At 49.4% G+C, this 71,720-nt stretch overlaps 1 protein-coding gene and 1 pseudogene across 1 annotated transcript; one reads left to right on the top strand and one right to left on the bottom strand.

The window, feature by feature from the left end:
• The first annotated feature begins 19,664 nt into the window (after positions 1 to 19,664).
• LOC136578088 (mitochondrial dynamics protein MID49-like) lies at positions 19,665 to 27,081 on the top strand (annotated as a pseudogene).
• Positions 27,082 to 30,104: 3,023 nt separating this feature from the next.
• On the bottom strand, positions 30,105 to 57,604 carry LOC136578087 (uncharacterized). Its single transcript, XM_066577990.1, has 5 exons — positions 57,482 to 57,604; positions 50,836 to 51,019; positions 46,667 to 46,745; positions 45,073 to 45,174; positions 30,105 to 30,411 (listed from the first exon to the last, which is right to left on the bottom strand). The coding sequence occupies exons 1-5, from the start codon at positions 57,482 to 57,484 to the stop codon at positions 30,105 to 30,107; spliced, it is 675 nt and encodes a 224-aa protein (XP_066434087.1). The 5' UTR covers positions 57,485 to 57,604.
• Between the last annotated feature and the right edge of the window lie 14,116 nt (positions 57,605 to 71,720).

Raw genomic sequence — 71,720 nt, 5'->3', positions numbered from 1 at the left:
TTGCCACAGCCCAAACACATGCACCCCGCAGAAATACACATAATAACGGTTAAAAGACATACATACTTCCATTTCCCAGGAGAATGGCACATTGCCTGCAGAATGCTGCCCTCGTCTGTAATAATGTTTGGACAGGATTCAGGTGTTTCACACCTGATGAAGACGCTCCCCTTTGACCATGAATATGTAAATGAAAGCGAGAGCATTCGCCAAAAGATCTGTCATTCAAAGTATCCTCAACTGTTAGCGAATAATTATTTGTTAATGTTCCCCGCCTCTCCCCCTTATATAAATCAGCTGATGCCATGGGGGTTGTACGGCTGACATTTGTGGCCATGGACAAAACACACATGATCACACTAGTGAGGCAATACCCAGCCCTGTGGGACACGGCATCAGCGCCTACCACCGGGAAAGAGGAGATGTGGCGCGCGGTCACCCGCGAGCTTTTTGGCACCAGCTGGAGGAGTTTGAGTCCAGAAACCAAACAGACTCACAGTGAGTAAACTTGAGATTCTCCAATGATCATAGAAAGCGAAATGTCTTAGGGCGCACTCAATTGGTGCGCAAATTCGTTGTAGAACGTAACATCGTTACACTGATTAGTCGTTGTTTGAGGGTATTCAGTGTCTTTAACTGTTTCCTATCCACTGTCTGCCGTGTACAGACAATAAGATTGAAGGCTATACATCTCCTATGTAGGCAGACGTCCAGCGGGGTATTACTGTATATTGGCAGCCTCTCTGCTGTCGTTGCCTATCCAATGTGTCACCTCATGCAGTCCTGAATCATGGCAGCATATTGTGCCATTGTACTATAGCACACAAATAGTTTGCTCCCTTGTAAAACCAGTATACCAATAGGTTAGGTAAGGGTTAATGTTTGGGTCCCTTGGGTGTGTCCTTAAAAGTGTGTGTAGTGGTAATTAATGGCCTGACTAACTCGCATGCAATAGGCAAAGGAATTGTCAATGTGCCATAAAAGTTACTGTTATTTACACTGTTAATTACTGTTTGCAGTAAGCTCTGTCATGACCAAGTGGCGATCGATCCGAGATGCTTTTCGTAGGAGCCAGCTAAGGCGTTTGGAGGAGGACGACCGGGCCCCCTCCTATAAGTATGCCGGTGCGCTCAGATTCCTCCTGCCAACCATGCAGCTACCACGGTACGTTTCCTGGAATAACCCCCCCCGCCCCCCCCCCCCCCAATTGGTGATGTGGCCTACATCTATAAGCTTCTTTAGAACCGTCCTAACCTTATGGTTGCATGTGTTTATAAATGTCATTCGAAATTATTGGTTTGTCCTCCATGCCTTGTCTGTAGCCACACAAAAGATAACATATTGCTCTATATTTGGTAGGAGCTTCATTAATCATTGAGCTGTTACTTTCACATAGTATTTAGCTTTTCAGGTGAACTAGCAAAAACAAATGTGAGAGCTTTGATGTTGTGGCAACTGTTCCAGCCGTATTCTTAATAAATAGTCTCCTCCCTTTTGTCCGTAGGAGATCCAGCAATGTGGGGGGACGGACGTCCGAGGATGGTTCCGGAAGTGCCTCATCAGACGAGACATCATCCTCATCTAGGGCGCGGCAGGACCCTTTGGCTGAGAGCCAGACTCAACGGCCACCCGGTCATCTTGGATCGGATTCTCAAAGACAGAGCCCCAGGAGGCATCCCCCAGGGAGACGAAGCAGGACTCCCCAGCGGGATTCTGTGTCGCCTCCCCGTGGGGATGACTCTGACAGGCCCCGTCGGCCTCCCCAAAGGAGTCCAAACAGGAGACCCCCCATGTGGTCTCCTGTTTTGACTCCCCCTCGGGATTCCTCTGGCCGTCCTCCTATGGCTCCGCCTAGGCGTCAATCCCGAGCTTCCAGTCAGGATACTCATAGGTCACCACGTCGGGATTCTGGTCGTCGCTCACGACAGAATCCCCCTAGGCGGACCCCTAGAAGGGGCCAAAGGAATCCCCCGCCGGCCACCCCTGAGCGTCGGCGATCGCAACGGCCCCCTCCTTTTCTGCCCAGTGACATTGAGCGTGCTGCACTGCAGTATTTGAGAACACGGGCAGATGAGGATTGGGCTGATGCATTTGGTCGTTCGATCGCGTGGTCCTTGCGCCAGGTGCCCACGCGGCTACAGGGCATGGTGAGGGCTGCCATGGATACTGTGCTTGAGGACGCTCTCTTGGAGAGTCCAGCTCTTGAAGTTTTCTGGTATTTGGACCACTGGCGTCTCCATGGTAGGGGGAGGCACCCAGAACGTGCTGTGTTTGAGGATCGGCTGGTAGTGTTTCCTGTCACTTTAGTGTCCCCCCTCTATGTTCTGTGACCTCACTGTCCCTCCTGCTGAGTCCTGTCTCCTCACTGTCTCTTCTGCTGTGTCCTGCCACCTCATTGTCACCCCTGCTAATCTGTCCTGTCACTTAACTGTCCCTACTGCTGTGTCCCTTCACCTCACTGTCCTACCTGCTGTGTCCTGTCACCTCACTGTCCTTCCTGTTGTGTCCTGTCCCCTCACTGTCCCTCCTGCTGTGTCCTGCCCCTCACTGTCCCTCCTGCTGTGTCCTGCCCCTCACTGTCCCTCCTGCTGTGTCCTGCCACCTCACTGTCCTTCCTGCTGTGTCCTGTCACCTCACTTTCTCCCTACTATGTCCTGTTACCTCACTGTCCCTCCTGCTGTTTCCTGTCAACTCACTGTTCCTCCTGCTAATGTGTCTTGTCACCTCACTGTTCCCCCTGCTGTGTCCTGTCACCTCACTGTCCTTCCTGCTATGTCCTGCCCCTCACTGTCTATAGTTCTGTGCCCTGTAACCTTTCTGTCCCTCTTGCTGTGTCCTGTCACCTCACTGTTCCTTCTGCTGTGTCCTATCACCTCACTGTCCTTCCTGCTGTGTCCTGTCACCTCATTTTTTCCCTACTAAGTCCTGTTACCTCACTGTCCCTCCTGCTAATGTTTCCTGTCAACTCTCTGTCCCTCCTGCTGTGTCCGGTCACTTCACTGCCCCCCTGCTGTGTCCTGCCACCTCACTGTCTCTCCTGCTGTGTCTTGTTATCTCACTGTCCCTCCTGCTGTGTCCTGCCACCTCACTGTCTCTCCTACTGTACCCTTTGTATCTTTCTACATTCCTGTTTGCTGCCGGTTATTACTATTTTTATCTGGATCATATTTGGTGAGCTCGTCTGGTTTGGGCTCCTTTACTGGCGTTTGCATCTTTATTGCCTGACTCTATCAGAGGACTAGTGCAGTGCTGCAGGGAACCTTTTCCTGTCTTCTCCTACTGTACCCTGTCACCTCACCGTCCCTCCTACTGTGTCCTGTCACCTCACCGTCCCTCCTACTGTGTCCTGTCACCTCACCGTCCCTCCTAATGTGTCCTGTCACCTCACTGTCCCTCCTAATGTGTCCTGTCACCTCACTGTCCCTCCTAATGTGTCCTGTCACCTCACTGTCCCTCCTGCTGAGTCCTGTCACCTCACTGTCCCTCCTGCTGAGTCCTGTCACCTCACTGTCCCTCCTGCTGAGTCCTGTCACCTCACTGTCCCTCCTGCTGAGTCCTGTCACCTCACTGTCCCTCCTGCTGAGTCCTGTCACCTCACTGTCCCTCCTGCTGAGTCCTGTCACCTCACTGTCCCTCCTGCTGAGTCCTGTCACCTCACTGTCCCTCCTGCTGAGTCCTGTCACCTCACTGTCCCTCCTGCTGAGTCCTGTCACCTCACTGTCCCTCCTGCTGAGTCCTGTCACCTCACTGTCCCTCCTGCTGAGTCCTGTCACCTCACTGTCCCTCCTGCTGAGTCCTGTCACCTCACTGTCCCTCCTGCTGAGTCCTGTCACCTCACTGTCCCTCCTGCTGAGTCCTGTCACCTCACTGTCCCTCCTGCTGAGTCCTGTCACCTCACTGTCCCTCCTGCTGAGTCCTGTCACCTCACTGTCCCTCCTGCTGAGTCCTGTCACCTCACTGTCCCTCCTGCTGAGTCCTGTCACCTCACTGTCCCTCCTGCTGAGTCCTGTCACCTCACTGTCCCTCCTGCTGAGTCCTGTCACCTCACTGTCCCTCCTGCTGAGTCCTGTCACCTCACTGTCCCTCCTGCTGAGTCCTGTCACCTCACTGTCCCTCCTGCTGAGTCCTGTCACGTCACTGTCCCTCCTGCTGAGTCCTGTCACGTCACTGTCCCTCCTGCTGAGTCCTGTCACGTCACTGTCCCTCCTGCTGAGTCCTGTCACGTCACTGTCCCTCCTGCTGAGTCCTGTCACGTCACTGTCCCTCCTGCTGAGTCCTGTCACGTCACTGTCCCTCCTGCTGAGTCCTGTCACGTCACTGTCCCTCCTGCTGAGTCCTGTCACGTCACTGTCCCTCCTGCTGAGTCCTGTCACGTCACTGTCCCTCCTGCTGAGTCCTGTCACGTCACTGTCCCTCCTGCTGAGTCCTGTCACGTCACTGTCCCTCCTGCTGAGTCCTGTCACGTCACTGTCCCTCCTGCTGAGTCCTGTCACGTCACTGTCCCTCCTGCTGAGTCCTGTCACGTCACTGTCCCTCCTGCTGAGTCCTGTCACGTCACTGTCCCTCCTGCTGAGTCCTGTCACGTCACTGTCCCTCCTGCTGAGTCCTGTCACGTCACTGTCCCTCCTGCTGAGTCCTGTCACGTCACTGTCCCTCCTGCTGAGTCCTGTCACGTCACTGTCCCTCCTGCTGAGTCCTGTCACGTCACTGTCCCTCCTGCTGAGTCCTGTCACGTCACTGTCCCTCCTGCTGAGTCCTGTCACTGTCCCTCCTGCTGAGTCCTGTCACTGTCCCTCCTGCTGAGTCCTGTCACTGTCCCTCCTGCTGAGTCCTGTCACTGTCCCTCCTGCTGAGTCCTGTCACTGTCCCTCCTGCTGAGTCCTGTCACTGTCCCTCCTGCTGAGTCCTGTCACTGTCCCTCCTGCTGAGTCCTGTCACTGTCCCTCCTGCTGAGTCCTGTCACTGTCCCTCCTGCTGAGTCCTGTCACTGTCCCTCCTGCTGAGTCCTGTCACTGTCCCTCCTGCTGAGTCCTGTCACTGTCCCTCCTGCTGAGTCCTGTCACTGTCCCTCCTGCTGAGTCCTGTCACTGTCCCTCCTGCTGAGTCCTGTCACTGTCCCTCCTGCTGAGTCCTGTCACTGTCCCTCCTGCTGAGTCCTGTCACTGTCCCTCCTGCTGAGTCCTGTCACTGTCCCTCCTGCTGAGTCCTGTCACTGTCCCTCCTGCTGAGTCCTGTCACTGTCCCTCCTGCTGAGTCCTGTCACGTCACTGTCCCTCCTGCTGAGTCCTGTCACGTCACTGTCCCTCCTGCTGAGTCCTGTCACGTCACTGTCCCTCCTGCTGAGTCCTGTCACGTCACTGTCCCTCCTGCTGAGTCCTGTCACGTCACTGTCCCTCCTGCTGAGTCCTGTCACTTCAGTATCCCTCCTGCTAATGGGTCCTGTCACTTCAGTATCCCTCCTGCTAATGGGTCCTACCACTTCACTGTTCCTTCTGCTGTGTCCCATCACCTCACGATCTCTCCTGCTGTGTCCTGTCACCTTATAGGAGTATTGGGAGGGTTACTAGTGAGGTATCACAGGGGGCAGAATTAGAGGGGTCATTGTTACTAGTGGGGTACCACAGGGGGCAGTATTTGGCCCTCTTCTTTTTAGTATATTTATTAATGACCTGGTAGAAGGATTGTGCAGTAAAATACCAATATTTGCAGATGACAAAACTATGTAAAGAAATGAACACAAGAGAAGACAGAATGTGGTGACAAGAGGATCTGGATAAGTTGGGGGCAGAAAAGTGGGAAATGAGGTTTAACATTGATAAATGTAAGGTTTTGCACATGGAAAGGGAAATATGTGTCACAATTACACACTACATGGGAAACCACTGGATAACACTGATGTGGAAAAGGACTTGTGGATTTTAGTGTTCTCTAAGCTAAAATGAAGCAACCAGTGTCAGGCAGCTGCTGCCAAGGCAAATAGGATCATAGGGTGCATCAAAAGAGGTCTAAGGGCACATGACGAGAACATTGTTCTTCCTCTTTACAAGTCACTGGTCAGAGCACACATGGAATGTACAGTTTGGGGCATCGGTACTCAAGAAGGACATCAAAGCTGGAGCGGGTACAAGGGCAGACAACTAAAGTAATAAACGGAATGGGCAGACTACAATACACAGATTTTTCCCATCATGTATTTATGCCCAGGACTGTCACAAAGGGGCGCTCTCTACGTCTAGAGTAGTGGTTCTCAACGTGGGCGTTATTGCCCCCTGAGGGGCGTTTTTACTTCTCAAGGGGGGCGGTGGAACGAAATGGCGCAACTGGGGGCGTTGGAACATAAAAGGGGCGGTAGGGGGACGTTCTATGTTTGTTTTGTTGATTTTTTTGTATAGTAATTACATTTTTCTAAAAATTAGTAGCGAATAAACTGTCCGAAATCAAATCGGGGAAATCTGAAACCGCCAAAAACTGAGACAATGACTTCCATATGAATCACTTCCAAGTAATGGGAGTTGTGTGCAGCCTGCGCGCCTCTCATATAATGTATGACTTTATAAATGTATACTTACAGCTGTTGCAGGTAGGTATCAGCTGTGAAGGACTGCTGGCGAGTATGAAGTAAGATCGACTTCTGATCCCGTTCCGTACAAAGTCTGCACGCCCAGGACGTAACTGTATGAAAGGGTTAAGATTTTCATTTTAGCTGATACTGAACCATTATGTGGTCTTGTGACCGTGAAAACTGCGTTAAACCTTATTCACACAATACTGAAAGCGTCACGTCCGTGTTGGAGAAATACAAGGCTGAGCCGCAGCGTTCTGCCACAGATGTTCATGCAGACCCACATGGAGATTTGGCTCCAGTCAATGCGGACAGCGTGTGTGCGGCCGACTGACGCAGGTGTTTCCCCAGCAATGTGTATCTCAGAACTCACGCACGGAAAAATCTGCGCCGTATGAACTGCAGCACAGACTTACATAGTATTTCATAGAATGCTAAAATGGCGTGAATTTTATGAGTATTTGGGGCAAACTCAGCAGCAAAAATACACCAATTGAAGGAGCAGTAGGAGAAAATGTAGTGTTTTCTTTCAGGGATGCCTACTTTAGTTTTTTTCTCTTTTTTTATACGTCCTTCGTGGGCTGCTTTCCCACGAACGTATATCGGCTCGGTTTTCACGCCGAGCCGATATACGTCGTCCTCAAGTGCAGGAAGGGGGGGAGGATGGAAGAGCCAGGAGCAGGAACTGAGCTCCCGCCCCCTCTCTGCCTCCTCTCCGCCCCTCTGCACTATTTGCAATGGGGAGGGGCGGGGCTATTCGCGGAACTTAGCCCCCCCCCCCTCCCACCTCCTTTCATTGCAAATAGTGCAGAGGGCGGAGAGGTGGCGGGAGCTCAGTTCCTGCTCCTGGCTCTTCCACCCCCCCCCCCCTGCAGAGTAGGACGACGTATATTGGTTCGGCATAAAAACCGAGCCGATATACGTTTGTGGGAATGCACCCTTAGGGTGCATTCATATGGGCGAGCGTGATAATGCTCTGAGGAACTCACACCGCTATCATGCTTGTTAAATTGCGATGTTCACTGCGAGTGCATTACGATTGTGCAACGGCCGACCCTGGCGTGCCAAAGTGAGGGAGACCATGAGGTTTGCAGAATATAATATATAATCTTTATTTGTATAGCGCCAACTTATTCCGCAGCGCTTTCAGGCATGGATAAATGCAAAACAATACAACAATTACAATGTGAGATACGTTGGGCTAGACACAAATGGGTTGGGGGTGGTACAGGAGGTGCAGGGGTTGGGGAACACAGGCAATAGGAAATTTCATGTACAGATCATTTATTAGAAGGCAAACAGGGTGGGGCACCATAGGGAGGGGCGAGGGACGAGGTCAGGAGATTTGGTATGCTTCCCTGAAGAGGTGCGTTTTTAAGGCACGTCTGAAATTTCGTGCATTGGGAATTGTCCGGATGCCTTGGGGTAGAGCATTCCAGAGGATGGCCGTGCTCTGGTGAAGTCCTGTAGGCGAGCATGTGAGGTTCGTATTACAGGGGTGTTTGGTCTGTTTGTGTTAGCCGACCGGAGTGAGCGGGCTGGGTGGTGTACTGACAGTAGGGAGGTGATGAAGTGCTGTCACAGGTGGCTCTGTGGTCCCTCTCGACATTGGCGCCAAAAGTGCTCTGCTCAGGGGTTGTGCAGCGACCCAGAGAACGTACCGCGGTATGCTTAACAGGAAGGCCTGTTTTGTCACGCGTGACGTCAGTACTCCAACCGCACTCTCAGGATGGAATGCCGATGAAATAACTGAGACGAGTCCAGTAGCTTGTGGTAGTAATCTGGGAGTACGCAGATTTACTAAACTTGGAAATGGCACAAGAAGATATAGCAGTATGCAGTGAATTGAACAGGGTGAAGAATACAGCAATATTTACTTAACAACTGACTTAAAGGTTCTCTCCTTTCCTTTCTCTGAACTGATTTGAAAGACAATTTCCCCCACTAGTTCCTCTAGCTGAAGGGACAATTAACGTTTAATAAAGTGTAGGTGAAGCTGAGTGAAAAGTGCCTGAGGAGATCGCGTCTCATCCTCCTGACCATACACTTGTGTACTGTAGCTTATTTAGGGGATTATAGAAGGTAATGATAATTAAACTTTCTCCTTAGCAGGTAGAAATGCTATAGCCTCAGCTAGTGCCTCATGGGATAGATGTGGAAGCAAAAAACCTCAGCCTCCAGATGGTGCCTGATGAGCATCGGACAGGGGGCTACACTGCATGGAAGTGGCTGCAATACATAGAGGAGACCTCCAGAGTGTCGCAGGCAATCAGGTGATGGGGCAGGGATGGGAAATGTGTTTTCACCGGAGTGCCCCTTTAATAACACTATCCAATGCGAGCATCTAGTAAGATCAACCATCGTGACCATTTAGTGGTACCAAACACATTGCCCATATAGCAGTGCTAGCCAGCAGTACAAACTACAGTGCCCTAATAGCATTGTCAATCAACAATGCCAATACAGTAATACCAACTCTAGTGACAATATATCAGTGCTAGTCACAAAGACCATGTACCGGTAGCAATAGCAACCAACGGGGCCACATAGTAATACCAACCACATTGAACCTTAGTCATTCCAACCATCAGGACTGCACTGCGTGCCAGCCATAATCACCAAATAGTAGTAATACCAACTACAGTGACCATATAGCAATAGTAGCCACAGTTACCATGTAGCCATACCTATCTTTGTGATTGTATGTCTATGCCTGATCATGAAGGAAGAACACAGTGTGACTATGCGGCCATCATCCTATTCCTTCTGTGGCTAATGTACCTTTCATTTGGGCATAGATGGGTATTTCCACTCCCTCCTGTAGGTATTAATGATTACATCCCGAGTCACATCCTCGCCTGTTAATAGGGCAGCACTATAGTACAGGGCTTCTGTAAACTTCTCCTAACACCCCTCATGACTAACACAGGGCAAAATGTACCCCAACTACAGACACGACGGAGCTGAAAATGTCTATGGGCACCGTACCCTACTGTAGTGACTGCCCAATGAAGATATTTCAGAGCATTATCAGAATCTCCCCTATAGACAGAGCTCTAAAGGGTTGCCATCCATTAAATTCAGTGTGTTGGAATTCCTGACCAGTTCAGGATCTCTGCTTGCTGTCAGTTAAGGACAAGATATTTTTTATTTACATCCAGAGGCTGAAAAATCTGTGAAGACCTCCTACTTCTCACAGCTGAGGGTCTGCATCCAGTCTAGACAATCCTCTGTGAGGCTGTAGTCATGCGGACAAGAGCGATATCAGTCTGTGAAACTCGGACCAATATCACACTGGTAAATATGCAATCTTCCAGGAGAGTGCGATACGCTTTTATGTAGTCCCATAGAAAGTAATGAGCGAGATCGCCAAAAAATAGGACATGCCGCAGTCTTTACCGTCTCACATCATCGCTGCAAGAGAAAAATCTCTCATGTGAATAATGGGTTTTATTTCCGAGTGAGTTTTGTGTGTCTCACAAAGTACGAGAATAATAACCGTGTGACTACGGCTTCAGATAGAAAGCTTAAGCTCCAAACTGATACATTTTATCTGCACTGATACAATGTAACAAACCATCAGGACAGGAGAGAGACTTTTGCTACTCATGTGTTAGGATCATAGAGTGTTCTTCATCCCCGCGGGGACACGGCAGGGGCGGACAGGTAAGTTTTTTTGTTTGTTTTACACTAAAATTGTTGTTTTTCAGGGAAGGGCTTATATTTAAAGCCCTTCCCTGAAAAAACAATTACGGGGTGCTGGCAGAATGGAGCTGCCGGCAGCAGTCACAGCTCCATTGAAGGCAATGCACGGACCTGCATTCACGTGTGTTTTTGCACATACATGGGTGCACACTTATGGACGCACAAAAATATGCTCGTGTGAAGCCACCCTTATCATGACGTATGATTTTTACCTCCATCGTTATAAAAAGGATAGAGCCATTTATAAAAAGCACAGGTCGGAACGCTGGAGCGCTGGATGCGCTTTTGATATACAATTTATTTAAAATTAACATGCTGTGGAATTAAATCCCGCACCACATGTCAAAATCCGCATGGGGTGTGAGCAGATTGTTTCAACAGCGTGTGGATGAGATTTTAAAAATCTCATCCACTTTGCTACTACAGCTTCTGTAAACTCCACAGCAAATCCACCCCATGTAGTAATAGTGACCCCCTATATTGGTGGCCCCAGTAGTAATAGCGTCCCTTATATTGGCCCCAGTAGTAAGTGTCCCCCACAATGGCCTCAGTAATAAGTGTCCCCCAAAGTGGCCGCAGCAGTAAAAGTTTCCCCTGTATTGGTTGCCCCAGTAGTAACAGTGTCTTCTAAATTGGTGGCCCCAGTAGAAATAGTGACCCTTATATTGGCTCCAGTAGTAATAGTGACCCCCTATATTGGTGGCTTCAGTAGTAATAGTAACCTCTAGATTTGCCCCAATTGTAATAGTGACCACTATTGTAGCCCAAGTTGTAATAGGTTCCCCCATTGAAGCCCCAGTAGTAAGTGTCCCCTATTATGGCCCAGGTAGTAATAGTGACCCCTATTGCGGTCCCAGTAGTAATAGTGTCCCCTATATTGGCCTCAGCAGTAATACTTTTCCCCACATTGGCCTCAGTAGTAATAGTGACCCTCACAGTGGTCCCAAAGTAATAGTGACCCCGATATTGGCCCCAGTAGTAATAGTGTCCCCTATTGTGGCCCTAGTAGTAACAGGCTCCCCCTATGTCAGCCTCAGTAGCAATAGTGACTCCTATTATGGCCCCAGTAGTAATAGTGACCCCTATTGCAGCCCCAGTAATGATCTGCCATTGGTCCCCGCTTTACTCACCCCTGTAGCGGTGTCCCGACAGCCTGTACAGGCGAAATGAATGTCTAGGACACCTAATACACAGGCCCTGTGGTTGGCATAGCAGCGAGGATCATGTGACCAGAGTCAGCTGATGTGATCTGCACTGCTATGCTGACTGCAGGACTGCATATTAGGTGAGGTGAGCGGGGACCTAGATCCTCCGTCCAAGCCCTGATAATCAATCGTGGAGCTCCATGGGCTCCGCAGAGCACACTTTGGGAAACCAAACTCCTCACTGTGGAAGATGCAATAAACCCACAGGGAAAAGGAGTGGGGACATGGGAACCCCGTTCTTAGGATTACTGGGGGTCTTAGCGTTTACACCCCCACTAATCAGACTTTTATCACCTATCACCTAGGTAATACTGGATTTTGGTACTTTCAAAAGGGTTTTCCTATTAAAGACATTTATATCCTATTTGCAGGTAAGGGTGATAAATGTCTGATCGCTGGGGTGCCAAATGCTGAGACCACCGGCATTCCCAAGACCAGCAGACCCGAATGCACCATGTTAATGGATTGTCAGTGACCACTCCATTCACTTTCTATGGGATTGAGGGAGATTACTGAGCACATCAATCTCCGCCTGCCAATAGAACTGAACTGAGCAGGGGTCGAGCCTGCGCACTACCGCTCCATTCACATGGGGCATCTGGGAGCACTTGTTTCGGTATCACTGAGGGTCCGAATGCTGGGGCCCCCAGTAAATCAAACATTTATCCCCTATGCTGTAGTTAGGGGATAAATGTCTTTCTTGGGAAAACCACCTTTTACACGTGCAGATGATCGTGAACGACTGTTTGAAGGGTCATTCCAAGACAAATCACCCAACGGGTAACACCCGACCATCTACCATGTTTAGGAAAATATGCACATTTGTTCATTACTAGAATTTCTATAGAAATGTCAGTTTTCAGTCCCATCAGGTTATGGCGTGATTTGTCCTATAATGGCCACACTATAGTTCCTGTCCGGCAACAGCTGTCACCGTGTGGTTAGGAGATGAAACACTTTATTATGTGCAAGATACGTCTACTGGACTATTGGGCGGCATCCCATCATGGTCGCTGTGTAAGGAGAAATCAGACAAAAGACATACACCACAATGTAGATGATAGAATTCTGCTTTATTAGAATAGCAATAAGCAACATTGTAATTAAATATTACCGGCCCTTTAATAAATGACACAATGATCACAGTGACTCTCAGGTTAGGACCACTGGAGACCACAGAACTTGCTTCGGTCCTTCTGACCAGTCCATCAATGTCCTAAGATAAGAGCCGCCGGATCCAAACATCCAGAGGAAGGCGAAAAAACCCCTGGAGAGTTCTACCTCAGGGGGGCAAAAAATTCCTTCCTGACCCCAGATGTGGCGATCGGCTATCACCCTGGATGGAATCGGTCCTGCTGCATATTGCTGTATATATATTTGTATGTAATTCCAGGCTCAGGAGAGCTGATGCTGTAAAGAAAGAGATAAATACAACCTGCTCCTAGGAGCTTCCAATCTATTAGAATACTTGATATCCTGCTACTTAGGTATATGGGCACCGTCAGATAGCTGTGCCCTGTCTTGGCGCTGGTCATTTTGCCTATGTCTGTTGTGGTGTGCAGCTTTGCAAGAGCTCAGTCTGTCCGCATCCTGCTGTCTGTCTGTTCTCAGCTCTGTCAGTCTGGATGCAGTTTGTTTTTGAGGAGGCCCTTCAACGGAATCGACCCTTAGGGTTTCTGCTTGTTTTTTTTTTGTTGGTTTACTTTTTTTGCTTAATGTTTTTTTTAGCACATTTTTTACATTTTTGCTCTTTTTGTGTTTTTTCTGTCCTTTTTGAGGGGCCCATCCATAGGCTGACCCTCAGAGCTTCAGCAAGCTTTCTTTTTAAGGAAACTAAATTTTGTGACATCCTGAGCCACATGACAGACGAGCCAAGTGACAACCCGAGCCACATGACAGCCGAGCCAAGTGACATCCCGAGCCACGTGACATAACGGAGCCAAGTGACAACCCGAGCCACATGACAGCCGAGCCAAGTGACACCCGTTGTTTTTTTTTTTGCTTTCTTTTTCTTTCTGTGCTTTCAGGCACGTTTTCTTGCACTTTTTGTGCTTTTTGAGTAGACCCGTCTAGAGGCCGACCCTCAGGGCTCCATCAAGCTTTCAGGCTTTGTTTTTAAGAAGGCCCTTCAACGGAATCGACCCTCAGGGTTTCTGCTTGTTTTTTTTTGGTTTACTTTTTTTTGCTTTATGCTTTTATAGCACATTTTTTACATTTTTGCTCTTTTTGTGTTTTTTTTCTGTCCTTTTTGAGGGGCCCATCCATAGGCTGACCCTCAGAGCTTTAGCAAGCTTTTTTTTTAAGGAAACTAAATTTTGTGACATCCTGAGCCACATGACAGACGAGCCAAGTGACAACCCGAGCCACATGACAGCCGAGCCAAGTGACATCCCGAGCCACGTGACATAGCGGAGCCAAGTGACAACCCGAGCCAAGTGACACCCGTTGTTTTTTTTTGCTTGCTTTTTCTTTCTGTGCTTTCAGGCACGTTTTCTTGCACTTTTTGTGCTTTTTGAGTAGACCCGTCTAGAGGCCGACCCTCAGGGCTCCATCAAGCTTTCAGGCTTTGTTTTAAAGGAGACCCTTCAACGGAATCGACCCTCAGGGTTTCTGCTTGTTTCTTTTTGGTTTACTTTTTTTTGCTTTATGCTTTTATAGCACATTTTTTTACATTTTTGCTCTTTTTGTGTTCTTTTCTGTCCTTTTTGAGGGGCCCATCCATAGGCTGACCCTCAGAGCTTCAGCAAACTTTCTTTTTAAGGAAACTAAATTTTGTGACATCCTGAGCCACATGACAGACGAGCCAAGTGACAACCCGAGCCACATGACAGCCGAGCCAAGTGACATCCCGAGCCAGGTAACATAACGGAGCCAAGTGACAACCCGAGCCACATGACAGCCGAGCCAAGTGACACCCGTTGTTTTTTTTTTTGCTTGCTTTTTCTTTCTGTGCTTTCAGGCACGTTTTCTTGCACTTTTTGTGCTTTTTGAGTAGACCCGTCTAGAGGCCGACCCTCAGGGCTCCATCAAGCTTTCAGGCTTTGTTTTTAAGGAGGCCCTTCAACGGAATCGACCCTCAGGGTTTCTGCTTGTTTTTTTTTTGGTTTACTTTTTTTTGCTTTATGCTTTTATAGCAAATTTTTTTACATTTTTGCTCTTTTTGTTTTTTTTCTGTACTTTTTGAGGGGGCCATCCATAGGCTGACCCTCAGAGCTTCAGCAAGCTTTCTTTTTAAGGAAACTAAATTTTGTGACATCCTGAGCCACATGACAGACGAGCCAAGTGACAACCCGAGCCACATGACAGCCGAGCCAAGTGACATCCCGAGCCACGTGACATAGCGGAGCCAAGTGACAACCCGAGCCAAGTGACACCCGTTGGTTTTTTTTGCTTGCTTTTTCTTTCTGTGCTTTCAGGCACGTTTTCTTGCACTTTTTGTGCTTTTTGAGTAGACCCGTCTAGAGGCCGACCCTCAGGGCTCCATCAAGCTTTCAGGCTTTGTTTTTAAGGAGGCCCTTCAACGGAATCGACCCTCAGGGTTTCTGCTTGTTTTTTTTTTGGTTTACTTTTTTTTGCTTTATGCTTTTATAGCACATTTTTTTACATTTTTGCTCTTTTTGTGTTTTTTTCTGTCCTTTTTGAGGGGACCATGCATAGGCTGACCCTCAGAGCTTCAGCAAGCTTTCTTTTAAGGGAAACTAAATTTTGCGACATCCTGAGCCACATGACAGACGAGCCAAGTGACAACCCGAGCCACATGACAGCCGAGCCAAGTGACATCCCGAGCCACGTGACATAACGGAGCCAAGTGACAACCCGAGCCACATGACAGCCGAGCCAAGTGACACCCGTTGGGTTTTTTTGCTTGCTTTTTCTTTCAGTGCTTTCAGGCACGTTTTCTTGCACTTTTTGTGCTTTTTGAGTAGACCCGTCTAGAGGCCGACCCTCAGGGCTCCATCAAGCTTTCAGGCTTTGTTTTTAAGGAGGCCCTTCAACGGAATCGACCCTCAGGGTTTCTGCTTGTTTTTTTTTGGTTTACTTTTTTTTGGCTTTATGCTTTTATAGCACATTTTTTATATTTTTGCTCTTTTTGTGTTCTTTTCTGTCCTTTTTGAGGGGCCCATCCATAGGCTGACCCTCAGAGCTTCAGCAAGCTTTCTTTTTAAGGAAACTAAATTTTGTGACATCCTGAGCCACATGACAGACGAGCCAAGTGACAACCCGAGCCACATGACAGCCGAGCCAAGTGACATCCCGAGCCACGTGACATAGCGGAGCCAAGTGACAACCCGAGCCAAGTGACACCCGTTGGTTTTTTTGCTTGCTTTTTCTTTCTGTGCTTTCAGGCACGTTTTCTTGCACTTTTTGTGCTTTTTGAGTAGGCCCGTCTAGAGGCCGACCCTCAGGGCTCCATCAAGCTTTTAGGCTTTGTTTTTAAGGAGGCCCTTCAACGGAATCGACCCTCAGGGTTTCTGCTTGTTTTTTTTTTGGTTTACTTTTTTTTGCTTTATGCTTTTATAGCACATTTTTTTACATTTTTGCTCTTTTTGTGTTTTTTTCTGTCCTTTTTGAGGGGACCATGCATAGGCTGACCCTCAGAGCTTCAGCAAGCTTTCTTTTAAGGAAAACTAAATTTTGCGACATCCTGAGCCATATGACAGACGAGCCAAGTGACAACCCGAGCCACGTGACATAACGGAGCCAAGTGACAACCCGAGCCACATGACAGCCGAGCCAAGTGACACCCGTTGGGTTTTTTTGCTTGCTTTTTCTTTCAGTGCTTTCAGGCACGTTTTCTTGCACTTTTTGTGCTTTTTGAGTAGACCCGTCTAGAGGCCGACCCTCAGGGCTCCATCTAGCTTTCAGGCTTTGTTTTTAAGGAGGCCCTTCAACGGAATCGACCCTCAGGGTTTCTGCTTGTTTTTTTTCTTAACCTTTTTTTTGCTTTATACTTTTAAAGCACATTTTTTATATTTTTCCTTTTTTTGTGTTTATTTCTGTCCTTTTTGAGGGGCCCATCCATAGGCTGACCCTCAGAGCTTCAGCAAGCTTTCTTTTTAAGGAAACTAAATTTTGTGACATCCTGAGCCACATGACAGCCGAGCCAAGTGACATCCCGAGCCACGTGACATAACGGAGCCAAGTGACAACCCAAGCCACATGACAGCCGAGCCAAGTGACACCCGTTGGGTTTTTTGCTTGCTTTTTCTTTCTGTGCTTTCAGGCACGTTTTCTTGCACTTTTTGTGCTTTTTGAGTAGACCCATCTAGAGGCCAACCCTCAGGGCTCCATCAAGCTTTCAGGCTTTGTTTTTAAGGAGGCCCTTCAACGGAATCGACCCTCAGGGTTTCTGCTTGTTTTTTTTTTGGTTTATTTTTTTTGCTTTATGCTTTTATAGCATGTTTTTTTACATTTTTGCTCTTTTTGTGTTTTTTTCTGTCCTTTTTGAGGGGCCCATCCATAGGCTGACCCTCAGAGCTTCAGCAAGCTTTCTTTTTAAGGAAACTAAATTTTGCGACATCCTGAGCCACATGACAGACGAGCCAAGTGACAACCCGAGCCACATGACAGCCGAGCCAAGTGACACCCGTTGGTTTTTTTTGCTTGCTTTTTCTTTCTGTGCTTTCAGGCACGTTTTCTTGCACTTTTTGTGCTTTTTGAGTAGACCCGTCTAGAGGCCGACCCTCAGGGCTCCATCAAGCTTTCAGGCTTCGTTTTTAAGGAGACCCTTCAATGGAATCGACCCTCAGAGTTTCTGCTTGTTTCTTTTTGGTTTACTTTTTTTTGCTTTATGCTTTTTAGAACATTTTTTTACATTTTTGCTCTTTTTGTGTTTTTTTTTTGTCCTTTTTGAGGGGGCCATCCATAGGCTGACCCTCAGAGCTTCAGCAAGCTTCCTTTTTAAGGAAACTAAATTTTGTGACATCCTGAGCCACATGACAGACGAGCCAAGTGACAACCCGAGCCACGTGACATAACGGAGCCAAGTGACAACCCAAGCCACATGGCAGCCGAGCCAAGTGACATCCCGAGCCACATGACAACCGAGTCAAGTGACACCCGCTGTTTTGTTTTTTTTGCTTGCTTTTCTTTTTTGAGCTTTCAGGCATTTTTGATTTTGAGGAGGCCCTTCAACAGGATCGACCCTCAGGGATTCTGCTTGTTTTTTTTTTGTTTCCTTTTTTTGCTTTTGTTTTGCTTTTTTTTAGCACATTTTTTACATTTTTGCTCTTTTTGTGTTTTTTTCTGTCCTTTTTGAGGGGCCCATCCATAGGCTGACCCTCAGAGCTTCAGCAAGCTTTCTTTTTAAAGACACCCATTTTTGTGACATCCCAAGCCACATAATATATCTTCTGATATATAAGGCACTTGTCAGGCCTCATATGGAATACCGTCTACAGTTCTGGACAGTGGTGCTCAGGAAAGCTGTTGCAGTGCTTAAAGGGGTCCAAAGCAGGGCAACTAAATCAATAAATGGACTGAGAGGACCGGAATACTCAGTGAGGCTGAGTTAGGATTATTCACCCTGGAAAAAAGACGGTTAAGAGGCGACCAAATAACTATGTATAAATACATTGAGGGACAATACAAGGATCACTCCCATCTATTTGTAAACTGGGAAAAAACGAAGTAATAAAATGAGAGAAGACACTTAAAGGAGAGAATTGTACTATCCATGGGTTCCACATTTTCTGATATTCTGAAATTGCATTATTTCAAAGGGCTAGTATTTTCTCGTATAAACTATGTTCTAAAATCAAGCTAATTAGTAGAGATGAGCCAGCATGCTCATTTAAGGCTGATGCTCAAGAGAGCATCGGTCTTTTCGAGTAACTGCTTACTCGTCTGAGCACCATGCGGGGGTGCGGGGTGACGGGGAGCCGGGGGGAGAGAGAGAGATCTCTCTCACTCTCCCCCCTGCTCCCCCCACCGCTTCCCCACAAGGTGCTCGAACAAGTAAGCAGTTACTCAAAAAGACCGATGCCCTCTCGAGCATCAGCCTTAAACGAGCGTGCTCGCTTATCTCTACTAATTAGATCTTTGACAAACAGTTGGGCCTCAGATTTCCAATTTTTGGAAAAAAGCAATTTGGCACCTAATAGGACATGGCCTATCAATTTTTTGTATGCTGGGTGAATTCTATTGAAACCAATAATCAGTAGAGCGAGTTTTGGGACAACAGGTACGGTTAGATTTGTAACTTTTTTGATACGTGCTTATACTTCCTGCCAATAAGGCATGATTAGTGGATAGGACCAGAAGATGTGTGACAAGGTGCCGCTGTGGGTACTGTTGTACCTTGTCGACACCGGAAGCTAGGGGTGTGACAGCACTTAGCAGGAGGGAATGCCCCTGTCACACCCCTAGCTTCCGATTGCCTGCAGCTTCGTAGTCTGTCCCGTCCCTACAGCTCTGGACTCTATGGATGGCGGCTGATAGCGGGCACACAGCAGTGGTGGGGGCAGCCTTGTGCTGCAATCTCCGGTCCCACTGCGGTCCTCCGTTGTAGGGAGTGAGCACCGGCGCCTCTCTACAGCACTTGACAGTGCCCCCGCGTTGGGCGATGTTCAGCGCTCCTCTGTGTCCCCTATGCTCTGCAGAGGACACAAAAGGGGCAGCGGAGCAGTGAGTGACACCTGGCCGTGCAGGAGCCGAGGATGAAACATTCTTTTCGGTTTTTGGCATGCGGCCCCATACTTCTCTGTATGCGGCGGTGTGTCAACAAACATGGCTACGCGTGTCAGTGCTGACACGCATGTCATAGGTTCGTGATCACTGTAATAGTGACACCCTCTACCACGACAAATTACTGTGATAGCCCCCCCTTGGCACATAAACAGTCACATACATAAGCCCCTCATTCCAAACTTACCCTTCAGCAGGGAGACGGTCGGCAGGTGGAAGCTGCTGTTCTGTTTATTTTCAGGTCCGGACTGTCAGCGGGAGCCGTGGGGTGAGCGGACCGCGCGTTCTCGAGGACCCAATCAGCCGACAAGCTCTACTGCGCCTGCGGGACGAGAAGAAGCTGAGATTTGTCGTATCCAAAGACAACGGACAGGTAAATACTAAAAATTTCTAATTCGGGTGAAATATAAAAACATATTCCACGATCTTTGGGGGTGGGGGGACTTATTTTTACGGCATGCACACTTTGACAAAAACAAAATAACTTTATTCTATGGGTCAGTACGATGACGACAATACCAGGCTTATATGGTTTGGTTTGTCTTTTTGAGGGGTGTCCTGTACTTCCTATTGGCTCCATTACGGAGCACATATGACTTTATGATTTACTTTATTTTCATTTTTCTCTTGGAGACAATTTGACCAAAAATATGCCATTCTGATGTTTTTTTGTTTTTTTCTGACGACGTTCCATCATGTGAGATGAATAATACATTTCTTTGATTGGACTTTTACGGACGCAACCATATCACACACACACACACACACACACACACACACACACACACACACATATATACACACACACACACACACACTTTTTTTTTATATTGTATAACAAAATTACAAAGGGTTTTATTTTAACTTTTAATACCTTTTAGTTTTGCAAATTAATACAACTTTTTTAAACTCCTGTTTGCATTTTTTTAGTCACCATAGGGGTTTTGAACTTGCGGTCTTTAGCTCGCTCATACAGTATAATAAGATATCATAGTATTGCATTATACTATGTTTTGACAGGCAGCCTGTCCAGCCACACTACAGGCATGCCTTCGCAGCCATTGAAATCCCCCAAACGATGTTTGAGGGTCCTGCATTACATTATACTGCAGGAGCGATCAAAGTATCGCATGTTAAAGTCCCTCAGGGGGACTTCAAAGTAATTTTTTTTTTTAAATCAATAAAGTTTTTTTAATTGTAAAAAAAAAAAATTGTCAAAGTTTAAATCACCCCCCTTTTGCCATATATATTATTAAAAAATCTAAATCATACAATAAAAATATGTATTTGGTATCGAACTATCAAAGTAGCGCATTATTTTTTCCGCACGGTGAACGTCGTGCGAAAAATAAAATAAAGAACGCCAGAAATGCACTTTTTTAGTTACCCTGTCTCCCAGAAAAAACGCAATAAAAAGCGATCAAAAAGTCGTATGTATTCCAAATTGGTACTATCAGAAACTACAGGACATCCCGCAAAAAATGAGCCCTTGCTCAACTACGTCGACGGAAAGATAAAAAAGTTATCGCGCGCGCAATATGACCGCAGAAAATAATTGAAAGAAATTAAATGTCTTTGAAAAAAAAAAGAGTAGTATAGTAAAAAAAAAAAAAACTATACAAGTTTGGTATCGCAGTAATCGTACCGACCCGCAGAATGAAGCTATCATGTCGCTTGTGTTGCCGTTTGTGCGCCGTAGAAACAAGACGCACTAAAAGATGGCGAAATGTCGTTTGTTTTTTTTTCATTTTACTCCACTTAGAATTTTTTTTAAGTTTTTCAGTCCATTATATGGTACTTTAAATGGCACCATTGAAAACTACAACTCGTCCCGCAAAAAACAAGCCCTCCTACAGCGACGGCGATGGATAAATAAAGGAGTTATGATAAAGGGGGGAGGAAAAAACGAAAATGGAAAAAGAAAAAGGGGCCGCGTCATTAAGGGGTTAAATGCCATGGTCAGGAGTGATAACGGCCTTTAAAGGGTTAACAGCCACGCTCAGTGTTCACGCTGTCTCCGTCTGACGCATTGTATGGCGTGGGATCGCCTCTATACAAACCACAAACTGTATTTAGGGCTTTTTGGGGGCAGATTTACTCAGCGACGTCGTACGCCGGTCTAAGGAAACATCGTGCCGGCGGGAAGCGTCCTAAATGTACAGAGCGCTCGCTCCTCCTAATACAGTTGGGGTATTTTCCGTCTGTCTGTGCGCCAAAGATAAATTTACACCAGTTTTTGGTGTAAAAACAAATGCGATGGCCGTGAGCAGCCCCGCCCCCTCATGTGAAGCCACGCCCACTCTCTTAAAAGTAGTGTGGCCAGTGTAAGAAAGTGTAAAAAGTCCCCCGCACGGCGCACAAGATGCTGCGCAACATCATGTCCAACTGCTGTACGCCAAAACACTGAAGGCCTTCAGTAACTCTGCCTCACCACGCCCAGATGTGCCCATTTTACCAGCTACGCCATGTGTGGGCGCGGCCTCAGCGCTGAGGGAGGAGCTACATACCTGCACCAGTCATCTGCATGCTGTCCAGCTCAGCCGACACAAGATGGCCGCCGGGTGAGATCTCTGGACATTCTGTTGCTACGGTGATCTGCCATGTGCCGTCTCCAGGGCTGCCAGTGTTGTTGTGCATCAAGTTAAAGGCATTAACCCCTTAGTGACACAACCTAGTTTAGGCTTAAGGAGGCGACGATTTTGGGGGGGATTTTCATCTCCGCTCTTTAAAAGCCATAACATTGATTCATATTTGGAAGGTCTTCGTTTTAGAGCGCTGCATTCAAAATCCCATAACTTTATTTTTGACCAGTGGGGCTCGGTGACGAGGTGCAGTTTTCGATGGGACCACTTTGGGCTACATGTGTTTTTTTATCACTTTTATTGTGTTTTCTTGGGGAGGCAAAATGACCCAAAAAGAATTTTGACTCCGTTATTTTTTTGTGCGTTCATGTTTTTACCCCGTTTGCCGTGCGGGATCAGAAGTCGGTTCCGTTTTTTGTACAGATCATTACGGGTGCGACAATACCGAATGCGGGTCTTTTATTTATTTAACAAAAGAGGAAAAGTGCGCAAAAGATGTTTTTTATTCCTATTTTTCTTCCGGATTTTTATTTTTCTCCCATTTTTTCGGCCCCTGTACTTTACTGCCATCCAGTAGAATTCACAGCTGATCGTCGGCTCTGACTGCATCTGTAACAAATCCTCAGAGTAACGCTTGTAGGGAGAACGCGTCCGTAATATGGCGTAACGCGGCTAGTTGTCCTGCGGACCCCGTAAAGGACATAATAAGGGGCAGTACGGGCCAATTCCTTTCTTTGGGGGCCGTACGCTGGGGATCTATAATTATAATTAACAGACCCCCACTACCATCAGCAACCAGACCCCCGGCTCTTACCTCGGACTCACAGTTTGCTGGGAAGGGGTTCCAGATCTCCAGTATTCCTGATTGTCAGCTACTTCATGCTAAAAAACACCAGCCACATCCAGAGAGAACGTCAAAGAGGGGTGATATGGGGGCATTATTACTACTGGGGTCACTATGGGGGCCACTATTACTACTGGGTCACTATGGGGGCCACTATTACTACTGGGGTCACTAGGGGGGCCACTATTACTACTGGGGTCACTAGGGGGGCCACTATTACTACTGGCGTCACGAAGGAGGTATTATTACTACTGGGGTCACTATGGGGGTATTATTACTACTAGGGCTATTATAAGGGGAATTGTTACTACTGGGGCCACTATGGGGACATTAAAACTACAGGGTTCACTATGGTGGCCATTATTACTACTGGGGCCACTATAGGGGTATTATTAGTACTAGGGCCACTAGGGGGGTATTACTACTACTGAGGCCACTATAGGGGCATTATTACTACTGGGGCCACTATGGGGGTATTATTACTGCTGGGGCGACAATGAGGGCAGTATTACTACTGGGGTCACTATAGGGGCATTATTACTACTGGGGGCACTATGGGGGTATTATTACTACTGGGGCCACTATGGTGGCCATTATTACTACTGGGGGCACTATGGGGGTATTATTACTACTGGGGTCACTATGGGGCCACTATTACTACTGGGGTCACTATGGGGGTATTATTACTACTAGGGCTATTATGGGGGCATTATTACTACTGGGGCCACTATGGGGTTATTATTACTACTGGGGTCACTATGGGGGTATTATTAGTACTAGGGCCACTAGGAGGGTATTACTACTGAGGCCACTATAGGGGCATTATTTCTACTGGGGCCACTATGGGGGCATTATTACTACTGGGGCCATAATGAGGGTAGTATTACTACTGGGGCCACTATAGGGGCATTATTACTACTGGAGCCACTATAGGGGTATTATTAGTACTAGGGCCACTAGGAGGGTATTACTACTGAGGCCACTATAGGGGCATTATTTCTACTGGGGCCACTATGGGGGTAGTATTACTACTGGGGCCACTATAGGGGCATTATTACTACTGGAGCCACTATGGGGGTATTATTACTACTGGGGCCACTATAGGGGCATTATTACTACTGGGGCCACAATGGGGTTATTATTACTACTGGGATCACTATGGGGGCATTATTACTACTGGGGCCACTAGGGGGTACTATTACTACTGGGGGTGTTATTTTTACTGGGACACTATGTGTTTTTCTCTGGGACCCATTGCCTCCGGACTGACATCTGCCGCATCTCAATGCGGTGCAATTGGCTGCATGTGGTGAACAAAAATAAGGTGCCCGCAGTGCGATTGGCCGTGTGTAGCGAACTATAAAAAAGGTGCCCGCAGTGCGATTGGCCGTGTGTAGCGAACTATAAAAAGGGTGCCCGCAGTGCGATTGGCCGTGTGTAGCGAACTATAAAAAAGGTGCCCGCAGTGCGATTGGCCGTGTGTAGCGAACTATAAAAAAGGTGCCCATGGTGCAATTGGCCGTGTGTGGCAAACGAAAAAGAGAGGTGACCATGGCGCGATTGGCCGTAAGGTGCCCATGGTGCGATTGACTGTTTGTGGCAAACAAAAAAAAGATGCCCATTGTGCAATTGGCCGTGTGTGGCGAATGAGAAACAAAGGTGCCTGCAGTGCGATTAGCCATGTGGGGAAATGAAAAAAGGTGTCTGCCTTGCGATTGGCCAAGTGTGGCAAAAGTAAGTTCCCGCGGTGCGATTAGCCGTTTGTGGCAAAAAGCTGCCCCCCTTTTTGCCGCTTTCTGTGTGACTGGAGTATAAGACATGATATAACTCAGGAATTATATGTAAGTGGTAAATTATACTCAAAGGGGTTTTAGCACTTCAGAGCTCTATTCCCTGCCTACAGAATAGGGGATACATGTCTGACTGCTGGGACCCTCAGCGACTCTGAGCCTGGTGCACCCAAATGCCTCACATGAATGGAGTGGCCATGTACAGGCATGACTACTGTCTCATTCACTTCTATGGGACAGAAGGAGATTGCCAAGGACAGCCATCTCCCTTCTTCCCATAGTAGCAGGGAACGGGGGAGCGGTTCAACATACGCACTGCTGCTCTATTCATATGGGGCATTCGGATGAGCTAGTCTCAGGATCGCTGGGAGTTCCAGCAGTTGGACCTCCAGTGATCAAACATATATTGCCTTTTGTGTAAAAAAGGGAAGAATGTCATTAATGGGAAAGACCCCGTTAAAGGAGATTTCAAATTTGGCACTGTGTAAATGAAAAATACATATGCATTTGGGTCATGGTCCCTTTAAATGAGTCATTGCTGTAAAGCTGATTCTGCACATGATTATGGCTAATTCTACTCCTATTGTCTGCAGCTGATTCACCGAGCAGCATCGCCTCCTGAGGAGAAAGTGGAAGAGAAAACCATAGAAGAAAGCTGGAAGTAAGCCGTTCCGATGAAGGCCTCCCCCAAACGTCTGTGAAAAGCAACCTGCCCGGACTTGAGCGGTGCATTAGCAGCACCCGAGCCCGACCCGCCTGTCACAGGTCAGCAGAGGAACCGAAAGTGTCCTCACCAGTGGATATAACATCATATATAATATGCTATATCACATCTCTACTCCAGTCATACCCAAAGCTGCTAACAGAAATCTCCTGGTTTATTTCTACTTCAGACTCCAACACCAGGGAAATGTTATTAAGCCCCGTATTTCAAGTGCTGGTCTTAATATTTCCAGCGGGGCATGACGCACCTAATACATGAGTAGGAGCACAACTCTTCATATATTAGGCACATCTCAGCTCCTCCATGCACCTAATCAGAAATGTATGCAGGATCCGAGCTGGTGTTCATTTCTGGTATAGTTTACCCCAGCGTATATTATACATAAATGTGTCTCTGTGCTAGCCACGCCCCCTTTCTGACAAGCCACGCTCTTTAAAAAATAATTGGTAGTCGGTGACCTAGAAAGTGAAAAAGTTGCCCGTTTTTGCTCAGATCCCCACGTGCAAAAAATTGCTGCTTTTTTGTGTGAGAAACTGTCGTCTAATCTTCTATGAATGTCCCTTAGGGAGCGTGAACGCTACATATTCCTAAATGCTACGCCCCTGAGAATCTGGGGGAGGCACAGCAGTTTGAAAAGAGTCAGATTTTTGGACGGCTCGTGGACACCTTGGGAAAGTAAAAAAATGTATTTTTCTTTTTGACCCTCCTGCGGTGTCCAAGCTCTTTTCAGACTGCTGTGCACACGCTCTCCCCTGGAAGCCTATGGGACTGTGTTCGCACAGCGCTCTGAAAATGGTCCTATTTTTTTGACTGCGTGCGGACTTTACTAGGAGCAGGTGAGTGGAGCAGTGCAGGAGTAGGTGAGTGAAGGTAATACATCCCCCCTGACTCCCGCCGCCTCCCTACACACTATAACTTAGTGTTCAGTGCCGTTCGGAGTTGACCGGTTCCTTTTATAGCAAGAGATGGAGCGAAGGAGAGCCTGATTCTTTTCCTTCCATCCTTCCAGATGTCGCCGCTTCGAGCAGTGATCCTCCACAACCCCCTGCTGCTGAGAAGACCCCTATGTGCCTCACCGTACGGGAGACCCTCCTGCATTACTACATCCACAAAGCAGTTGTGCCCGAAGACAAGACACAAGTGGCCAGACAGCTGCTGATGGACTTTGTTAGCGAGCTACAGGACTTTCTGAAGGCAAAGCACCCCGAAATGCCTTTATTCGCCATGCAGTTGGGGGGTTCCCTGGGTAATGGCCTCCCCGTTACCAGTTTGGACCAGGCTTACGTATTGCTGCCTCTAATACTTGAACCGGCACTGTGGACCATCTCAATGACCCTCTATTTTGGATAATTAAAAGGGTTATTCTGGAGCATACAGTCTGGGGGCTTAGTCCATGGGACAGGTATATGTTGGGGGGCTACCTTTCCACCAGGATAATCGTGGAGTCCTTGCACAAGACCATCACATCGGCCATTAACTGGCCATTGATCGGGACGATCCTTGAGTACAATGTTTGGCCGGTTGTTGCCACTCATGACCTTAGGCTGGAGGCTTAAACCAAAGACATTATCCTGCCGGCATACCCCCACTCTACCGCCCCGTCCGAAAACCCCTGGCAAAGGACCTTTTACCTCGAGGAGATTCTCCGGCTCCAGGGCCTAGGCAGCAACGATTCAACAGAAGCGCCTACACATACTAAAGAATATCGGCCATCAGCGCTCAGGACTTGGCCAACTGTCTTCAACCCATCTAAGACGTGTTGTTCTCCATGTCAGTAATGACTCATCTGATTGGTCAGAGTCTAGTATAGCCGACCGCTTCCTACAGGTCATAGAGGCGCTCATCGGGTATCTGGGCAGCAGGACCCTCCCTTGCTATTTTAACGAAGAAGTCAATTTATTCTCGCCCCTGATGGAGGAGGAGATCGGCTTTGGACTGTATCAGATTTTTTTTTCTGATCCCAACTCCTTGCTGAGAAAATGAGGTTGTTTAAAGCCAACTGACGGCCGCCATCGGGTACTTAATGCTGAGTGAATCCTGCCAGAGGTCTCTACAGAATTACTCTTGCTACTGTATAATGAAAAGGTCTACAACTGCTAATATATATGTGTATCACTTGCTGACAATTTTCAAAATCTCTGCTTGCTTTCAGTGAATGCAAACACAGAGTTTGAAAACGTATCCTGCTCACACAGCTGCACCGCCCACTAGAAGGGAGAGCTCTGATACATTGTAACATGCCAGGAGCAGCACACGATCAAGGGCAGGTTTATAAGCCTTGAGATGTAAACAATGTTTCTATTCACTGACAGCAGGCAAAGATTTTGAATATTTAAAATTGAAATGCAATCTATATTAGAAAGTTGCAGAACTATTCCTTACACTGTGATGTAAGCTTTACTTGTATCTGTGCTTCTCCAGGGGCATTCAATAAAGTTAGTTGATGGCCTTGTTTGTGGATTTTGTGTCCCACTGTCTCACTGCTCTTACAGTAAAGAACATCCTTCTGTGTTGGTGATGGAACTGTCTTTCCTCTAACAGTAGAACGTCCCGTTCTTGCTTCAATTAACTTTATGTATACAAATGGAGAGCCCCTTTAATCTCCCTAAGCAGGACTAGAATTCCTTTTTTGCTGCCTTTCCATTCGTCTCTCATCTGCCAGTGTTCTATACTGAAGCCGACCAGCGGACTGATATGGACGGGCTCTGCGCTCACATACTATTGAGTTTTACTTCTAGGCAATTCTTTGATGTTGTCTGGTTGAATTATGCTTTTGATTATAAAAGTTTCTGTATCTTTAAAATTCAGATCGGTGTGCGATTAGTTAGACTGTCAGTCTGGCAATGCCTGCTGGGAACTGTAGTTTAGAACAATAACTAGAATTCCTGCAGAAGCGATGTGTGTACAGAAGGTCTCATTCACAAGGGGTATTGTCACTGCCGTATTTTGCACGCCTTTTTCCTGTGCGTAACACGTGGTGAATGGAGGCAGTGAAAGTCTATGGACTTGAGTCATTCTGTTTCTGGGAAAGTTGGGTCACAATCAATATGGCCACCACTACAACTCCCATAGTGGTCACCGCCCAGATATCACTAAGAATCATCTTTCCATAAGAGGATGACTCAAGGATTTGCGGAGACCTTTTACTGACCGGTGTATACAAGCCTTGGTGTTGTGCACTGTGATGTTACTGGTGGGTGCAGCCATATAACCCGGCACTAGGCGCACCGCTGTGGGGTCTATCTGTGTCTAGACCGCGCCGCTCGCCTCTCGCGGTTTCGCCTCGGCTGCTGTTTTTCATTGTAGATTTTGCTGCTTCAAATTCTATTTTTTTTTTAAATAGGTTGTGCTGATAAAGTTTTTCCCCTGACCGCGGCGTGCGGAGGTTATTGGTGAGTAGGAGGATGTATGTATCCAGTGTGTCAGTGCAGAGATAACCCCGCTATATATATAGGGCGGGCGATGCCATGTGGCCAGACGGGCAGCCATTCAGTTAGGCTGGCTTCACACTGCAATATGCAGAGAACAGAACCCGCTGATCTCAATGACTTCATTTACATTTCGCTTACGCAAAAGAAAGATAAAACATTGCTCTATGTTTCTGCACATTTGCGCACCACAGGTCCCCATAGAAGTCGCTTGCAAATATGTGTGCGCCCGTGTGGAGCCGGCCGTATAGGGGTTGTCCGTGCGGGTGTTTTATTCTTATGTCCATGCTGCATCCATGTGTCAGCTGTTTTTCATGTGTGGGCGAAAAAAAAAAAGCAAGAAGGCCCATGTGATGTCCATTTTGTCACAATCCACAGAAAACGGAGCGTGCAAAAAATGTTCTTTATAGACTTTATTGGGCGATTTTGGCCCGTGAATATGGAATATAGTAGGACGTATTTCCATTTTATTTAATTTTTTTGCGCAACATAAGTCCACATTTAAAAAATACCCCCAAAAACCGCACATCTGAATACAACAAATTAGGGGGGTTTGTGCGCCGTCCGTATTCAGTCAGTAAAAAATATGGACCGAAAATGCGCTCCTGTGAATGGGGCTTTATGTCTGCGCTAAAATGACATCATAGAGGGACTTATCCGCTGACAGACCCGGCGATCCAGCGCTGCAGCCCCCCAGTCCTCCCGATCTGTGTTGTGGAACGACTACCACCTGACCGCTGCAAGGGCCAGCTGTTGTTCTCCTGGCATATCCACTACCAGCATCTATGCCAGGAGAAGGACACCGGACTACTGGGGCCCCTAATTGGCTACAGTGATCAGGTGGTAGCCGGTCCACAACAAAGACCGGAAGGACTGCGGGGCTGCAGTGTGGGATCGCCGGGCCCTATTGTGGATGCACTCAAGTGATTTTTCTGCGCATGCGCTGGTTTGTGGCCACGGCGCATGCATCAGATTCGGACAGTGCTGTGGATGATGTAGGAGATGTCATCCACATCACCGATCGAGAGGGGCTGGATTATGCAATGGGGGCAGCATAGACAGTACGGGTCCGTCTATGGAATATCCTGCAGCTATTCGCATAGTGTGAGGGAAACTTGAATTCTCTTTTAGGGCTCATGTCCCAGGATCCACGTGGGGCACTCGCACGGATGATTCGGAGCTCAAGCCGCCCATAGGCTATTCATGGTGCCCGCAGCTTAATTAAAGCATGCTTGTTTGTTTTCCCGACCTTCACAGATGGGGGTTGAGCCTCCCCTCTAGTAGTCGGAGCCTCAGGATTGGATTGCTCTGTCTGATCATATATTACAACTGGCACCAAAGCCACATTTCTTCATGCCCAGCAAAATTGGTTGTGGTTGGACCACTAGAACGAGGGTCAACAGCTTTGATGTGAACATGGCGTCTCCCAAATAAAAAAGGAGTATAGATGTTACGACTGAGACGCAACTCTCTGGTGTATCAGATGGCACTGCCATGTGAGGGCGAGATGTATTTTACAAGGGTGCCATAAAATGAACTGAAAAAACCCAATCCCACTGTTGTTAAGGGGTCTTGTTTTCATGACGTCAATAGTACAGAAAAAAATGACGTTAACTTGATTTTGTGGATCAGTATGAATACGGCGATACCACATTTCCATGTTTTTAAGAAATACGAACATGACTGCCCCCATCTTTTGAGCCCCATCACGGTATTTCTCCATCGATGCAGCTGTGTGACGGTGCGGTTTTTGTGCGGCAGCCTGAAGTTTCCGTTGGTTCTGTTTTGGGCCACATACAGCTTTGTGATCACTTTGTATAACATTTTTCTTGCAGACTGGGTGACTAAAAAAGTGGAACTCCGGCACGGTGTCTGAAGACGGTCACTGTGTGGGAGAAATTGTGGGTTATTTTAATAAATCAGACTCTTACAGGATCAGGGATAACAAATATGTTAACCACTGAAGTCAGTACAGCTCCAATATCGGAAGATGTATGCTTGTTAGACAGTGTATACTTATATTATTCTGCCGGCCACTCGTCAGGCTGCTCCCACACATCCCATCATGTAGTTATTGAATATAGTCAGTAGATGGCGCCGTTATATAAAACGGCAGAAATCACAAGCCCCCTAGGAAACCCTTAATCCAAAAATGGATTGGAAAGGGTTATTGACCTATCCTCAGAATAGGTTTCAATAGTTGTTTGTCCGCCCACTAACAGCACTAATATACACTGGGGTCGCAGCAGGAGCCGTTGCTCCGACATTTGTGTAGTGGCCGGCGCTTGTAACTGCAGCAACAGCCTTTATTGAAATCAATAGGAGCTGCTCCTGCAATTCCAAGCGCCGGCCAGTAGGCAGGGGATGGAGCAGCGGCTTCACCTGCGATCCCAGTGTATACCAGCGCTGTCAGCGGGCACCCGATCACCTTCCTACAAATCGCTGAGTGGTCACATGCACAATGAATGGCACATGACCGCCCACCGCTTCCGCTGGGTTCCAAGCGGCAGGTACTGAGACTGCAGCGATGGATGGGACTGCAGTATGGTGGCAGGAGGTCAGTGAGGCCGTCATATGGTGTGTATGGTGGCGGGAGGTCAGTGGGGCAGTCATATGGTGTGTATGGTGGCGGGAGGTCAGTGGGGCAGTCATATGGTGTGTATGGTGGCGGGAGGTCAGTGGGGCAGTCATATTGTGTGTATGGTGGCAGGAGGTCAGTGGGGCAGTCATATGGTCTGTATGGTGGAAGGAGGTCAGTGGGGCAGTCATATAGTCAGTATTGCAGCAGGAGGTCAGTGGGGCAGTCATATGGTGTGTATGGTGGCGGAAGTCAGTGGGGCAGTCATATGGTGTGTATGGTGGCGGGAGGTCAGTGGGGCAGTCATATGGTGTGTATGGTGGCGGAAGTCAGTGGGGCAGTCATATGGTGTGTATGGTGGCGGAAGTCAGTGGGGCAGTCATATGGTGTGTATGGTGGCGGGAGGTCAGTGGGGCAGTCATATTGTGTGTATGGTGGCAGGAGGTCAGTGGGGCAGTCATATGGTCTGTATGGTGGAAGGAGGTCAGTGGGGCAGTCATATGGTGTGTATGGTGGCGGAAGTCAGTGGGGCAGTCATATGGTGTGTATGGTGGCGGGAGGTCAGTGGGGCAGTCATATTGTGTGTATGGTGGCAGGAGGTCAGTGGGGCAGTCATATGGTCTGTATGGTGGAAGGAGGTCAGTGGGGCAGTCATATAGTCAGTATTGCAGCAGGAGGTCAGTGGGGCAGTCATATGGTCTCTATGGTGGCAGGAGGTCAGTGGGGCAGTCATATGGTCTCTATGGTGGCAGGAGGTCAGTGGGGCAGTCATATGGTCTCTATGGTGGCAGGAGGTCAGTGGGGCAGTCATATGGTCTCTATGGTGGCAGGAGGTCAGTGGGGCAGTCATATGGTCTCTATGGTGGCAGGAGGTCAGTGGGGCAGTCATATGGTGTGTATGGTGGCGGGAGGTCAGTGGGGCAGTCATATGGTCTGCATGGTGGCAGGAGGTCACTGGGGCAGTCATATGGTCTGTATGGAGGCAGGAGGTCAGTGGGGCAGTCATATGGTCTGTATGGTGGCAGGAGGTCGGTGGGGCAGTCATTTGGTCTGTATGGAGGCAGGAGGTCAGTGGGGCAGTCATATGTTCTGTATGGTGGCAGGTCGTCAGTGGGGCAGTGATATGGTCAGTATTGCAGCAGGAGGGCAATGGGGCAATCATATGGTGTGTATGGTGGTTGGAGGTGTGTGGGGCAGTCATAGGGTCTGTATGGTGGCAGGAGGTCAGTGGGGCAGTCATATGGTCTGTATGGTGGCAGGAGGTCAGTGGGGCAGTCTTATGGTCTGTGTGGTGGCAGGTCGTCAGTGCGGCAGTCATATGGTGTGTATGGAGGCAGGAGGTCAGTGTGGCCGTCATATGGTCTGTATGGTGGCAGGAGGTCAGTGGGCAGTCATATGGTCTGTATGGTGGCATGAGGTCAGTAGCGCAGTCATATGATGCGTATGGTGGCGGAAGGTCAATGGGGCAGTCATATGGTGTATAAGGAGGCAGGAGGTCAGTGGGGCAGTCATATGGTGCGTATGGTGGCGGGAGGTCAATGGGGCAGTCATATGGTGTATGAGGAGGCAGGAGGTCAGTGGGGCAGTCATATGGTCTGTATGGTGGCAGGAGGTCAGTGGGGCAGTCATATGGTCTGTATGGTGGCAGGAGGTCAGTGGGGCAGTCATATGGTGTGTATGGTGGTAGGAGGTCAGTGGGGCCGTCATATGGTCTGTATGGTGGCAGGAGGTGAGTGGGGCAGTCAAATGGTGCGTATGGTGGCAGGAGGTCAGTGGGGCAGTCATATGGTCTGTATGGTGGCACGAGGTCAGTGGGGCAGTGCTATGGTCTGTATGGTGGCAGGAGGTCAGTGGGCAGTCATATGGTCTGTATGGTGGCAGGAGGTCAGTAGCGCAGTCATATAGTGCGTATGGTGGCGGAAGGTCAATGGGGCAGTCATATGGTGTATAAGGAGGCAGGAGGTCAGTGGGGCAGTCATATGGTGCGTATGGTGGCGGGAGGTCAATGGGGCAGTCATATGGTGTATAAGGAGGCAGGAGGTCAGTGGGGCAGTCATATGGTCTGTATAGTGGCAGGAGGTCAGTGGGGCAGTCATATAGTCAGTATTGCAGCAGGAGGTCAGTGGGGAAGTCATATGGTCTCTATGGTGGCAGGTCGTCAGTGCGGCAGTCATATGGTGTGTATGGAGGCAGGAGGTCAGTGTGGCCGTCATATGGTCTGTATGGTGGCAGGAGGTGAGTGGGGCAGTCAAATAGTGCGTAAGGTGGCGGGAGGTCAGTGGGGCAGTCATATGGTCTGTATGGTGGCACGAGGTCAGTGGGGCAGTGCTGTGGTCTGTATGGTGGCAGGAGGTCAGTGGGCAGTCATATGGTCTGTATGGTGGCAGGAGGTCAGTGGGGCAGTCATATGGTGTGTATGGTGGCAGGAGGTCAGTGGGGCAGTCATATGGTGTGTATGGTGGCAGGAGGTCAGTGGGGCAGTCATATGGTGTGTATGGTGGTAGGAGGTCAGTGGGGCAGTCACATGGTCTGTATGGTGGCAGGAGGTCAGTGTGGCCGTCATATGGTGTGTATGGTGGCGGGTGGTCAGTGGGGCAGTCACATGGTCTGTATGGTGGCAGGAGGTCAGTGGGGCAGTCATATGGTCTGTATGGTGGCAGGAGGTCAGTGGGGCAGTCATATGGTCTGTATGGTGGCAGGAGGTCAGTGGGGCAGTCATATGGTCTCTATGGTGGCAGGAGGTCAGTGGGGCAGTCATATGGTCTGTATGGTGGCACGAGGTCAGTGGGGCAGTCATATGGTCTGTATGGTGGCAGGAGGTCAGTGGGGCAGTCATATGGTGTGTATGGTGGCAGGAGGTCAGTGGGGCAGTCATATGGTGTGTATGGTGGCAGGAGGTCAGTGGGGCAGTCATATGGTGTGTATGGTGCTAGGAGGTCAGTGGGGCAGTCATATGGTGTGTATGGTGGTAGGAGGTCAGTGGGGCAGTCACATGGTCTGTATGGTGGCAGGAGGTCAGTGTGGCCGTCATATGGTGTGTATGGTGGCGGGAGGTCAGTGGGGCAGTCACATGGTCTGTATGGTGGCAGGAGGTCAGTGGGGCAGTCATATGGTCTGTATGGTGGCAGGAGGTCAGTGGGGCAGTCATATGGTCTGTATGGTGGCAGGAGGTCAGTGCGGCAGTCATATGGTTTGTATGGTGGCAGGAGGTCAGTCGGGCAGTCATATGGTCTGTATGGTAGCAGGAGGTCAGTGGGGCACTCATATGGTCTGTATGGTGGCAGGAGGTCAGTGGGGCAGTCATATGGTCTGTATGGTGGCAGGTCATCAGTGGGGCAGTCATATGGTGTGCATGGAGGCAGGAGGTCAGTGGGGCAGTGATATGGTGTGTATGGTGGAGGGAGGTCATTGTGGCCGTCATATGGTGTGTATGGTGGCGGGAGGTCAGTGGGGCAGTCATATGGTCTATATGGTTGCAGGAGGTCAGTGGGGCAGTCATATGGTGTGTATGGTGGCTGGAGGTCAATGGGGCAGTCATATGGTCTGTATGGTGGCAGGAGGTCAGTGGGGCAGTCATATGGTCTGTATACTGGCAGGAGGTCAGTGGGGCAGTCATATGGTGCGTATGGTGGCGGGAGGTCAATGGGGTAGTCATATGGTGTATATGGAGGCAGGAGGTCAGTGGGGCAGCATATGGTCAGTATTGCAGCAGGAGATCAGTGGGGCAGTCATATGGTCTGTATGGTGGCAGGAGGTCAGTGGGGCAGTCATATGGTGTGTATGGTGGCAGGAGATCAGTGGGGCAGTCATATGGTCTGTATGGTGGCAGGAGATCAGTGGGGCAGTCATATGGTCTGTATACTGGCAGGAGGTCAGTGGGGCAGTCATATGGTGTGTATGGTGGCAGGAGGTCAGTGGGGCAGTCATATGGTGTGTATGGTGGCAGGAGGTCAGTGGGGCAGTCATATGGTCAGTATGGTGGCAGGAGGTCTGTGGGGCAGTCATATGGTCTGCATGGCGGAGGGGTCTCTGCATGCACAGTGTACTGTGGAGGTAATGTATCCATGGTTCCCATATAATCTTATTTCCCCCTATTTATACTTGAGTGATGTATTATATATAAGGGATGCACTATATACACGGTGCAGACAGGATCGCTGAGCAGAAGAACGATTTATAAAAAATCACTGATTACAGTTCTGTTTGTATTAGTTTGTAATCATTATCTTCTACCACCAGGTGGCGACATTGCACTGCTGAGGCACTCACTAGTACAATGCAATGGTGTGTTGCTGCCACCTAGTGTTTCTACACGGAATGTGGATTGTGTGTATTATATTAATAATAACCTTCATTTGTATGGCGCCAACATATTCCGCAGCGCTTACATAGACAGGGGGAATGCAGAAAGACAAAATACAAACATTACAGAACCAAGGTTACAATCGTAATCAGTTGATGGAAACAATAGGGGTGCGGGTCCTGCTCCAACGAGCTTACATACTACAAGTAATGGGGGGATACAGAAGGTAAAGGGGCTGGAGATGGGCACGGTATGGCGAGGTGGAAGAGTGAGGAATGTTATACAGATGCACAATGGTCAGACATTTAGCTGTGTGACTGCAGGAGCGGTTTATGATGGCTAGCAGGGAATGCAGTCAGTAGGTCAGGGAGCATGTTATCAGGCGGAGTACAGAGGGGTTTGTTTAGGGAATTCGGTATGCCTCCCTGAAGAGGTGCGTTTTTAGAGCACGCCTGAAGTTCTGCGAGTCCTGGATTGCTCGGGTAGCCTTTGGTAGTGCGTTCCAGAGGACCGGTGCTGCTCTGGAGAAGTCATGGAGGCGGGAATGAGAAGTTCGAATGAAAGGGGTGCTCAGTCTGGTTTCATTAGCAGAGCGGAGAGCCCGGGCTGGGTGATGGATTGAGATGAGGGAGGCGATATAGGGTGGCGCTGCGCTGTGGAGGGCTTTAATGTCAAAGCTGTTCTACAGGTCCCTCCCCTTTATAATGGCCCCTCCCCTTTGTAGAGGCTGCACGCCTCCATTTATGCATAGGAATTATCAAACAATTTTGTCCTGTCACCAGTAGTTCACTTTCTCGTAGTTTATAACTGTTTTGCCCTTACCATCATGTAAGTCATTTTTGCAGGAGGTCTGTGGGGCAGTCATATGGTCTGTATGGTGGTATGAGGTCAGTGGGGCAGTCATATGGTCTGTATGGTGGCAGGAGGTCTGTGGGGCAGTCATATGGTCTGTATGGTGGCAGGAGGTCAGTGGGGCAGTCATATGGTGTGTATGGTGGCAGGAGGTCAGTGGGGCAGTCATATGGTGTGTATGGTGGCAGGAGGTCTGTGGGGCAGTTATATGGTCTGTATGGTGGCAGGAGGTCAGTGGGGCAGTCATATGGTGTGTATGGTGGCAGGAGGTCTGTGGGGCAGTCATATGGTCTATATGGTGGCACGAGGTCAGTGGGGCAGTGCTATGGTCTGTATGGTGGCAGGAGGTCAGTGGGGCAGACATATGGTCTGTATGGTGGCGGGAGGTCAGTGGGGCAGTCATATGGTCTATATGGTGGCTGGAGGTAAGTGTGGCAGTCATATGGTGTGTATGGTGGCAGGAGGTCAGTGGGGCAGTCATATGGTGTGTATGGTGGTAGGAGGTCAGTGGGGCAGTCATATGGTCTGTATGGTGGTAGGAGGTCAGTGGGGCAGTCATGGTCTGTATGGTGGCAGGAGGTCAGTGGGGCAGTCATATGGTCAGTATTGCAGCAGGAGGTCAGTGGGGCAGTCATATGGTCTGTATGGTGGTAGGAGGTCAGTGGGGCAGTCATATGGTCTGTATGGTGGCAGGAGGTCAGTGGGGCAGTCATATGGTGTGTATGGTAGCAGGAGGTCACTGGGGCAGTCATATGGTCTATATAGGGGCAGGAGGTCAGTGGGTCAGTGATATGGTCTGTATGGTGGCAGGAGGTCAGTGGGGCAGTCATATGGTGTGTATGGTGTCAGGAGGTCAGTGGGGTCGTCATATGGTCTGTATGGTGTCAGGAGGTCAGTGGGGCAGTCATACGGTCAGTATTGCAGCAGGAGGTCAGTGGGGCAGTCATATGGTCTATATGGTGGCTGGAGGTCAGTGTGGCAGTCATATGGTGTGTATGGTGGCAGGAGGTCAGTGGGGCAGTCATATGGTCTGTATGGTGGTAGTAGGTCAGTGGGGCAGTCATATGGTCTGTATGGTGGCAGGAGGTCAGTGGGGCAGTCATATGGTGTGTATGGTAGCAGGAGGTCACTGGGGCAGTCATATGGTCTATATAGGGGCAGGAGGTCAGTGGGTCAGTGATATGGTCTGTATGGTGGCAGGAGGTCAGTGGGGCAGTCATAAGGTCTGTATGGTGTCAGGAGGTCAGTGGGGCCGTCATATGGTCTGTATGGTGTCAGGAGGTCAGTGGGGCAGTCATACGGTCAGTATTGCAGCAGGAGGTCAGTGGGGCAGTCATATGGTGTGTATGGTGGTAGGAGGTCAGTGGGGCAGTCATATGGTGTGTATGGTGGCAGGAGGAGAGTGGGGCAGTCATATGGTGTGTATGGTGGCGGGAGATCAGTGTGGCCGTCATATGGTGTGTATGGTGGCGGGAGGTCAGTGGGGCAGTCATATGGAGCGTATGGTGGCGGGAGAACAGTGGGTCAGTCATATGGTCTGTATGGTGGCAGGAGGTCAGTAGGGCAGTCATATAGTCAGTATGGTGGCAGGAGGTCAGTGGGGCAGTCATATGGTCTGTATGGTGGCATGAGTTCAGTGGGGCCGTCATATGGTGTGTATGGTGGCGGTAGGTCAGTGGGGCAGTCATATGGTCTGTATGGTGGCGGGAGGTCAGTGGGGCAGTCATATGGTGCGTATGGTGGCGGGAGGTCAGTGGGGCAGTCATATGGTCTGTATGCTGGCGGGAGGTCAGTGTGGCCGTCATATGGTGTGTATGGAGGCAGGAGGTCAGCGTAGCCGTCATATGGTGTGTATGGAGGCAGGAGGTCAGTGGGGCAGTCATATGGTCTGTATGGTGGCAGGAGGTCAGTGGGGCAGTCATATGGTGTGTATGGTGTCAGGAGGTCAGTGGGGCCGTCATATGGTCTGTATGGTGTCAGGAGGTCAGTGGGGCAGTCATACGGTCAGTATTGCAGCAGGAGGTCAGTGGGGCAGTCATATGGTCTGTATGGTGGCTGGAGGTCAGTGTGGCAGTCATATGGTGTGTATGGTGGCAGGAGGTCAGTGGGGCAGTCATATGGTGTGTATGGTGGTAGGAGGTCAGTGGGGCAGTCATATGGTCTGAATGGTGGTAGTAGGTCAGTGGGGCAGTCATATGGTCTGTATGGTGGCAGGAGGTCAGTGGGGCAGTCATATGGTGTGTATGGTAGCAGGAGGTCACTGGGGCAGTCATATGGTCTATATAGGGGCAGGAGGTCAGTGGGTCAGTGATATGGTCTGTATGGTGGCAGGAGGTCAGTGGGGCAGTCATAAGGTCTGTATGGTGTCAGGAGGTCAGTGGGGCCGTCATATGGTCTGTATGGTGTCAGGAGGTCAGTGGGGCAGTCATACGGTCAGTATTGCAGCAGGAGGTCAGTGGGGCAGTCATATGGTGTGTATGGTGGTAGGAGGTCAGTGGGGCAGTCATATGGTCTGTATGGTGGCGGGAGGTCAGTGGGGCAGTCATATGGTCTGTATAGTGGCCGGAGGTCAGTTGGGCAGTCATAGGGTCTGTATGGTGGCAGGAGGTCAGTGGGGCAGTCATATGGTGTGTATGGTGGCAGGAGGTCAGTGGGGCAGTCATATGGTGTGTATGGTGGCGGGAGGTCAGTGTGGCCGTCATATGGTGTGTATGGTGGCTGGAGGTCAGTGGGGCAGTCATATGGAGCGTATGGTGGCGGGAGGACAGTGGGGCAGTCATAGGGTGCGTATGGTGGCGGGAGGTCAGTGGGGCAGTCATATGGTCTGTATGGTGGTAGGAGGTCAGTGGGGCAGTCATATGGTCTGAATGGAGGCAGGAGGTCAGTAGGGCAGTCATATAGTCAGTATGGTGGCAGGAGTTCAGTGGGGCAGTCATATGGTCTGTATGGTGGCATGAGTTCAGTGGGGCCGTCATATGGTGTGTATGGTGGCGGGAGGTCAGTGGGGCAGTCATATGGTGTGTATGGTGGCGGGAGGTCAGTGGGGCAGTCATATGGTGCGTATGGTGGCGGGAGGTCAGTGGGTCAGTCATATGGTCTGTATGCTGGCGGGAGGTCAGTGTGGCCGTCATATGGTGTGTATGGAGGCAGGAGGTCAGTGTGGCCGTCATATGGTGTGTATGGAGGCAGGAGGTCAGCGTGGCCGTCATATGGTGTGTATGGAGGCAGGAGGTCAGCGGGGCCGTCATATGGTATGTATGGTGCCGGGAGGTCAGCGTGGCCGTCATATGGTGTGTATGGTGGCGGGAGGTCAGTGGGGCAGTCATATGGTGCGTATGGTGGCGGGAGGTCAGTGGGGCAGTCATATGGTCTGTATGGTGGCAGGAGGTCAGTGGGGCAGTCATATGGTCTGTATGGTGGCAGGAGGTCAGTGGGGCAGTCATATGGTGTGTATGATGGTAGGAGGTCTGTGGGGCAGTAATATGGTCTGTATGGTGGCAGGGGGTCAGTGGGGCAGTCATATGGTCTGTATGGAGGCAGAAGGTCAGTAGGGCAGTCATATGGTCTGTATTGTGGCAGGAGGTCAGTGGGGCAGTCATATTGTCTGTATGGTGGCAAGAGATCAGTGGGGCAGTCATTTGGTTTGTATGGAGGCAGGAGGTCAGTGTGGCCATCATATGGTGCGTATGGTGGCGGGTGGTCAGTGCGGCAGTCATATGGTCTGTATGGTGGCAGGAGGTCAGTGGGTCAGTCATATGGTCAGTATTGCAGCAGGAGGTCAGTGGGGCAGTCATATGGTCTGTATGGTGGCTGGAGGTCAGTGGGGCAGTCAAATGGTGCGTATGGTGGCGGGAGGTCTGTGGGGCACTCATATGGTCTGTATGGTGGCAGGAGGTCAGTGGGGCAGTCATGTGGTCTGTATTGTGGCCGGAGGTTAGTGGGGCAGTCATATGCTGTGTTTGCTGGCGGGAGGTCACTGGGGCAGTCATATGGTGCGTATGGTGGCGGGAGGTCAATGGGGGCAGTCATATGGTGTATATAGGGGCAGGAGGTTAGTGGGGCAGTAATATGGTCTGTATCGTAGCAGGAGGTCAGTCGGGCAGTCATATGGTCTGTATGGTGGCAGGAGGTCAGTGGGGCAGTCATATGGTCTGTATGGTGGCAGGAGGTCAGTGGGCCAGTCATATGGTCTGTATGGTGGAAGGAGGTCAGTAGGTCAGTCATATGGTGCATATGGTGCATATGGTGGCGGGAGGTCAGTGGGGCAGTCATATGGTGCATATGGTGGCGGGAGGTCAGTGGGGCAGTCATATGGTGCATATGGAGGCAGGAGGTCAGTGGGGCAGTAATATGGTCTGTATGGTAGCAGGAGGTCAGTGGGGCAGTCATATGGTCTGTATGGTGGTAGGAGGTCAGTGGGTCAGTCATATGTTGTGTATGGTGGTAGGAGGTCTGTGGGGCAGTCATATGGTGTGTATGGTGGTAGGAGGTCAGTGGGGTAGTCATATGGTCTGTATGGTGGCGGGAGGTCAGTGGGGCAGTCATATGGTCTGTATGGTGGCCGGAGGTCAGTGTGGCAGTCATATCGTCAGTATTGCAGCAGGAGGTCAGTGGGGCAGTCATATGGTCTGTATGGTGCCAGGAGGTCAGTGGGGCAGTCATATGGTGTGTATGGTGGCAGGAGGTCAGTGGGGGCAGTCATATGGTCTGTATGGTGGCAGGTCGTCAGTGGGGCAGTCATATGGTCAGTATTGCAGCAGGAGGTCAGTGGGGCAATCATATGGTGTATATGGTGGCAGGAGGTCAGTGGGGCAGTCATATGGTGTGTATCGTGGCAGGAGGTCAGTGGGGCAGTCATATGGTGTGTATCGTGGCAGGAGGTCAGTGGGGCAGTCATATGGTCTGTATGGTGGCAGGAGGTCAGTGGGGCAGTCAAATGGTGCGTATGGTGGCAGGAGGTCAGTGGGGCAGTCATATGGTCTGTATGGTGGCAGGAGGTCAGTGGGGCAGTCAAATGGTGCGTATGGTGGCAGGAGGTCAGTGTGGCAGTCATATGGTCAGTATGGTGGCAGGAGGTCAGTGGGGCAGTCATATGGTGTGTATGGTGGCAGGAGGTCTGTGGGGCAGTCATATGGTCTGCATGGCGGAGGGGTCTCTGCATGCACAGTGTATTGTGGAGGTAATGTATCCATTGTTCCCATATAATCTTATTTCCCCCTATTTATACTTGAGTGATGTATTATATATAAGGGATGCACTATATACACGGTGCAGACAGTATCGCTGAGCAGAAGAACGATTTATAAAAAATCACTGATTACAGTTCTGTTTGTATTAGTTTGTAATGAGTATCTTCTACCACCAGGTGGCGACATTGCACTGCTGAGGCAATCACTAGTACAATGCAATGGTGTGTTGCTGCCACCCAGTGTTTCTACACGGAATGTGGATTGTGTTTAATATATTACCGTGTATTTAATGTGAAAGCTGTTCTACAGGTCCCTCCCCTTTATAATGGCTCCTCCCCTTTGTAGAGGCTGCACGCCTCCATTTATGCATAGGAATTATCAAACAATTTTGTCCTGTCACCAGTAGTTCACTTTCTTGTAGTTTATAACTGTTTTGCCCTTACCATCATGAAAGTCATTTTTGCAGGAGGTGGCAGGAGGTCAGTGGGGCAGTCATATGGTCTGTATGGTGTCAGGAGGTCAGTGGGGCAGTCATATGGTCTGAATGGAGGCAGGAGGTCAGTAGGGCAGTCATATGGTCTGTATAGTGGCAGGAGGTCACTGGGGCAGTCATATGGTCTGTATGGTGGCAGGAGATCAGTGGGGCAGTCATATGGTCCCTATGGTGGCAGGTGGTCAGTGGGGCAGTCATATGGTCTGTATGGGTGCAGGAGGTCAGTGGGGCAGTCATATGGTCTGTATGGTGGCAGGAGGTCAGTGGGGCCGTCATATGGTGTGTATGGTGGCGAGAGGTCAGTGGGGCCGTCATATGGTGTGTATGGTGGCGAGAGGTCAGTGGGGCCGTCATATGGTGTGTATGGTGGCGAGAGGTCTGTGGGGCAGTCATATGGTGTGTATGGTGGCGGGAGGTCTGTGGGGCAGTCATATGGTCTGTATGGTGGCAGGAGATCAGTGGGGCAGTCATATGGTCTGTATGGGTGCAGGAGGTCAGTGGGGCAGTCATATGGTCTATGCCACCAGAATAGGTGAGCAACCTTTTTTTTTCGTGTCACCCATGTGAAGGAAGCCTAAGGTCCCCATACATATTAGAGTTTAGTCATCCAAACCTGCTGATAACGGCAGGGCCAGACGACTCTCTAATGGGTATTAGGGTAGCTCAACTGTCACCTGACTGATGATGTCAAGGAAAAGACGGATAGGGATGTTCATTTTTCATACCCCATCCTTTTGTTCCCTAGGAGATAAGCCACCACCAGAGCCTGATTGTGGATTGAAGGGCTTTTCTGGGCTATCTTTATTGATAACCTATCCTCATTTGATCGACTGGGGTTTTCCCGCTCAGGATCGCCAAGAACTGATATCTGAGGTGGTATTCAGGTACGGTGTACCAGGGATAACTGAGAGTGACCGAGGTACTCCCTCCACAGGAGAAGTGATACAGAAAGTAATGAAGGCCTTGGGGGTAGAACAGGCCTTTTATGCCCCGTACCATCCACAAAGCAGAGGTAGAGCAGAGAGCTTAAATGGTACCTTAAAAACCACGATCCAGAAGGCCATGGCAGAGCCCAATAGACCATGGACCGGGTGTCTCCCCCTGGCAGTCTGCTCTGTAAGGTACATACCTAACAGAATAGGCCCCAGCCCATATAAGGTACTTTTTGGGTCGGCCCCAGGGTTAGGATTGTGTAGTGGCCCAGTACATGCTTTCCTGGCTCACTCCATAATGTCATACATGTCCTGTCTTATGTTGGTGTACTGTGCAAATCTGTCTAGTCATGCTCTTATGTGTATTGCACAGCTGCAGCGTGTGATGGGTTAAGTGTTTGCAAGGGCCTGCAAATTGCCTGTGAATGTATCAATTTAGGTCCTGTCGTGGTATGAGGCTATAAATGTGAGTGTCTGAGAGTGGGAAAGGAGTTCTGAGGGGTCCATTCTTCAGAGGTTGAGATTCTTCTGGGTTCCTGATCAAGAGTGCTGGCTCCATGAGGGGAACCTTCAACCCTCATGCAGTGAAGAATGGAAGAAGAGGAGAGGTTCCCTTGATTGACTGTTCTAGCATGAGCGAAGAGTAAGCCCCAGAGAGAGAGGGAGCGTGAGTGAACCGCGAGTGTGTTTTCCCAAGGCCCAGTGCAGAGGTACTTGTCTTTAATTTACATACCCGAGCGTCCTGAAGTCTGGGACTGCTGGGTTGAGCTACACGTCTTTAGTTGTTCACACAAGGGCATCCTAAATTAAGGGATCACCGTGTGGAGGTACTCTAAATCAAGTCTGTCTTAACGCCTGCACTTGGAACACTGTTTATTCTGCCTTGGCATCTCTGCGTCCATAAAAGTTTGATCTATCAAACTAAGGGCTTATTGCAAACAGCCGGAGGGGAGGATAAAAGGGGGAGGGAGTTTAGCAGACACACTGCTAAACTCTCTTCCACCTTCCTTCTCTGGCTGCTGTCATTGGCTCCCATAGGAGTCCTTGGCAGTGGCCATAGTCAGGACAGGAAGATCTTTCCGGGCGGGCACTTTTACGTCTCAGGAATACGTCTGTGTGATCTGATGCATTGGAATCCAATATCGGCCTTTTCATGCCCGGCTAATATACACTGCCCCTCTGATGCATTGGTTTACAACGCACCAGTTCACATGGGCCGGTGGGCAAATGTAAAAACGCAGATGCCCGTGTGAATAAGCCCTAAACCACAGAACGTCCCGTAAAAAACGAGCCCTCAACAGAAATATAAAAAAAGTTTTGGCTTAGAATTTTTTTTACGTTTTTCAGTACATTATATGGTACATTAAATAGTACTATTGAAGAATACAACTCATTCAGAAAAAAAGGCCTCAGACAGCTACCTTGATGGACAATAAAAGGGTTAGGATTTTTTTAAACGGGGGACATAGGAAGCCTCCCTAGGATACAGGCGGATATAAGGAAGGGTTACTGCCACTTTAAAACAGAAGCTTAGGGTAAGTAGGGAATGGTATTGCTGTGCTCTGGCCCAGCGCTGTCTACCTGCTCCCCACTGAAAGGGTCACATTTATTGCTCACATAACTGCTTCAGCCAATCGCTGACCCCAGTGGTCACGACTGCGTAAACAACATGTGACCACTGTAGACCGCAATTAACCGCAGTGGTCATGTGAGCAATGGATGTGACGTCATCACTACCGGTTTTAGCAGAGACCTGAGCAGAGGAGACCAGGTCGGTGGCCCAAGGAGAGGGCGACTAGTCACTATTTTAATTATAGATACATTGCTATTTTCCATTCATCTGTCTCCTAAAAAACACAATAAAAAGCAATCAAAAAGTTCCACTTGTACCCCTACATGGTACCACTGAAATCTACAACTCGTCTCGCAGTCTTAGTATTTAGCAAAAAAAGAAAATTGAGATTGAAATTGAAAACTTTCCATAAATTAAAAAAAATTGAGATTTTAATTTTTGGCAAAATCAGCCCCAGCAGAAGGTATTTAGTACTGAGAAACTCTGCCCTGTACCATGGAGACTGTGGAGCTGGTGCCCAGCACCACCGTATGGACCCTGTGATGTACCCTGTCCCTGGGTACTCTACTAGTCATATAGCTCACATCCACTGCTGTGCAGTCATAGTTTGGTCATTCCCTTCTTACCTGTCTCCCTCTGTGATTTCATGAACCTTCCCCTTCAGTTCGCTGTGGACTTTCTTCACCATGTTATAAATTTCAGATCCAGGAAATCCTCCGGTCCCATCACTAAGAGGAAGAAATCACCAAAGAATTCTATTTCTTCTGTAAACTTCATTGTCGTTCATTAAAAGGGTTTCCAGGGTTTTTCTGGAAACAGCGCCACTCTTGTTCATGGGCTATTTCTGGTATTGCAGCCTTACTGAAAACCTGCCATTGCATTTGAGCTCCATATACTGTGTCATGGGGCTGAAAGGTGATGGAACAGAGAGTCCTGGGAGCTGCGTTCCTACTCACTGGGTGCTCCATTGCAGAGCTGTATCTCCACAAAGATTACAGGTGCCAACAGCTTGACTCTTTCTGCACATGCATCTTGCATAGAGATGAATGGGAAATGCGCACGCAGAAAGTGAATATGAGACACTGGTCCAAGGACTGCCCATTCCATCACCTTGGAGCCCCATAACATAGTTTATGGGGGTCAAACATAATGTCAAGTTCCCGTTAACGGGATTATCCGTGATGTGAATATTGATGGCCTGTCCTTAGGATGAGCCATCAATACCAGATTGGTGGGGTCTTACTCCTGGGATCCATATCAATCAGCTTTTTAACCCCAGACAAGTGCTGTGAGGACACGTTTATTGGTTACGTGACCTTTCTGCAGCTCAGTCCCAATCCACTGAATGGGATTAAGTTGCAAATACCTGACACCAATGCTATGTAACCTACAGCTCTGTGCCTGGTATACACTGATAGAAGTCTAAAAAAGGGAGGACTCTGGCACAACCTGGTGGCGGGTGTCAAATTAGATGAGAGGTGGAGCCAAAGATAACTAAAGATGCTTTCTTATATAACCAGCAGGTTACACGTTTCGAGGTATAACCTCTTCTTCAGAAAGCTGAGTGAACACTAAAAACAGTACAAACAAGGTGCAAGGAAAAAGCAAAGTATGGAAAGAGTAAAGAAAAGCATTAAAAATTAAAACTTAGCTCCACCCCCACCCCGCCTCCTCTCATTGCAAATAGTGCTGAGGGGCGGAGAGGGGGCAGGAGCTCAGTGCACTGCTCCTGGCTCTTCCAGCCTCCTCCCCCTGCAGAGAGGGACACCATATATCGGCCAGCGTGAATACCCGGCTGATATACGGTCGTCTGAATAAGCCCTAAGGGTGAATGCACAGGGGCGGACTTGAATTGCAGAATCCAGAGAGAGCGACCGCCTCCGGATTCCGCAGCAAATATCAACTATATAGTGCAATGCAAAAGTGATTTTTCATGCAGATGAGCGAAAAACGCAGATTCCACGGGAAAAGCAAGGATTTTTTAAAAAAATCTGTACTGCGCATGTCCGACGGCGAGCCGTGCAGCCATCCGCAGTACAGAAAGAAGAAAACGAAAGCAGGTACGCACGGACGCTGCTGCTGCCAGGGCCGGATTCCACATGCAGAATCCGACCCGCCGCTGTGCAGACGGCCTCAATGAAAGTAAATAAAGTGGACAGAACTTGAAATTCTGGTCCAACCTTTTTAACCCCCTCAGTAAAGGCTATGGGTTGTAGTTACCAAGTGTTTTTCTCCGGATTGATGCTGCTGAATCCTAGTATGTGACTGATGTCCTTCTTGGCATCTTCGTTGAGGTCTCCTGTGTGGGAGAAGACAGGTGACAATGCTGCAGATAAGGCGACACATCTCAGTGACTTAAGTGAACGCACTTACCGGACTTGAGAGTCTTTAGACACACCGCCAGGGAGGGGATGCCCACCGGGAGCAGCTCACAGAGCACTGAGTAATGATCGTACCTGCAGGGACAGACAATGGGCAATCAGTGACATGAGCACTATAGGTCTGTAGGTAGAACACCTTCATCTCAGCCATAATGTCATCAATCCAATAGAGCGAATCAAACCATTATACTCCTCAATGCAGGTAGTGAATGCACAGACCACTGAGCAGTAGAGTCATCCCAGGACAGCATTTACATTGACTGACGGACCCCAGAATGGCAGAGGAGGTACATGCCGTAGATGTGGATGCATTTACAGTATAGGGTCTCTTACAGCAACTGTAAGTAGCCCGAAGCTATGCAGCCGTTCTGAAGCTTTAAAGGGGTTGTCCCGCGAAACAAAGTGGGGTTATACACTTCTGTATGGCCATATTAATGCACTTTGTAATGTACATTGTGCATTAATTATGAGCCTTACAGAAGTTATTCACTTACCTGCTCCGTTGCTGGCGTCCCCGTCGCCATGGTGCCGTCTAATTTTCAGCGTATAATCTCCCGATTAGACGCGCTTGCGCAGTCCGGTCCTCTCTGTGTTGAATGGGGTGCTCGTGCTGGAGAGCTGCTCCTCGTAGCTCCGCCCCGTCACGTGTGCCGATTCCAGCCAATCAGGAGGCTAGAATCGGCAATGGAACGCACAGAAGCCCTGCGGTCCACCGAGGGTGAAGATCCCGGCAGCCATCTTCGCAAGGGAAGTATGAAGTCACCGGAGCGCGGGGATTCGGGTAAGCACTACCCGTTTTGTTTTTTTTTATCCCTGCATCGGGTTTGTCTCGCGCCGAACGGGGGGGCTATTGAAAAAAAAAAACCCGTTTCGGCGCGGGACAACCCCTTTAAGACAATGTGATGCCACTCTCCCTTATTATACAACTAGCTGATATACCCGGCTTCGCCCGAGTTAATTTGGTACTGGTGTTTATCTGGTGTTCACACGGAAAATCTTATGAAGTCGTGGTTACTTTAGAGATACCGAGGAAAAAAATATGTTCACCATTTTGCATGGTTCTTTGCGTTACCCAGAAAACACCACGTGGAGGTAACCATGCAAGGTTTCCTTTATATAAAATGACATCGGGAAGTGAGAGAATTAGATTACATACATAAAATTTGGACGCTAATTCTTTTGCGCTTAGAATTGAATAATCGAGTTGGGACCCATTAACTTTTCCTATTTATGACATAATCAATGCTCATGCCAAATTTCAAGTTTCTATGACATCGGGAAGTGAGAGAATTAGATTCCGTACGTAAAATTTGGATGCTAATTCTTTTACGCTTAGAATTGAATAATCGAGTTGGGACCCATTAACTTTTCCTATTTATGACATAATCAATGCTCGTGCCAAATTTCATGTTTTACGACATCGGGAAGTTGAAGAATTAGTGGCGAGTCAGTCAGTGAGGGCTTTCGTCTTTATATATATAGATATGCAGCTGAAGCTGACAACTGCATGATGTATAATAACTGCTGCCCCCTGCCTGTGACTTTTGAAACTGCAGTTGTAAATTTACTCATAGATAGTCCAAGGGGATGTGAGGTCAGAAGACACATTTAGTATGTGTTCCTTTTCCAGCTGAATTGTGCTGCGTACTGCGCATCTCCTTGTGTATTGTGTGCCCATTTGCACCCCCTCCCCCCATAGACTTCTATGGGGGCATTTGGTGCGCACAAAAATAGAGCATGCTGCGATTTTCCACCGGATTGACATCATACTGTTCACATACATTTTGCACACGAGCAAATATGCCCGAGGGAGGGAGCACTTAACCTGACTCTAAAAAAATGCCCCAGTGAAGAGGGGCCGAGCTGCAATACCAGATATTGATTCTAATGGACATCCCATGTTACTAATTAAACTACATGGATTTTTCCTCCTGCAGACTTGGAAAAAAAGGGACTTATCACTTCTTGATGTTAGTTTGGTGCCAAATTTTCTCATTAAACTCATTGGAAGCTCAAAATTCGCATCAAAATCTACATACAACATTGAAAACCGTGTTAAAAATCCCTATTTAAGATGCATATTTAAAACGTGGTTCCATGTTGGACTTTTCTGGTTCAAATGGGCGAGTGCAATTCCGATCCATGGGAAAACTGACCAATTTTCCTTTTGATTTTCATGTGTTTTTGCTTTTCTCCACACAAGAGTGTCATCCAAGTGTCATCTGTGTTTTCTGTGCATTAAAAAATGGAAGGTGGCTCAACTGATCTAACTGAAAAGTTCTATTAAAGGGGTTGTCCCGCGAAAGCAAGTGGGGCTATACACTTCTGTATGGCCATATTAATGCACTTTGTAATATACATCGTGCATTAATTATGAGCCATACAGAAGTTATTCACTTACCTGCTCCGTTGCTAGCGTCCTCGTCTCCATGGTGCCGTCTAATTTCAGCGTCTAATCGCCCGATTAGATGCGCTTGCGCAGTCCGGTCTTCTGGCTGGTGAATGGGGCCGCTCGTGCCGGAGAGCTGGTCACCGCGTCGTCATCGTAGCTCCGCCCCGTCACGTGTGCCGATTCCAGCCAATCAGGAGGCAATGGAACGCAAGGAAGGAGAAGAAAATCCATGGTGCACCATGGGAGAAGACCTGCGGTCCACCGTGGGAGAAGACCAGCGGCGCCATCTTCACAAGAAGAAAAGAAGAAGCTGCAGAATGCTGATGCAGGTAAGCGCAATGTGCTTTTTAAAAACTAACCCATGCTTTCTTTTTAACAGGGCAGAATGCGGGGGTAAGTGAAAAAAAACAATTTTCACTTTCGCCGTGGGACAACCCCTTTAAAATCAATGGGTGCATGAAAAAAAAAACAGAACGCACTCATATGTCATTCCGTTTTTTTAATGCACCCGTTGATTTAAATGGACAATTCTTGCCCAAGAATCAGACCAAGATAGGACATGCTGCATTTTTTTGCTCAGACTGTCTGATTATGAAATCAGTGCGTTCTATTTCCGTAAAATTGAAAATCGGACCATACTCGCCCGGAAAAAAACTCTTGTGTTAAAAATCCCTTAAATCACCACTGCCAACAATCTAATACATGTACGGGGTCTCCTGACTGACCCCCAACGGAGAAATCTTATGTATGGCCTGCTCATAGATCTGGCATCACTATCCCTTGCTCCTACCACTACCTTTAAGGGAACCTGTCAGCAGAATATAGGTATATTACCTGGCCCCACAGTGTAAAACAGCATAGCAGCAGGATAACATTGATGTTTTAAGCAGAATAGAGCAAATCGGCAGAAAAGTCAAAATCCTACTTTTATTGCAGAGCGCCTGTTAGTCAAATGCCCTGCCTCAAGAGGCGGCGCCATTACAGCTTCAAGTAAAGATGTCACTTGTTAAATCCCTCCTCTTCAGCCTCTCGCTGCCACCCACTTTCCTTCTGACCTCAGTACAAACCAGGCTGAATCCCATGTAAGTGACGTGCGCCTCTCATGTCTCATCTTCCAGCACATACACCGTAAAGCGAGGCTTAGATGACTGGAATTCACCTGAGGATTCAGCATGGCAAGCGCTGACTATCCATGCATATTAATGCACAGTGTGCCTCAGGTAGTCAGACTAGCGGTGCGGCCATCTATGTTTCTTCAGGACCGGAGGGTCACTTTAAATCATGTCTGTGGCCTTCTACTTGTCTCCACTTTGCTGACACATCACATTCCGTCCTGTCCTCACTAGCACAACCACAGATCACTTCCTGATCTAAGATACTCTGTGCTGCTGTAGCTTCTTGTAACCTTTTGTATGTCCCCCTCCGTCACTGCTACTGTCTTACTAACATACCAAAGAAAGTGGACAGGTCATTGCCCCATATGCTCAGCATACTCATCTGCTGCTACACTCATCACTGCCAGGATCTGATTGGCTACACTGTATTATAGCCCCACCCCACCCTCTGATTGGCTACCGTTTTTGCTAAAAGGAAACAGTAGACAGGCGGCGACTCACCTTGTATGCTCTCTCTGCTCAGCTTTCTCAGCATGTCATCCCACATCAGCAGTTTCTTCTCGGGGAACTCGGTGTGGAGGAAGTCAACCACATTCTCCAAGTGAGAGAGGAACATCTTGCCCAGGTCTCCTTTGTTATTGTTTAGCCAGGACGTGGAATCCTGACCCTCGCCCAGGTGGTAAACCTACAATTATGGAGGACATCGAGACAAGATAAAGCACAGCTCCACTTACCAATATCTCTTTATATCTTACACCTAAGAATCTGTTCACATTTGCATCATAGGAGCAGAAAAACTTTAGTAACGGTGTGACAGATCCGTCATATGAGGGACATCAACGGAGCCAGACATGACGCGGGTATATCGGATGTGACCTCTGTGACCTAACCCAACCTCCCCCTTTCTTCAATTAAAACACTGCAACTTCTAGCTTGGATAAATTTTGGCCACAGCGGCCGTTTATTTAAATTCTTATTAACAATTGGGTAAAAACATCAAATAAAACAACCCACTGAAAAGGGGGAAGTCCCTGGAGCCTCCAACCCCCTCTGTCGCCTCCCCAACAGGGAAAAGGATTTCCGTCCTGCCTCCCGCCGCTCTCTCCCTCTATCCGACTCGGGAGACTGAAATCCTTCCCGCTAAAACCCTCCCGTCGCAAGACAGCCGACTCGGGAGGCAACACACAACCGGTTGCCCCTAGTCGCCCTCCTCCTCCCGACTCAGAGAGGCGCGAGCCGTTCCTCGGCTAGCCACGTTTCTCTGCAGGGACTACGGCCTGACAGAGCCGGGAGGCGACAGGCTGACCACACACACTATACCAAAAAGGGGGAGGGGGGGGGGAGGCAGCCATCAGCCCCCCGTTTCCCCCCCCCCCCCGCCCCGCACATCAGCTGGCTCCAAGAACTCCCCCCCCCCTTCCGAACGCCACCGCCAGCATGGCATGACCACCTCATGCCTGCGCAGCACCCCACAGAACTAACGCACGTTCTATTCCCTCCTGAACCCCCTCTAACCACAGATCCGTCCCAATCTCGTTGAGATGCACGCCATCGCTCCTCCAATAGTTTCCTACTCCCTTCTCAAGATCTATGTGCCGAACGGCCACTCCTCCATTACGCGCAACGAAGCGTGAAACCTCCCGGTTAACCTTGATCCTGGCCTTGTCTATCCCCCGCACTGAGCGCGCGTCGCGCCACACCTTGCGAGGGACCATCTCTGACCAGACCAAGATCAAGCCCCGGTACATCTGCAACATACGAAGCATATCGTACCGGATGTCCCTACCTAGGTCCCTAAAGGGTCTCCGCCCCAAATCGTTACCCCCGACGTGCAGTACGAGGATGTTAGGCGGCCTGTCTAGGGAGACTAGGCGCTGAACGTCCTGTAACACCCGGAACCAGGCCATGCCCCGCACTCCGATCCATCGAATTACCGCCGTCTCTTTACTCAGCCTTAACTGTCTACCGTTAGGCCTGATCTTAGCCCTCTCCCCCCCCCAATACACAAAAGAGTGGCCCATTATCCACACCAACGCGGCTCGATGATCTGTAACAAAAAGAAAAAACAACTAGTCGTAATTAACCCCGCCGCAAAAAACTCCCCCCCCCCCCCCCACTTAAAGCAAGTGCGGCCTGATATAACGTTTAAACCGTCCCGACTTCCACCGACCGATGCCCATCACCGCCTGACTATCCAGTCCCCTCTCTGCTGCCTCCGTTGCCGCGCCTATTCTAAAAGAATGTGTCCCGAAATTAGAGCTGTCTAATCCCAGCGTATCTATCGCTCTTCTTAACACTGCCTCGAACTGGAACCTTGACAAAAAACGACCATCTCGGTGCTGCAGAAGAGGCCCTACCCTGACTCCTGCTACCAAACTGTACTCCTCCCAACATTTAACTGGGCACATGGACTCTCCCCGCACTTGTCCTAGCGACACTCTCCGACCTCTTCCCTCCTGATCCATCTTGGAACGACGTATGACTAATTCCAACCGCCCTTTTATAACCTTGGTATCCTCGCTTTGTAAACCCCCCCCTTTCTTTTTGCTGGGGGAAACCAGTTCCCCCAGCCGAAGAGCCCCAAAGAAAGCTAATGAAAAAGCCAACTTAAAAAGCGAGTATTCAAACCCGTCCCCGCATATCTCCCTCAATGCGCCCCCCAATCTTTTCAACAAGTCGAACGAGATTGGCCGACGCATATCTGGCCCCCCCCCCCGCCCCCTTCTAAACCCCTTTAGTGCCTGTCTCACTACAAAATTCTTTGTAACATCAGTCAAACCCCGCAACTTAGCGCCAAACGCCACTCCTCCCATAAATTTGTTAACTCTGGCGACTGACAACCCTGTCTCAGAACTTTTCCCCAACCATCCCAACAACGCCCCTACCCTGTCCTCGTCGGAACGCACGATTCCCCACTGCTGCAGCCACTCCTCCCATTCCGACCAGGCTGCCCTATAAGACGTCCACGTACTCCGAGCCAGTGAGGTACCTATCAAGTGCCTCACTGCTCGCTGACCACGCTCCAGATGTGTCTCGGGCAAGACACCCCTTCCTTTTCCGCTGCCGGGGCCAAACGTCGGAATCGCTCCCACTGGCAACGAGAAAGAGCATCCGCTAGTGAGTTGCTCACCCCCGGCACATGTACCGCACCTATCCAAGCGTTCAGTGATAACGCTTTCAGCACCAGGTGGCGCAGTAAGGCCACCACTGGAGGGGATGATGCAGACAATTTATTTATCGCCTGCACGACCCCCAGGTTGTCGCAGTGAAAGCGTACTCTCTTGTTCCTAAATTGCTCGCCCCATATCTCCACCGCTACTATAATGGGGAAGAGCTCGAGTAGCACCAAATTCCTTACCAACCCTGACGAGAACCAGTCGCTCGGCCATCCGGCCGCGCACCACTGGCCCTGGAAGTAAATCCCAAAACCTGAACTCCCTGCGGCGTCAGTAAACAATTCCCAATCAAAATTGTTTACCATTTCCTCCATCATTACTGACCGACCGTTGTAGTTCTCTAGAAACGCCGCCCATACTGCTAAATCTTTCTTGAGTTCCTTGCCTAGCCGGATAAAATGGTGGGGTAACCGAACCCCCGCCGTTGCTGACGCTAACCTTCTGCTGAAAATTCTCCCCATCGGCATTATTCGGCAAGCGAAATTAAGCTTGCCCAATAACGATTGGAGCTCCCTCAAAGTGACCTTGGTGACAACCCTTGCTCTTTTTACCTCCGCCTTTAACTCTGTCAACTTCTCCTCGGGCAATCTGCATTCCATTGCAACCGTGTCAATGGTAATGCCCAGGAACTTTAAACATGTAGTGGGCCCCTCTGTCTTCCCAGGCGCCAAAGGCACCCCGAATTGACCGGAAACCCATTGAAGTGACCCCAGCAAAGTTGCACAAATAGGCGAACCTGCTGGCCCTATGCATAGGAAGTCATCCAAATAATGGATCACTGACCTAATCCCCGTGCAATCCCTAACTACCCATTCTAAAAAGGAACTGAACGCTTCAAAATAAGCGCAAGAAATGGAACAGCCCATGGGTAGGCACCTATCCGCAAAATAACTTCCCTCCCAAAAACACCCTAACAAACGAATGCTCTCTGGAGCAACTGGGAGCAACCTAAACGCAGACTCGATATCCACCTTTGCCAGCTTCGCTCCCTGCCCATACCTGCGGACCCATTTTATTGCGGCGTCAAATGAAGTATACACTACAGAACAAATTTCCGGGTCTATACCGTCATTTACTGACGCCCCCTTTGGGTATGACAGATGGTGTATGAGTCGAAACTTGTTAGGTTCCTTCTTAGGAACAACCCCCAGCGGTGAGACCACCAGGTCCGCCACGGGCGGGGAACGGAACGGTCCCGCCATGCGGCCTAACTGAACCTCCTTAAACAATTTTTCGGTCACCACAGCCGATTGCCGAATCGCTGACGGCAAATTCTTGGTTGTGACCGGAACCCTATGAACTGGGGCGGGAATTCTAAAACCGTCCCTAAAACCCTCAAACAATAAACTCGCCTTATCTCGGTCGGGGTACCTATTTAGAAACGGCACCATCTTTGCCAGTTTCACTGGTGTCATCCCTTTTTCCAGGTGCCCCGAAACCCTATCCTTTTTTAAAGCACTTTGCTGCTCCATGTGACGTGCCGTTACACACGGAGCAGACGTGCTTGAACCTGCAAGAGTTCCCGAATTTGCATTGGCCGTCGTTAAACTGCCAACACAATCCTATGACTCCCTGACTGTCCTCCCTGCCCCCCCCCCCCCCTTGGGAACCACTGGCCGAGCTGCTAGTCCCGGCCCCCCCCTGAAAGGGCTGACCAAACCTAACTGGGGCCATTACCCGCAACCATAGGCCAATATCTTTCTGATCCCACCGAATAGACGGTCGGATCGCTTTCCGCTGACGAAATTGTTCGTCGTACCTAAGCCACGTTTGGCCCCCGTATACTCTGTACGCCTCACCTATCGCATCGAGATAGCAAAAAAGGCCGGAGCAATTCTCCGGCGCCTTTTCACCTATAACGCTGGCCAGAATGGCGAAGGCTTGCATCCAGTTAGAGAACGTCTGTGGAATCAGTCTCCACCGACGTTTTTTCTCCTCTTCCTTCTTATATTCTGTCCTTTTCCCTTTATCTAAATTGAATTTTTCCAAAGGGAGAAGGGAAAAGATCTCGACGCATTCGTCGCGCCAAATCTTTTCTCTAACCTCCTTCTTTAAGTGTGAACCTAGGGGGCCCTCGAAACACACATAAACTTCCCCCTTCGCTCTGTCATCCAGGCGAATCCCTTCCCCATCTTTCTCCGTCTGGACCCCTACCGTAACGGGCGCTACCTGCTGCCCTACCGACGCCCCCGCCGTGCTACCTCCCCTAGCGCTATCGTCGGCGATCGACGCATTGGACGGTAGCGTCCAAGCAGCTACTGGCGACGGCCCTGCTCTTGCGTCTTGCTTGCGTCACAACTCCCATAATCCACCCAGAAATAACCCAAAATCACTCGCTGCGCCACGTGTGCCTGCCATCGCCCCCCCATCCCCTGTCCACCCCCCAAAGCTATCTCCCGCGTGCGCAACGCGGCTAACTGCATGTAGTGTAGTGTCCCCGTGTGTTTGCTCACCTGGCTGCGTAGGGGCTGTAGTCCCACCAGCCGCCGATCCTCCCTCCAGCGGATCCGATTCCTCGTCAGAATGTGGTCCGAACTGACGACCGGGGTCCTCCTCTGGCTGCATACGCACCTCCGGATTCGCAGCCGCCTGCCTGCTGCTCTGCCTGGCTCTCACGGGCCGCACTTCAGTTAGTCCAGAGAAGTCACTGTGGGGCTGCTCTGCTACCACCGGCTCTCCTGTAGAGCGGCCCCACGCTGTAGCTCTGTTCACCGCCGACAGCCCGGTGCTAGGCCCCGCCCCCCTGGCAGCACGGGACCTAGTGCTGGACGCTGCGCCGTGCCGCCCGGCGAGATTCCTCCCGGGCCTGCGCTCCCCCGATGGCATGAATGGTGCAGGGAGCCGGCCCAGAGGGGCCCGTGAGGGACTCTCTGTGCGGCGCCGATGCTGCAGGTGTCTGCCTGCTCCCTCCTCCCTCCGGCCACTAGCAGTCCCCGACAGCGCTCCCGCTGCTGCCTCCGGTTTACGGCTCTCCGCAGCAGCTGTCCTTCGCCCCTTTCTCTCACCGCTGTTGCTGCAGGGGCTCCGGACGCCTCTCCCCCCGACGCTGCTGACCGTGCGGGTGCCGCTTCCTCCTCCGATGGGCCCGGGGCCCCGACGTCCAGGACCCTCATGAGCCAGTCGATGCCCCGCTCCTCCACCGCTGCCCGGATCTTCTCCATGGCGGCCTCCATGTCGGGTAAGTCCTCTTCTGGGCCCTTCCTGACGATCACCTTCGGGCTCTTCACGGACAGGTCTTGGAACTTCGGTCTGGGGACTTCGGTCTGCGGACTTCGGTCTTGGGACTTCGGTCTGGGGTCTTGGGACTTCGGTCTGGGGTCTTGGGACTTCGGTCTGGGGTCTTGGGACTTCTCTACCTTTTCCCTCTTCTTCCTCGTGGCCTCCGTCTTCTCCTTCTGCTTCTTCTTCCTCCGTTGCCGCCTAGGGATGCTCCTCCCCCTGCTGTTCCCGCACTTTCTCTCTAACTTCCCCCTCTACTCCCCCCTATACTACACCCCCCCCCTCTTCACCCTTCAATTAACCCTGGCCTCCCCGTTAACCCTGTCATGGGCTGCCTCCATATATATCCCCGGGGGCTAGTATTCCGGCGCCTCTGATCCCATTGACAAGATCTTCGGCACTATTCTCCTTCATCTCTTCTGGCCAGGGATTGAAAAAGTCCTCGAGGTGCTGGCTGTCATTGGCTGACGCTTAGCCAAGCACAGCAAGCACTCGATGAAACAATCACAGCCATTCATCGAGCGCTGGCTGTGATTGGCTACACATCAGCCAATCACAGCCAGCGCTTCCAGGAGGCAGGGATTTTCAATCCTGGCCAGAAGAGATGAAGAAAACAAGTATCAGGGACCCGGAAGAAGCTGCAGCGGAGCCCTGGACAGCGCTTCTAGGTGAGGTATGCTTTTTTAAAATTTTAAATCGTGAGATCTGACTGCATCTGTAGCAAATCCCTAGCTGTGCTAAATAGGAGTTACCATATAAAAGTAAAGTCCTCAGAGTAACGCTTGTAGGGAGAATGCAACCATAATATGGTGTACCGCGGCTAGTTGTCCTGCCGATCCTGTAAAAGACATAAGAAGGGGCAGGACGGCGAGGATCTATAATTATAATTAGCAGACCCCCATTACCATCAGCAATAAGACCCCCGGCTCGTACTTACAGTTTGCTGGGTAAGGGGTTCTGAATCTCCAATATTCCTGATTGCGAGCTGCTTGATGCTGAAAAACACTGGCCAAATCCAGAGAGAATGTCAGAGAGGGGTGATATGGAGGCATTATTACTACTGGGGTCACTATGGGAGTATTATTACTATTAGGGTCACTATGGGGGAATTATTACTACTGGGGCCACTATGGGGGTATTACTACTACTGGGGACACTACGGGGGTGCTTTTACTACTGGGGCCACTATGGGGGTATTACTACTACTGGGGACACTACGGGGTGCTTTTACTACTGGGGTCACTATGAGAGTATTATTACTACTAGGGTCACTATGGGGGCATTATAACTACTTGGGCCACTATGGGGGTATTACTACTACTGGGGACACTACGGGGGTGCTTTTACTACTGGGCTCACTATGGGGGTATTATTACTATTGAGGCCACTATGCGGGTATTATTTCTACTGGGGACACTATGGAGTTTATTCTTGCGTCTGGGACCACTTGGCACAGTACTGACAACTGTAGCATCTCATTTGTAGTCACAGGAACCTGCCACTTCAGTCACAAGAGAACAAACTGTACGTCCTGAATAGTCTCTGTCCAACAGAAGGCAGCCGCCATATTTGCTGTTACCAAGCCGAGTTATCAATGGAAGAAAATTACAACAAAATGGATGAGCAATGTCCTCCTACCAGACCAGGCATTACCAGTGAGACTGAAACCTTCTGGAAACTCTAAGGGGCCGTCAGAGCGGTCAGGCTGGCCCAGTCCAAAGTGAGGAGATGACAGGAGGGCAGGAGGCTCCCTGAGTGCAGCAGACTGTCTCTCCTGCTATATTCCGTCACCTCACTGTCCTTCCTGCTGTGTCCCATCACCTTACTGTCCCCCCTGCTGTGTCCTGTCACCTCACTGTCCCCCCTGCTGTGTCCTGTCACCTCACTGTCCCCCCTGCTGTGTCCTGTCACCTCAGTGCCCCCCTGCTGTGTCCTGTCACCTCACTGCCCCCCAGCTGTGTCCTGTCACCACACTGTCCCTCCTGCTGTGCCCTATCACCTCACTGTCCCCCCCAGCTGTGTTCTGCCCCTCACTGTCCCTTGTGTTGTGTCCTGTCACCTTACTGTCCCTCCTGCTGTGTCCTGTCACCTTACTGTCCTTCCTGCTGTGTCCTGTCACCTGATTGTCCCTCCTGCTGTGTCCTGTTACCTTACTGTCCCTCCTGCTGTGTCCTGTCACCCCACTGTCCCCCTGCTGTGTCCTGTCACCTTACTGTCCTTCCTGCTGTGTCCTGTCACCCCACTGTCCCCCTGCTGTGTCCTGCCCCTCACTGTCCTTCCTGCTGTGTCCTGTCACCTTACTGTCCCTCCTGCTGTACCCTGTCACCTCACTGTCCCTCCTGCTGTGTCCTGTCACCTTACTGTCCCTTGTGCTGTGTCCTGCCCCTCACTGTCCCTTTTATTGTGTCCTGTCACCTTACTATCTCTCCTGCTGTGTCCCTTCACTGGCCCTCCTTCTGTGTCCTGTCACCTCACTGTCCTTCTTGCTAATATGTCCTGTCACCTCACTGTCCCTCCTGGTAGTGTTTCCTGGCACTTCAGTGTCCCCCTTCTGAGTTCTGTGACCTCACTGTCCCTCCTGCTGAGTCCTGTCACCTCACTGTCTCTCCTGCTGTGTCCTGCCACCTCATTGTCACCCATGCTAATCTGTCCTGTCACTTAACTGTCCCTACTGCTGTGTCCCTTCACCTCACTGTCCTTCCTGCTGTGTCCTGTCACCTCACTGTCCTTCCTGCTGTGTCCTGTCACCTCACTGTCCCTACTGCTGTGTCCTGTCACCTCACTGTCCTTCCTGCTGTGTCCTGCTCCTCACTGTCTCTACTTCTGTGCCCTGTAACCTTTCTGTCCCTCCTGCTGTGTCCTGTGACCTCACTGTTCCTCCTCCTGTGTCCTATCACCTCACTGTCCCACCTGCTAATGTGTCCTGTAACCTCACTGTCCCCTCTGCTGTGTCCTGTCACCTCACTGTCTCTCCTGCTGTGTCCTGCCACCTCACTGTCCCTCCTGCTGTGTCCTGCCACCTCACTGTCCTTCCTGCTGTGTCCTGTCACCTCACTTTCTCCCTACTTTGTCCTGTTACCTCACTGTCCCTCCTGCTGTTTCCTGTCACCTCACTGTCCTTCCTGCTGTGTCTTGTCACTTCAGTATCCCTCCTGCTGTGTCCTGTCACCTCACTGTCCCTCCTGCTGTGTCCTATCACCTCACTGTCTCTCCTGCTGTGTCCTGCCACCTCACTGTCCCTACTGCTGTATCTTGTTACCTCACTCTCCCTCCTGCTGTGTCCTGTCACCTCACTGTCCTTCCTGCGGTGTCCTATCACCTCACTGTCCTTCCTGCTGTGTCCTTTCACTTCACGATCTCTCCTGCTGTGTCTTGTCACCTCACTGTCCTTCCTGCTGTGTCTTGTCACTTCAGTATCCCTCCTGCTGTGTGAGGTCACCTCACTGTCCCTCCTGCTGTGTCCTATCACTTCACTGTCCCTCCTGCTGAGTCCTGTCACCTCACTGTCTCTCCTGCTGTGTCCTGCCACCTCACTGTCCCTCCTGCTGTGTCCTGTCACCTCACTGTCCCTCCTGCTGTGTCCTGTCACCTCACTGTCCCCCCTGCTGTGTCCTGTCACCTCACTGTCCCCCCTGCTGTGTCCTGTCACCTCACTGTCCTTCCTGCTGTGCCCTGTCACCTCACTGTCCTTCCTGCTGTGCCCTATCACCTCACTGTCCCCCCTGCTGTGTCCTGTCACCACACTGTCCCTCCTGCTGTGCCCTATCACCTCACTGTCCCCCTCAGCTGTGTTCTGCCCCTCACTGTCCCTTGTGTTGTGTCCTGTCACCTTACTGTTCTTCCTGCTGTGTCCTGTCACCTGACTGTCCCTCCTGCTGTGTCCTGTTACCTTACTGTCCCTCCTGCTGTGTCCTGTCACCTTACTGTCCTTCCTGCTGTGTCCTGTCACCCCACTGTCCCCCTGCTGTGTCCTGCCCCTCACTGTCCTTCCTGCTGTGTCCTGTCACCTTACTGTCCCTCCTGCTGTACCCTCTCACCTCACTGTCCCTCCTGCTGTGTCCTGTCACCTCACTGTCCTTCCTGCTGTGTCCTGTCACCTTACTGCCCCTTGTGCTGTGTCCTGCCCCTCACTGTCCCTTTTATTGTGTCCTGTCACCTTACTATCTCTCCTGCTGTGTCCTGTCACTTCACTGGCCCTCCTTCTGTGTCCTGTCACCTCACTGTCCTTCTTGCTAATATGTCCTGTCACCTCCCTGTCCCTCCTGGTAGTGTTTCCTGTCACTTCAGTGTCCCCCTTCTGTGTTCTGTGACCTCACTGTCCCTCCTGCTGAGTCCTGTCACCTCACTGTCTCTCCTGCTGTGTCCTGCCACCTCATTGTCACCCCTGCTAATCTGTCCTGTCATTTAACTGTCCCTACTGCTGTGTCCCTTCACCTCACTGTCCTTCCTGCTGTGTCCTGTCACCTCACTGTCCTTCCTGCTGTGTCCTGTCACCTCACTGTCCTTCCTGCTGTGTCCTGTCACCTCACTGTCCTTCCTGCTGTGTCCTGTCACCTCACTGTCCCTACTGCTGTGTCCTGTCACCTCACTGTCCTTCCTGCTATGTCCTGCCCCTCACTGTCTCTCCTGCTGTGTCCTGCCACCTCACTGTCCCTCCTGCTGTGTCCTGCCACCTCACTGTCCTTCCTGCTGTGTCCTGTCACCTTACTTTCTCCCTACTTTGTCCTGTTACCTCACTGTCCCTCCTGCTGTTTCCTGTCAACTCTCTGTCCCTCCTGCTGTGTCTTATCACCTCACTGTCCTTCCTGCTGTGTCTTGTCAATTCACTATTCCTCCTGCTAATGTGTCCTACCATCTCACTGTCCCTCCTGCTGTGTCCTATCACTTCACTGTCCCTCCTGCTGTGTCCTGCCACCCCACTGTCTCTCCTGCTGTGTCCTATCACCTTAGTGTCCCTCCTGCTGTGTCCTGCCACCTCACTGTCCCTACTGCTGTGTCCTATCACCTCACTGTCCCTCCTGCTGTGTCCTTTCACTTCACGATCTCTCCTGCTGTGTCCTATCACCTTAGTGTCCGTCCTGCTGTGTCCTGTCACCTCATTGTCCCTCCTGCTGTGTCCTGTCACCTCACTGTTCCTCCTGCTGTGTCCTGCCACCCCACTGTCTCTCTTGCTGTGTCCTATCACTTTACTGTCCCTCCTGCTGAGTCCTGTCACCTCACTGTCTCTCCTGCTGTGTCCTATCACCTCACTGTCCTTCCTGCTCTGTCTTGTCACTTCAGTGTCCCTCCTGCTAATGGGTCCTGTCACGTCATTGTCCCTCCTGCTGTGTCCTATCACCTCACTGTCCTTCCTGCTGTGTCTTGTCACTTCAGTATCCCTCCTGCTGTGTCCTGTCACCTCACTGTCCCTCCTGCTGTGTCCTATCACCTCACTGTCCCTCCTGCTGTGTCCTGCCACCTCACTGTCCCTACTGCTGTGTCCTATCACCTCACTTGTCCCTCCTGCTGTATCTTGTTACCTCACTCTCCTCCTGCTATGTCCTATCACCTCACTGTCCTTCCTGCTGTGTCCTATCACCTCACTGTCCTTCCTGCTGTGTCTTGTCACTTCAGTATCCCTCCTGCTAATGGGTCCTATCACCTCACTGTCCCTCCTGCTGTGTCCTTTCACTTCACGATCTCTCCTGCTGTGTCTTGTCACCTCACTGTCCTTCCTGCTGTGTCTTGTCACTTCAGTATCCCTCCTGCTGTGTGAGGTCACCACACTGTCCCTCCTGCTGTGTCCTATCACTTCACTGTCTCTCCTGCTGTGTCCTGCCACCTCACTGTCCCTACTGCTGTGTCCTACCACCTCACTGTCCCTCCTGCTGTGTCCTGTCACCTCACTGTCCCTCCTGCTGTGTCCTGTCACCTCACTGTCCCTCCTGCTGTGTCCTGTCACCTCACTGTCCCTCCTGCTGTGTCCTGTCACCTCACTGACCCTCCTGCTGTGTCCTGTCACCTCACTATCCCTCCTGCTAATGGGTTCTACCACTTCACGATCTCTCCTGCTGTGTCCTGTCAACTCATAGGAGTATTGGGAGGGTTACTAGTGAGGTACCACAGGGGGCAGAATTAGAGGGGTCATTGTTACTAGTGGGGTACCACAGGGGGCAGTATTTGGCCCTCTTCTTTTTAGTATATTTATTAATGGCCTGGTAGAAGGATTGTGCAGTAAAATACCAATATTTGCAGATGACAAAACTATGTAAAGAAATGAACACAAGAGAAGACAGAATGTGGTGACAAGAGGACCTGGATAAGTTGGGGGCAGAAAAGTGGGAAATGAGGTTTAACATTGATAAATGTAAGGTTTTGCACATGGAAAGGGAAATATGTGTCACAATTACACACTACATGGGAAACCACTGGGTAACACTGATGTGGAAAAGGACTTGTGGATTTTAGTGATCTCTAAGCTAAAATGAAGCAACCAGTGTCAGGCAGCTGCTGCCAAGGCAAATAGGATCATAGGGTGCATCAAAAGAGGTCTAAGGGCACATGACGAGAACATTGTTCTTCCTCTTTACATGTCACAGGTCAGAGCACACATGGAATGTACAGTTGTGGGCATCGGTACTCAAGAAGGACATCAAAGCTGGAGCCGGTACAAGGGCGGGCAACTAAAGTAATAAACGGAATGGGCGGACTACAATACAGAGATTTTTCCCATCATGTATTTATGCCCAGGACTGTCACAAAGGGGCGCTCTCTACGTCTAGAGTAGTGGTTCTCAACGTGGGTGTTATTGCCCCCTTGGGAGCGTTTTTACTTCTCAAGGGGGGCGGTGGAACGAAAAGGCACAACTGGGGGCGTTGGAACATAAAAGGGGCGGTAGGGGGACGTTCTCTGTTTGTTTTGTTGATTTATTTTTGTATAGTAATTACATTTTTCTAAAAATTAGTAGCGAATAAACTGTCCGAAATCAAATCGGGGAAATCTGAAACCGACAAAAACTGAGGCAATGACTTCCATATGAATCACTTCCAAGTAATGGGAGTTGTGTGCAGCCTGCGCGCCTCTCATATAATGTATGACTTTATAAATGTATACTTACAGCTGTTGCAGGTAGGTATCAGCTGTGAAGGACTGCCGGCGAGTATGAAGTAAGATCGACTTCTGATCCCGCTCCGTACAAAGTCTGCACGCCCAGGACGTAACTGTATGCCGTGGAGCATGAAAGGGTTAAGATTTTCATTTTAGCTGATACTGAACCATTATGTGGTCTTGTGACCGTGAAAACTGCGATAGACCTTATTCACACAATACTGAAAGCGTCACGTCCGTGTTGGAGAAATACAAGGCTGAGCCGCAGCGTTCTGCCACAGATGTTCATGCAGACCCACATGGAGATTTGGCTCCAGTCAATGGGGACAGCGTGTGTGCGGCCGACTGACGCAGGTGTTTCCCCAGCAATGTGTATCTCAGAACTCACGCACGGAAAAATCTGCCCGTATGAACTGCAGCACAGACTTACATAGTATTTCATAGAATGCTAAAATGGCGTGAATTTTATGAGTATTTGGGGCAAAATCAGCAGCAAAAATACACCAATTGAAGGAGCAGTAGGAGAAAATGTAGTGTTTTCTTTCAGGGATGCCTACTTTAGGTTTTTTTCTCTTTTTTTTATACGTCCTTCGTGGGCTGCATTCCCACGAACGTATATCGGCTCGGTTTTCACGCCGAGCCGATATACGTCGTCCTCATGTGCAGGGGGGGGGGGGAGGATGGAAGAGCCAGGAGCAGGAACTGAGCTCCCGCCCCCTCTCTGCCTCCTCTCCGCCCCTCTGCACTATTTGCAATGGGGAGGGGCGGGGCTATTCGCGGAACTTAGCCCCCCCCTCCCGCCTCCTTTCATTGCAAATAGTGCAGAGGGGCGGAGAGGTGGTGGGAGCTCAGTTCCTGCTCCTGGCTCTTCCATCCCCCCCCCCCCCCTGCAGAGTAGGACGACGTATATTGGTTCGGCGTAAAAACCGAGCCGATATACGTTTGTGGGAATGCACCCTTAGGGTGCATTCATATGGGCGAGCGTGATAATGCTCTGAGGAACTCACACCGCTATCATGCTTGTTAAATTGCGATGTTCACTGCGAGTGCATTACGATTGTGCAACGGCCGACCCTGGCGTGCCAAAGTGAGGGAGACCATGAGGTTTGCAGAATATAATATAATAATAATCTTTATTTGTATAGCGCCAACTTATTCCGCAGCGCTTTCAGGCATGGATAAATGCAAAACAATACAACAATTACAATGTGAGATACGTTGGGTTAGACACAAATGGGTTGGGGGTGGTACAGGAGGTGCAGGGGTTGGGGAACACAGGCAATAGGAAATTTCATGTACAGATCATTTATTAGAAGGCAAACAGGGTGGGGCACCATAGGCAGGGGCGAGGGACTAGGTCAGGAGATTTGGTATGCTTCCCTGAAGAGGTGCGTTTTTAAGGCACGTCTGAAATTTCGTGCATCGGGAATTGTCCGGATGCCTTGGGGTAGAGCATTCCAGAGGATGGCCGTGCTCTGGTGAAGTCCTGTAGGCGAGCATGTGAGGTTCGTATTACAGGGGTGTTTAGTCTGAGTGTGTTAGCCAAAAGTGCTCTGCTCAGGGGTTGTGCAGCGACCCAGAGAACGTACCGCGGTATGCTTAACAGGAAGGCCTGTTTTGTCACGCGTGACGTCAGTACTCCAACCGCACTCTCAGGATGGAATGCCGATGAAATAACTGAGACGAGTCCAGTAGCTTGTGGTAGTAATCTGGGAGTACGCAGATTTACTAAACTTGGAAATGGCACAAGAAGATACAGCAGTATGCAGTGAATTGAACAGGGTGAAGAATACAGCAATATTTACTTAACAACTGACTTAAACGTTCTCTCCTTTCCTTTCTCTGAACTGATTTGAAAGACAATTTCCCCCACTAGTTCCTCTAGCTGAAGGGACAATTAACATTTAATAAAGTGTAGGTAAAGCTGAGTGAAAAGTGACTGAGGAGATCGCGTCTCATCCTCCTGACCATACACTTGAGTACTGTAGCTTATTTAGGGGATTATAGAAGGTAATGATAATTAAACTTTCTCCTTAGCAGGTAGAAATGCTATAGCCTCAGCTAGTGCCTCATGGGATAGATGTGGAAGCAAAAAACCTCAGCCTCCAGATGGTGCCTGATGAGCATCGGACAGGGGGCTGCACTGCATGGAAGTGGCTGCAATACATAGAGGAGACCTCCAGAGTGTCGCAGGCAATCAGGTGATGGGGCAGGGATGGGAAATGTGTTTTCACCGGAGTGGCCCTTTAATAACACTATCCAATGCGAGCATCTAGTAAGATCAACCATCGTGACCATTTAGTGGTACCAAACACATTGCCCATATAGCAGTGCTAGCCAGCAGTACAAACTACAGTGCCCTAATAGCATTGTCAGTCAACAATGCCAATACAGTAATACCAACTACAGTGACAATATATCAGTGCTAGTCACAAAGACCATGTACCGGTAGCAATAGCAACCAACGGGGCCACATAGTAATACCAACCACATTGAACCTTAGTCATTCCAACCATCAGGACTGCACTGCGTGCCAGCCATAATCACCAAATAGTAGTAATACCAACTACAGTGACCATATAGCAATAGTAGCCACAGTTACCATGTAGCCATACCTATCTTTGTGATTGTATGTCTATGCCTGATCATGAAGGAAGAACACAGTGTGACTATGCGGCCATCATCCTATTCCTTCTGTGGCTAATGTACCTTTCATTTGGGCATAGATGGGTATTTCCACTCCCTCCTGTAGGTATTAATGATTACATCCCGAGTCACATCCTCGCCTGTTAATAGGGCAGCACTATAGTACAGGGCTTCTGTAAACTTCTCCTAACACCCCTCATGACTAACACAGGGCAAAATGTACCCCAACTACAGACACGACGGAGCTGAAAATGTCTATGGGCACCGTACCCTACTGTAGTGACTGCCCAATGAAGATATTTCAGAGCATTATCAGAATCTCCCCTATAGACAGAGCTCTAAAGGGTTGCCATCCATTAAATTCAGTGTGTTGGAATTCCTGACCAGTTCAGGATCTCTGCTTGCTGTCAGTTAAGGACAAGATATTTTTTATTTACATCCAGAGGCTGAAAAATCTGTGAAGACCTCCTACTTCTCACAGCTGAGGGTCTGCATCCAGTCTAGACAATCCTCTGTGAGGCTGTAGTCATGCGGACAAGAGCGATATCAGTCTGTGAAACTCGGACCAATATCACGCTGGGAAATATGCAATCTTCCAGGAGAGTGCGATACGCTTTTATGTAGTCCCATAGAAAGTAATGAGCGAGATCGCCAAAAAATAGGACATTCCGCAGTCTTTACCGTCTCACATCATCGCTGCAAGAGAAAAATCTCTCATGTGAATAATGGGTTTTATTTCCGAGTGAGTTTTGTGTGTCTCACAAAGTACGAGAATAATAACCGTGTGACTACGGCTTCAGATAGAAAGCTTAAGCTCCAAACTGATACATTTTATCTGCACTGATACAATGTAACAAACCATCAGGACAGGAGAGAGACTTTTGCTACTCATGTGTTAGGATCATAGAGTGTTCTTCATCCCCGCGGGGACACGGCAGGGGCGGACAGGTAAGTTTTTTTGTTTGTTTTACACTAAAATTGTTGTTTTTCAGGGAAGGGCTTATATTTAAAGCCCTTCCCTGAAAAAACAATTACGGGGTGCTGGCAGAATGGAGCCGCCGGCAGCAGTCACGGCTCCATTGAAGGCAATGCACGGACCTGCATTCACGTGTGTTTTTGCACATACATGGGTGCACACTTATGGACGCACAAAAACATGCTCGTGTGAAGCCACCCTTATCATGACGTATGATTTTTACCTCCATCGTTATAAAAAGGACAGAGCCATTTATAAAAAGCACAGGTCGGAACGCTGGAGCGCTGGATGCGCTTTTGATATACAATTTATTTAAAATTAACATGCTGTGGAATTAAATCCCGCACCGCATGTCAAAATCCGCATGGGGTGTGAGCAGATTGTTTCAACAGCGTGTGGATGAGATTTTAAAAATCTCATCCACTTTGCTACTACAGCTTCTGTAAACTCCACAGCAAATCCACCCCATGTAGTAATAGTGACCCCCTATATTGGTGGCCCCAGTAGTAATAGCGTCCCTTATATTGGCCCCAGTAGTAAGTGTCCCCCACAATGGCCTCAGTAATAAGTGTCCCCCAAAGTGGCCGCAGCAGTAAAAGTTTCCCCTGTATTGGTTGCCCCAGTAGTAACAGTGTCTTCTAAATTGGTGGCCCCAGTAGAAATAGTGACCCTTATATTGGCTCCAGTAGTAATAGTGACCCCCTATATTGGTGGCTTCAGTAGTAATAGTAACCTCTATATTTGCCCCCATTGTAATAGTGACCACTATTGTAGCCCAAGTTGTAATAGGTTCCCCCATTGAAGCCCCAGTAGTAAGTGTCCCCTATTATGGCCCAGGTAGTAATAGTGACCCCTATTGCGGTCCCAGTAGTAATAGTGTCCCCTATATTGGCCTCAGCAGTAATACTTTTCCCCACATTGGCCTCAGTAGTAATAGTGACCCTCACAGTGGTCCCAAAGTAATAGTGACCCCGATATTGGCCCCAGTAGTAATAGTGTCCCCTATTGTGGCCCTAGTAGTAACAGGCTCCCCCTATGTCAGCCTCAGTAGCAATAGTGACTCCTATTATGGCCCCAGTAGTAATAGTGACCACTATTGCAGCCCCAGTAATGATCTGCCATTGGTCCCCGCTTTACTCCCCCCTGTAGCGGTGTCCCGACAGCCTGTACAGGCGAAATGAATGTCTAGGACACCTAATACACAGGCCCTGCGGTTGGCATAGCAGCGAGGATCATGTGACCAGAGTCAGCTGATGTGATCTGCACTGCTATGCTGACTGCAGGACTGCATATTAGGTGAGGTGAGCGGGGACCTAGATCCTCCGTCCAAGCCCTGATAATCAATCGTGGAGCTCCATGGGCTCCGCAGAGCACACTTTGGGAAACCAAACTCCTCACTGTGGAAGATGCAATAAACCCACAGGGAAAAGGAGTGGGGACATGGGAACCCCGTTCTTAGGATTACTGGGGGTCTTAGCGTTTACACCCCCACTAATCAGACTTTTATCACCTATCACCTAGGTAATACTGGATTTTGGTACTTTCAAAAGGGTTTTCCTATTAAAGACATTTATATCCTATTTGCAGGTAAGGGTCATAAATGTCTGATCGCTGGGGTGCCAAATGCTGAGACCACCGGCATTCCCAAGACCAGCAGACCCGAATGCACCATGTTAATGGATTGTCAGTGACCACTCCATTCACTTTCTATGGGATTGAGGGAGATTACTGAGTACATCAATCTCCGCCTGCCAATAGAACTGAACTGAGCAGGGGTCGAGCCTGCGCACTACCGCTCCATTCACATGGGGCATCTGGGAGCACTTGTTTCGATATCACTGAGGGTCCGAAATGCTGGGGCCCCCAGTAAATCAAACATTTATCCCCTATGCTGTAGTTAGGGGATAAATGTCTTTCTTGGGAAAATCACCTTTTACACGTGCAGATGATCGTGAACGACTGTTTGAAGGGTCATTCCAAGACAAATCACCCAACGGGTAACACCCGACCATCTACCATGTTTAGGAAAATATGCACATTTGTTCATTACTAGAATTTCTATAGAAATGTCAGTTTTCAGTCCCATCAGGTTATGGCGAGATTTGTCCTATAATGGCCACACTATAGTTCCTGTCCGGCAACAGCTGTCACCGTGTGGTTAGGAGATGAAACACTTTATTATGTGCAAGATACGTCTACTGGGTTATTGGGCGGCATCCCATCATGGTCGCTGTGTAAGGAGAAATCAGACAAAAGACAAACACCACAATGTAGATGATAGAATTCTGCTTTATTAGAATAGCAATAAGCAACATTGTAATTAAATATTACCGGCCCTTTAATAAATGACACAATGATCACAGTGACTCTCAGGTTAGGACCGCTGGAGACCACAGAACTTGCTTCGGTCCTTCTGACCAGTCCATCAATGTCCTAAGATAAGAGCCGCCGGATCCAAACATCCAGAGGAAGGCGAAAAAACCCCTGAAGAGTTCTACCTCAGGGGGGGCAAAAAATTCCTTCCTGACCCCAGATGTGGCGATCGGCTGTCACCCTGGATGGAATCGGTCCTGCTGCATATTGCTGTATATATATTTGTATGTAATTCCAGGCTCAGGAGAGCTGATGCTGTAAAGAAAGAGATAAATACAACCTGCTCCTAGGAGCTTCCAATCTATTAGAATACTTGATATCCTGCTACTTAGGTATATGGGCACCGTCAGATAGCTGTGCCCTATCTTGGCGCTGGTCATTTTGCCTATGTCTGCTGTGGTGTGCAGCTTTGCAAGAGTTCAGTCTGTCCGCATCCTGCTGTCTGTCTGTTCTCAGCTCTGTCAGTCTGGATGCAGTTTGTTTTTGAGGAGGCCCTTCAACGGAATCGACCCTCAGGGTTTCTGCTTGTTTTTTTTTTTTGTTGGTTTACTTTTTTTGCTTAATGTTTTTTTTAGCACATTTTTTACATTTTTGCTCTTTTTGTGTTTTTTTCTGTCCTTTTTGAGGGGGCCATCCATAGGCTGACCCTCAGAGCTTCAGCAAGCTTTCTTTTTAAGGAAACTAAATTTTCTGACATCCTGAGCCACATGACAGACGAGCCAAGTGACAACCCGAGCCACATGACAGCCGAGCCACGTGACATAACGGAGCCAAGTGACAACCCGAGCCACATGACAGCCGAGCCAAGTGACACCCGTTGGTTTGTTTTTTTTGCTTGCTTTTTCTTTCTGTGCTTTCAGGCACGTTTTCTTGCACTTTTTGTGCTTTTTGAGTAGACCCGTCTAGAGGCCGACCCTCAGGGCTCCATCAAGCTTTCAGGCTTTGTTTTTAAGGAGGCCCTTCAACGGAATCGACCCTCAGGGTTTCTGCTTGTTTTTTTTTTGGTTTACTTTTTTTTGCTTTATGCTTTTATAGCACATTTTTTATATTTTTGCTCTTTTTGTGTTTTTTTCTGTCCTTTTTGAGGGGGCCATCCATAGGCTGACCCTCAGAGCTTCAGCAAGCTTTCTTTTTAAGGAGCCTAAATTTTGTGACATCCTGAGCCACATGACAGACGAGCCAAGTGACAACCCGAGCCACATGACAGCCGAGCCAAGTGACATCCCGAGCCACGTGACATAACGGAGCCAAGTGACAACCCGAGCCACATGACAGCCGAGCCAAGTGACACCCGTTCGGTTTTTTTGCATGCTTTTTCTTTCTGTGCTTTCAGGCACATTTTCTTGCACTTTTTGAGTAGACCCGTCTAGAGGCCGACCCTCAGGGCTCCATCAAGCTTTCAGGCTTTGTTTTTAAGGAGGCCCTTCAACGGAATCGACCCTCAGGGTTTCTGCTTGTTTTTTTTTTGGTTTACTTTTTTTTGCTTTATGCTTTTATAGCACATTTTTTATATTTTTGCTCTTTTTGTGTTTTTTTCTGTCCTTTTTGAGGGGGTCATCCATAGGCTGACCCTCAGAGCTTCAGCAAGCTTTCTTTTTAAGGAAACTAAATTTTGTGACATCCTGAGCCACATGACAGACGAGCCAAGTGACAACCCGAGCCACATGACAGCTGAGCCAAGTGACATCCCGAGCCACGTGACATAACGGAGCCAAGTGACAACCCGAGCCACATGACAGCCGAGCCAAGTGACACCCGTTGTTTTTTTTTTGCTTGCTTTTTCTTTCTGTGCTTTCAGGCACGTTTTCTTGCACTTTTTGTGCTTTTTGAGTAGACCCGTCTAGAGGCCGACCCTCAGGGCTCCATCAAGCTTTCAGGCTTTGTTTTTGAGGAGGCCCTTCAACGGAATC

This window comes from Eleutherodactylus coqui, chromosome 8, assembly GCF_035609145.1.
Source record: "Eleutherodactylus coqui strain aEleCoq1 chromosome 8, aEleCoq1.hap1, whole genome shotgun sequence".
Lineage (NCBI taxonomy): Eukaryota > Metazoa > Chordata > Amphibia > Anura > Eleutherodactylidae > Eleutherodactylus > Eleutherodactylus coqui.
Note: the sequence above shows the minus strand (reverse complement) of the source record. Positions and strands in the feature narration are given on the sequence as shown.

Bases quoted from the DNA above. Each gene is read 5' to 3' on its own strand.
- LOC136578087 (XM_066577990.1), bottom strand. The intron at 46,746-50,835 runs GTGAGTCGCCGC...TCTCCCACACAG, and splicing joins GAGCAGAGAGAGCATACAAG to GAGACCTCAACGAAGATGCC. The intron at 30,412-45,072 runs GTAAGAAGGGAA...TCTCCCACACAG, and splicing joins GAAATCACAGAGGGAGACAG to TGACCGTCTTCAGACACCGT.